This window comes from Schistocerca nitens, chromosome 9 (assembly GCF_023898315.1).
Source record: "Schistocerca nitens isolate TAMUIC-IGC-003100 chromosome 9, iqSchNite1.1, whole genome shotgun sequence".
NCBI lineage: Eukaryota > Metazoa > Arthropoda > Insecta > Orthoptera > Acrididae > Schistocerca > Schistocerca nitens.
In genome coordinates, this window is record NC_064622.1 from 537,934,267 (window position 1) to 538,006,355 (window position 72,089).

Genomic DNA, 72,089 nt, shown 5'->3' on the forward strand with positions numbered 1-72,089 from the left:
TGGACCTTCCCATTGACGATGAAACACAGAAATTGCATCGGAATTAAATATAAGGGACACAATGCCAACTTAAGTACAGGAACATTGAGTCTTCCTACCGTCTATGTTTTGAGCGTTTACAGTGTCACAAGTTTTACATTCCCATGCGACTCTGCAGGTTTACTGTATCTATTGGACCTTCCCATTGACGATGATACACAGAACTTACATCGGAATTAAGTATAAGAGACACAACGACGACTTAAATGCAAGAAAACTGAGTCTTCTTACGGTCTATGTTTTGAGCGTTTCCAGTGTCACCAGTTTTACATTCCGATACACCTCTGCAGGTTTACTGTATCCCTTGGACCTTCACAGTGACGATGAAACACAGAAACTGCATCGGAATTAAATATAAAAGACATAATGCCGACTTAAGTACAAGAAAACCTGAGTCTTGTAGGGTCTATGTTATGAGCGCTTCCTGTGTCACCAGTTTTACATTCCGATGCACCTCTGCAGGGTTACTGTAACCCTTGGACCTACCCATTGACGATGAAACACAGAAATTGCATCGGAATTAAATATAAGAAACACAATGCCGAGTTAAGTACAGGAAGACTGAGTCTTCCTACTGTCTATGCTTTGAGCGCCTCCTGTGTCACCAGTTTTACATTCCGATGCACCTCTGCAGGTATACTGTTTCCCTTCGACTTTCCCATTGACGATGAAACACAGAAATTGCATCGGAATTAAATAGAAGAGACACAACGACGACTTAAGTACAAGAAAACTGAGTCTTGTTACGGTCTATGTTTTGAGCGTTTCCAGTGTCACCAGTTTTACATTCCGATGCTCTTCTGCATGTTTACTGTATCCCTTGGACATTCACAGTGACGATGAAACTCAGAAATTGCATCGGAATTAAATATAAGAGACACAATGCCGACTTAAGTACAGGAAGACAGAGTCTTCCTACTGTCTATGTTTTGAGCGTTTCCTGTGTCACCAGATTTATATTCCGATGGACCTCTGCAGGTATACTGTTTCCCTTCGACTTTCCCATTGAAGATGAAACACAGAAATTGCATCGGAATTACACAATGTCGACTTAAGTACAGGAAGAGTGTGTCTTCCTATTGTCTATGTTTTGAACGTTTCCTGTGTCACCAGTTTTACATTCCGATGCACCTCTGCTGGTTTACTGTATCCGTTGGACCTTCCATTGACGATGAAACACAGACATTGCATCGGAATTAAATATAAGAGACACAACGCCGACTTAAGTACAAGAAAACTGTCTTCTTAAGGTTTATGTTTTGAGCGTTTTGCGTGACACCAGTTTTACATTCCGATCCACCTCTGCAGGTTTACTGTATCCATTGGACCTTCCCATTGATGATGAAACACAGAAATTGCATCGGAATTAAATATAAGAGACACCATGACGACATAAATATAGGAAGACTGAGTCTTCCTACTGTCTATGCTTTGAGCGTATCCTGTGTCAACAGTTTTACATTCCGATGAACCTCTGCACGTTTACTGTATCCGTTGGACCTTCCCATTGGCGATGAAACACAGAAATGGCATCGGAATTAAATATAAGAGACACAATGCCGACTGAAGTACAGGAAGACTGAGTCTTCCTACTGTCTATGTTTTGAGCGTTTCCTGTGTCACCAGTTTTACATTCCGATGCACCTCTGCTGGTTTACTGTATCCGTTGGACCTTCCATTGACGATGAAACCCAGACATTGCATCGGAATTAAATATAAGAGACACAACGTCGACTTAAGTACAAGAAAACTGAGTCTACTTACGGTCAATGATTTGAGCGTTTCCTGTGTCACCAGTTTTACATTCCAATGCACCTCTGCAGGTTTACTGTATCCCTTGGACCTTACCATTGACGAAAAAACACAAAAATTGAATCGGAATTAAATATAAGAGACACAACGCCGACTCAAGTACCAGAAAACTGAGTCTTCTTAAGGTCTATGTTTTGAGCGTTTCCCGTGTCACCAGTTTTACATTCCGATCCACCTCTGCAGGTTTACTGTATCCATTGGACCTTCACAGTGACGATGAAACACAGAAATTGCATCGGAAGTAAATATAAAAGACACAATGCCGACTTAAGTACACGAAAACTGAGTCATCTTAGGGTCTATGTTATGAGCGCTTCCTGTGTCACCAGTTTTACATTCCGATGCACCTCTGCAGGGTTACTGTAACCCTTAGACCTTTCCATTGGCGATGAAACATAGAAATTGCATCGGAGTTAAATATAAGAGACACAATGACGTCTTAAGTACAGGAAGACTGAGTCTTCCTACTGTCTATGTTTTGAGCGTTTCCTGTGTCACCAGTTTTACATTCCGATGCACCTCTGTATGTTTACTGTATCCCTTGGACCTTCCCATTGACGATGAAACACAGAAATTGCATCGGAATTAAATATAAGAGACACAATGCAGACTTAAGTACAGGAACATTGAGTCTTCCTACTGTCTATGTTTTGAGCGTTTACAGTGTCACAAGTTTTACATTCCCATGCGACTCTGCAGGTTTACTGTATCCATTGGACCTTCCCATTGACGATGATACACATAACTTACATCGGAATTAAGTATAAGAGACACAACGACGACTTAAGTGCAAGAAAACTGAGTCTTCTTACGGTCTATGTTTTGAGCGTTTCCAGTGTCACCAGTTTTACATTCCGATACACCTCTGCAGGTTTACTGTATCCCTTGGACCTTCACAGTGACGATGAAACACAGAAACTGCATCGGAATTAAATATAAAAGACACAATGCCGACTTAAGTACAAGAAAACCTGAGTCTTCGTAGGGTCTATATTATGAGCGCTTCCTGTGTCACCACTTTTACATTCCGATGCACCTCTGCAGGGTTACTGTAACCCTTGGACCTACCCATTGACGATGAATCACAGAAATTGCATCGGAATTAAATATAAGAAACACAATGCCGAGTTAAGTACAGGAAGACTGAGTCTTCCTACTGTCTATGCTTTGAGCGCCTCCTGTGTCACCAGTTTTACATTCCGATGCACCTCTGCAGGTATACTGTTTCCCTTCGACTTTCCCATTGACGATGAAACACAGAAATTGCATCGGAATTAAATAGAAGAGACACAACGACGACTTAAGTACAAGAAAACTGAGTCTTGTTACGGTCTATGTTTTTAGCGTTTCCCGTGACATCAGTTTTACATTCTGATCACCTCTGCAGGTTTACTGTATCCATTGGACCTTCCCATTGATGATGAAACACAGAAATTGCATCGGAATTAAATATAAGAGACACCATGCCGACATAAGTTTAGGAAGACTGAGTCTTCCTACTGTCTATGCTTTGAGCGTATCCTGTGTCAACAGTTTTACATTCCGATGAACCTCTGCAGGTTTACTGTATCCGTTGGACCTTCCCATTGGCGATGAAACACAGAAATGGCATCGGAATTAAATATAAGAGGCACAACGCCGACTTATGTACCAGAAAACTGAGTCTTCTTAAGGTCTATGTTTTGAGCGTTTTCTGTGTCACCAGTTTTACATTCCGATGCACCTCTGCAGGTTTACTGTATCCCTTGCACCTTCCCATTGACATTGAAACACAGAAATTACATCGTAAGTAAATATAATAGACACAATGCCGACATAAGTACAGGAAGACTGAGACTTCCTACTGTCTATGTTTTGAGCGTTTCCTGTGTCACCAGTTTTACATTCCGATGCATTTCTGCATGTTTACTGTATCCCTTGGACATTCACAGTGACGATGAAACACAGAAATAGCATCTGAATTAAAAATAAGAGACACAATGCCGACTTAAGTACAGGAAGACAGAGTCTTCCTACTGTCTATGTTTTGAGCGTCTCCTGTGTCACCAGATTTATATTCCGATGCACCTCTGCAGGTATACTGTTTCCCTTCGTCTTTCCCATTGACGATGAAACACAGAAATTGCATCGGAATTAAATATAAGAAACACCATGCCGACATAAGTATAGGAAGACTGAGTCTTACTACTGTCTATGTTTTGAGCGTATCCTGTGTCACCAGTTTTTCATTCCAATGCACCTGTGCAGGTTTACTGTATCCCTTGAACCTTAGCATTGGTGAAAAAACACAAAAATTGCATCGGAATTAAATATAAGAGACACAACGCCGACTTAAGTACCAGAAAACTGAGTCTTCTTAAGGTCTATGTTTTGAGCGTTTCCCGTGTCACCAGTTTTACATTCCGATGCACCTCTGCTGGTTTACTGTATCCGTTGGACCTTCCATTGACGATGAAACACAGACATTGCATCGGAATTAAATATAAGAGACACAACGCCGACTTAAGTACAAGAAAACTGTCTTCTTAAGGTTTATGTTTTGAGCGTTTTGCGTGACACCAGTTTTACATTCCGATCCACCTCTGCAGGTTTACTGTATCCATTGGACCTTCCCATTGATGATGAAACATAGAAATTGCATCGGAATTAAATATAAGAGACACCATGCCGACATAAATATAGGAAGACTGAGTCTTCCTACTGTCTATGCTTTGAGCGTATCCTGTGTCAACAGTTTTACATTCCGATGAACCTCTGCACGTTTACTGTATCCGTTGGACCTTCCCATTGGCGATGAAACACAGAAATGGCATCGGAATTAAATATAAGAGACACAATGCCGACTGAAGTACAGGAAGACTGAGTCTTCCTACTGTCTATGTTTTGAGCGTTTCCTGTGTCACCAGTTTTACATTCCGATGCACCTCTGCTGGTTTACTGTATCCGTTGGACCTTCCATTGACGATGAAACCCAGACATTGCATCGGAATTAAATATAAGAGACACAACGTCGACTTAAGTACAAGAAAACTGAGTCTACTTACGGTCAATGATTTGAGCGTTTCCTGTGTCACCAGTTTTACATTCCAATGCACCTCTGCAGGTTTACTGTATCCCTTGGACCTTACCATTGACGAAAAAACACAAAAATTGAATCGGAATTAAATATAAGAGACACAACGCCGACTCAAGTACCAGAAAACTGAGTCTTCTTAAGGTCTATGTTTTGAGCGTTTCCCGTGTCACCAGTTTTACATTCCGATCCACCTCTGCAGGTTTACTGTATCCATTGGACCTTCACAGTGACGATGAAACACAGAAATTGCATCGGAAGTAAATATAAAAGACACAATGCCGACTTAAGTACACGAAAACTGATTCATCTTAGGGTCTATGTTATGAGCGCTTCCTGTGTCACCAGTTTTACATTCCGATGCACCTCTGCAGGGTTACTGTGACCCTTAGACCTTTCCATTGGCGATGAAACATAGAAATTGCATCGGAGTTAAATATAAGAGACACAATGACGTCTTAAGTACAGGAAGACTGAGTCTTCCTACTGTCTATGTTTTGAGCGTTTCCTGTGTCACCAGTTTTACATTCCGATGCACCTCTGTATGTTTACTGTATCCCTTGGACCTTCCCATTGACGATGAAACACAGAAATTGCATCGGAATTAAATATAAGAGACACAATGCAGACTTAAGTACAGGAACATTGAGTCTTCCTACTGTCTATGTTTTGAGCGTTTACAGTGTCACAAGTTTTACATTCCCATGCGACTCTGCAGGTTTACTGTATCCATTGGACCTTCCCATTGACGATGATACACATATCTTACATCGGAATTAAGTATAAGAGACACAACGACGACTTAAGTGCAAGAAAACTGAGTCTTCTTACGGTCTATGTTTTGAGCGTTTCCAGTGTCACCAGTTTTACATTCCGATACACCTCTGCAGGTTTACTGTATCCCTTGGACCTTCACAGTGACGATGAAACACAGAAACTGCATCGGAATTAAATATAAAAGACACAATGCCGACTTAAGTACAAGAAAACCTGAGTCTTCGTAGGGTCTATATTATGAGCGCTTCCTGTGTCACCACTTTTACATTCCGATGCACCTCTGCAGGGTTACTGTAACCCTTGGACCTACCCATTGACGATGAATCACAGAAATTGCATCGGAATTAAATATAAGAAACACAATGCCGAGTTAAGTACAGGAAGACTGAGTCTTCCTACTGTCTATGCTTTGAGCGCCTCCTGTGTCACCAGTTTTACATTCCGATGCACCTCTGCAGGTATACTGTTTCCCTTCGACTTTCCCATTGACGATGAAACACAGAAATTGCATCGGAATTAAATAGAAGAGACACAACGACGACTTAAGTACAAGAAAACTGAGTCTTGTTACGGTCTATGTTTTTAGCGTTTCCCGTGACATCAGTTTTACATTCTGATCACCTCTGCAGGTTTACTGTATCCATTGGACCTTCCCATTGATGATGAAACACAGAAATTGCATCGGAATTAAATATAAGAGACACCATGCCGACATAAGTTTAGGAAGACTGAGTCTTCCTACTGTCTATGCTTTGAGCGTATCCTGTGTCAACAGTTTTACATTCCGATGAACCTCTGCAGGTTTACTGTATCCGTTGGACCTTCCCATTGGCGATGAAACACAGAAATGGCATCGGAATTAAATATAAGAGGCACAACGCCGACTTATGTACCAGAAAACTGAGTCTTCTTAAGGTCTATGTTTTGAGCGTTTTCTGTGTCACCAGTTTTACATTCCGATGCACCTCTGCAGGTTTACTGTATCCCTTGCACCTTCCCATTGACATTGAAACACAGAAATTACATCGTAAGTAAATATAATAGACACAATGCCGACATAAGTACAGGAAGACTGAGACTTCCTACTGTCTATGTTTTGAGCGTTTCCTGTGTCACCAGTTTTACATTCCGATACACCTCTGCATGTTTACTGTATCCCTTGGACATTCACAGTGACGATGAAACACAGAAATTGCATCGGAAGTAAATATAAAAGACACAATGCCGACTTAAGTACACGAAAACTGAGTCATCTTAGGGTCTATGTTATGAGCGCTTCCTGTGTCCCCAGTTTTACATTCCGATGCACCTCTGCAGGGTTACTGTAACCCTTAGACCTTCCCATTGGCGATGAAACACAGAAATTGCATCTGAATTAAATATAAGAGACACAATGACGTCTTAAGTACAGGAAGACTGAGTCTTCCTACTGTCTATGTTTTGAGCGTTTCCTGTGTCACCAGTTTTACATTCCGATGCACCTCTGCATGTTTACTGTATCCCTTGGACCTTCCCATTGACGATGAAACACAGAAATTGCATCGGAATTAAATATAAGGGACACAATGCCGACTTAAGTAAAGGAACATAGAGTCTTCCTACTGTCTATGTTTTGAGCGTTTACAGTGTCACAAGTTTTACATTCCCATGCGACTCTGCAGGTTTACTGTATCCCTTGGACCTTAGCATTGACGAAAAAACACAAAAATTGCATCGGAATTAAGTATAAGAGACACAACGACGACTTAAGTACAAGAAAACTGAGTCTTCTTACGGTCTATGTTTTGAGCGTTTCCAGTGTCACCAGTTTTACATTCCTATACACCTCTGCAGGTTTACTGTATCCCTTGGACCTTCACAGTGACGATGAAACACAGAAACTGCATCGGAATTAAATATAAGAGACACAATGCCGACTTAAGTACAGGAAGACTGAGTCTTCCTACTGTCTATGTTTTGGGCGTCTCCTGTGTCTACAGTTTTAAATTCCGATGCACCTCTGCAGGTATACTGTTTCCCTTCGACTTTCCCATTGACGATGAAACACAGAAATTTCATCGGAATTAAATATAAGAGACACAATGTCGACTTAAGTACAGAAAGAGTGTATCTTTCTATTGTCTATGTTTTGAGCGTTTCCTGTGTCACCAGTTTTACATTCCGATGCACCTCTGCTGGTTTACTGTATCCCTTGGACCTTCCCATTGGCGATGAAACACAGAAATGGCATCGGTATTAAATATAAGAGACACAATGCCGACTGAAGTACAGGAAGACTGAGTCTTCCTACTGTCTATGTTTTGAGCGTTTCCTGTGTCACCAGTTTTACATTCCGATGCACCTCTGCAGGTTTACTGTATCCCTTGGACCTTCACAGTGACGATGAAACACAGAAATTACATCGGAAGTAAATATAAAAGACACAATGCCGACTTAAGTACATGAAAACTGAGTCATCTTAGGGTCTATGTTATGAGCGCTTCCTGTGTCACCAGTTTTACATTCCGATGCACCTCTGCAGGGTTACTGTATCCCTTGGACCTTCCCATTGTCGATGAAACACAGAAATTGCGTCGGAATTAAATATAAGAGAAACAATGCCGACTCAAGTACTGAAAGATTGAGTCTTCCTTCTGTCTATGAATTGAGCGTTTCCTGTGTCACCAGTTTTACATTCCGATGCACCTCTGCAGGTTTACTGTATCCCTTGCACCTTCCCATTGACGACGAAACACAGAAATAGCATCGGAATTAAATAGAAGAGACACAATGTCGACTTAAGTACAGGAAGAGTGTGTCTTTCTATTGTATATGTTTTGAGCGTTTCCTGTGTCACCAGTTTGACATTCCGCTGCTCCTCTGCTGGTTTACTGTATCCATTGGACCTTCCATTGACGATGAAACACAGAAATTGCATCGGAATTAAATATAAGAGACACCATGCTGATTTAAGTAAAGGAAGCCTGAGTCTTCCTACTGTCTATGTTTTGAGCCTTTCCTGTGTCACCAGTATTACATTCCGATGCACCTCTGCAGGTTTACTGTATCCATTGGACCTTCCCATTTACGATGAAACACAGAAATTGCATCGGAAATAAATATAAGAGACACAACGCCGACTTAAGTACAAGAAAACTGAGTCTTCTTACGGTCTATGTTTTGAGCGTTTTCTGTGTCACCAGTTTTACATTCAGATGCACCTCTGCAGGTTTACTGTATCCCTTGCACCTTCCCATTGACATTGAAACACAGAAATTACATCGTAAGTAAATATAATAGACACAATGCCGACATAAGTACAGGAAGACTGAGTCTTCCTACTGTCTATGTTTTTAGCGTTACCTGTGTCACCAGTTTTACATTCCGATGCACCTCTGCAGGTGTACTGTATCGCGTGGACCTTCACAGTGACGATGAAACACAGAAATTGCATCGGAATTAAATATAAAAGACACAATGCCGACTTAAGTACAAGAAAACCTGAGTCTTCGTAGGGTCTATGTTATGAGCGCTTCCTGTGTCACCAGTTTTACATTCCGATGCACCTCTGCAGGGTTACTGTAACCCTTGGACCTACCCATTGACGATGAAACACAGAAATTGCATCGGAATTAAATATAAGAAACACAATGCCGAGTTAAGTACAGGAAGACTGAGTCTTCCTACTGTCTATGCTTTGAGCGCCTCCTGTGTCACCAGTTTTACATTCCGATGCACCTCTGCAGGTATACTGTTTCCCTTCGATTTTCCCATTGATGATGAAACACAGAAATTGCATCGGAATTAAATAGAAGAGACACAATGCCGACTTAAGTACAAGAAAACTGAGTCTTCTTAAGGTTTATGTTTTGAGCGTTTCCCGTGACACCAGTTTTACATTCCGATCCACCTCTGCAGGTTTACTGTATCCATTGGACCTTCCCATTGATGATGAAACACAGAAATTGCATCGGAATTAAATATAAGAGACACCATGAAGACTGAGTCTTCCAACTGGCTATGTTTTGAGCGTATCCTGTGTCAACAGTTTTACATTCCGATGAACCTCTGCAGGTTTTCTGTATCCATTGGACCTTCACAGTGACGATGAAACACAGAAATTGCATCGGAAGTAAATATAAAAGACACAATGCCGACTTAAGTACACGAAAACTGAGTGATCTTAGGGTCTATGTTATGAGCGCTTCCTGTGTCACCAGTTTTACATTCCGATGCACCTCTGCAGGGTTACTGTAACCCTTAGACCTTCCCATTGGCGATGAAACACAGAAATTGCATCGGAATTAAATATAAGAGACACAATGACGTCATAAGTACAGGAAGACTGAGTCTTCCTACTGTCTATGTTTTGAGCGTTTCCTGTGTCACCTGTTTTACATTCCGATGCACCTCTGCATGTTTACTGTATCCCTTGGACCTTCCCATTGACGATGAAACACAGCAATTGCATCGGAATTAAATATAAGGGACACAATGCCGACTTAAGTACAGGAACATTGAGTCTTCCTACTGTCTATGTTTTGAGCGTTTACAGTGTCACAAGTTTTACATTCCCATGCGACTCTGCTGGTTTACTGTATCCATTGGACCTTCCCATTGACGATGATACACAGAACTTACATCGGAATTAACTATAAGAGACACAACGACGACTTAAGTGCAAGAAAACTGAGTCTTCTTACGGTCTATGTTTTGAGCGTTTCCAGTGTCACCAGTTTTACATTCCGATACACCTCTGCAGGTTTACTGTATCCCTTGGACCTTCACAGTGGCGATGAAACACCGAAACTGCATCGAAATTATATATAAGAGACACAATGCCGACTTAAGTACAGGAAGACTGAGTCTTCCTACTGTCTATGTTTTGGGCGTCTCCTGTGTCACCAGTTTTAAATTCCGATGGACCTCTGCAGGTATACTGTTTCCCTTCGACTTTCCCATAGACGATGAAACACAGAAATTTCATCGGAATTAAATATAAGAGACACAATGTCGACTTAAGTACAGAAAGAGTGTGTTTTTCTATTGTCTATGTTTTTAGCGTTTCCTGTGTCACCAGTTTTACATTCCAATGCACCTCTGCAGGTTTACTGTATCCCCTGGACCTTCCCATTGACGCAAAAACACAGAAATTGCATGGGAATTAAATATAAGAGGCACAACGCCGACTTATGTACCAGAAAACTGAGTCTTCTTAAGGTCTATGAATTGAGCGTTTTCTGTGTCACCAGTTTTACATTCCGATGCACCTCTGCAGGTTTACTGTATCCCTTGCACCTTCCCATTGGCATTGAAACACAGAAATTACATCGTAAGTAAATATAATAGACACAATGCCGACATAAGTACAGGAAGACTGAGTCTTCCTACTGTCTATGTTTTGAGCGTTTCCTGTGTCACCAGTTTTACACTCCGATGCACTTCTGCATGTTTACTGTATCCCTTGGACATTCACAGTGACGATGAAACACAGAAATTGCATCGGAATTAAATATAAGAGACACAACGCCGACTTAAGTACAAGAAAACTGAGTCTTGTTGCGGTCTATGTTTTGAGCGTTTCCAGTGTCACCAGTTTTACATTCCGATGCTTTTCTGCATGTTTACTGTATCCCTTGGACATTCACAGTGACGATGAAACACAGAAATTGTATCGGAATTAAATATAAGAGACACAATGCCGACCCAAGTACAGGAAGACTGAGTCTCTCTACTGTCTACGTTTTGAGCGTCTCCTGTGTCACCAGATTTATATTCCGATGCACCTCTGCAGGTATACTGTTTCCCTTCGACTTACCCATTGACGATGAAACACAGAAATTGCATCGGAATTACACAATGTCGACTTAAGTACAGGAAGAGTGTGTCTTTCTATTGTCTATGTTTTGAACGTTTTCTGTGTCACCAGTTTTACATTCCGATGCACCTCTGCTGGTTTACTGTATCCGTTGGACCTTCCATTGACGATGAAACACAGACATTGCATCGGAATTAAATATAAGAGACACAACGCCGACTTAAGTACAAGAAAACTGAGTCTTCTTAAGGTCTATGTTTTGAGCGTTTCCCGTGACACCAGTTGTACTTTCCGATCCACCTCTGCAGGTTTACTGTATCCATTGGACCTTCCCATTGATGATGAAACACAGAAATTGCATCGGAAGTAAATATAAGAGACTCCATGCCGACATAAGTAGAGGAAGACTGAGTCTTCCTACTGTCTATGTTTTGAGCGTATCCTGTGTCAACAGTTTAATATTCCGATGCACCTCTGCATGTTTACTGTATCCCTTGGACCTTCCCATTGGCGATGAAACACAGAAATGGCATCGGAATTAAATATAAGAGACACAATGCCGACTGAAGTACAGGATGACTGAGTCTTCCTGCTGTCTATGTTTTGAGCGTTTCCAGTGTCACCAGTTTTACATTCCGATGCCCCTCAGCAGGTTTACTGTGTCCCTTGGACCTTCCCAATGGCGATGAAACACAGTAATAGCATCGGAATTAAATATAAGAGAGACAATGACGTCTTAAGTACAGGAAGACTGAGTCTTCCTACTGTCTATGTTTTGAGCGTTTCCCGTGTCACCAGTTTTTTATTCCGATGCACTTCTGCATGTTTACTGTATCCCTTGGACATTCACAGTGACGATGAAACACAGAAATTGCATCGGAATTAGATATAAGAGACACAATGCCGACTTAAGTACAGGAAGACAAAGTCTTCCTACTGTCTATGTTTTGAGCGTCTCCTGTGTCACCAGATTTATATTCCGATGCACCTCTGCAGGTATACTGTTTCCCTTCGACTTTCCCATTGACGATGAAACACAGAAATTGCATCGGAATTACACAATGTCGACTTAAGTACAGGAAGAGTGTGTCTTTCTATTGTCTATGTTTTGAGCGCTTCCTGTGTCACCAGTTTTACATTCTGATGCACCTCTGCTTGTTTACTGTATCCGTTGGACCTTCCATTGACGATGAAACACAGACATTGCATCGGAATTAAATATAAGAGACACAACGCCGACTTAAGTACAAGAAAACTGAGTCTTCTTACGGTCTATGATTTGAGCGTTTCCTGTGTCACCAGTTTTACATTCCAATGCACCTCTGCAGGTTCACTGTATCACTTGGACCTTCCCATTGACGAAAAAACACAAAAATTGCATCGCAATTAAATATAAGAGACACAACGCCAACTTAAGTATTAGTAAACTGAGTCTTCTTAAGGTCTATGTTTTGAGCGTTTCCCGTGACACCAGTTTTACATTCCGATCCACCTCTGCAGGTTTACTGTATCCATTGGACCTTCCCATTGATGATGAAATACAGAAATTGCATGGGAATAAGTATAAGAGACACAATGCCGACATAAGTATAGGAAGACTGAGTCTTCCTACTGTCTATGTTTTGAGCGTATCCTGTGTCAACAGTTTTACATTCCGATGCTCCTCTGCCGGTTTACTGTATCCCTTGGACCTTCCCAATGGCGATGAAACACAGAAATTGCATCGGAAGTAAATATAAAAGACACAATGCCGACTTAAGTACATGAAAACTGAGTCATCTTCGAGTCTATGTTATGAGCGCGTCCTGTGTCACCAGTTTTACATTCCGATGCACCTCTGCAGGGTTACTGTATCCCTTGGACCTTCCCAATGGCGATGAAACACAGAAATTGCATCGGAATTAAATATAAGAGACACAATGACGTCTTAAGTACAGGAAGACCGAGTCTTTCTACTGTCCATGTTTTGAGCGTTTCCTGTGTCACCAGTTTTACATTCCGATGCACCTCTGCAGGTTTACTGTGTCCCTTGGACCTTCCCAATGGCGATGAAACACAGAAATTGCATCGGAATTAAATATAAGAGACACAATGACTTTTTAAGTACAGAGAGACTGAGTCTTCCTACTGTCTATGTTTTGAGCGTTTCCTGTGTGACTAGTTTTACATTCCGATGCACCTCTGCCGTTTTACTGTATCCCTTGGACGTTCACAGTGACGATGAAACACAGAAACCGCATCGGAATTAAATATAAGAGACACAATGCCGACTTAAGTAAGGGAAGACTGAGTCTTCCTACTCTCTATGCTATGAGCGTCTCCTGTGTCACCAGTTTTACATTCCGATGCACCTCTGCAGGTATACTGTTTCCCTTCGACTTTCCCAATGACGATGAAACACAGAAATTGCATCGGAATTAAATAGAAGAGACACAACGACGACTTAAGTACAAGAAAACTGAGTCTTCTTACGGTCTATGTTTTGATCGTTTCCAGTGTCACCAGTTTTACATTCCGATGCCCCTCAGCAGGTTTACTGTGTCCCTTGGACCTTCCCAATGGCGATGAAACACAGAAATTGCATCGGAATTAAATATAAGAGACACAATGACGTCTTAAGTACAGGAAGACCGAGTCTTTCTACTGTCCATGTTTTGAGCGTTTCCTGTGTCACCAGTTTTACATTCCGATGCACCTCTGCAGGTTTACTGTATCCCTTGGACCTTCACAGTGACGATGAAACACAGAAATTGCATCGGAAGTAAATATAAAAGACACAATGCCGACTTAAGTACATGAAAACTGAGTCATCTTCGAGTCTATGTTATGAGCGCGTCCTGTGTCACCAGTTTTACATTCCGATGCACCTCTGCAGGGTTACTGTATCCCTTGGACCTTCCCATTGTCGATGAAACACAGAAATTGCGTCGGAATTAAATATAAGAGAAACAATGCCGACTTAAGTACAGGGAGACTGAGTATTCCTACTGTCTATGTTTTGATCGTTTCCTGTGTGACTAGTTTTACATTCCGATGCACCTCTGCCGTTTTACTGTATCCCTTGGACGTTCACAGTGACGATGAAACACAGAAACCGCATCGGAATTAAATATAAGAGACACAATGCCGAGTTAAGTACAGGAAGACTGAGTCTTCCTACTGTCTATGTTTTGGGCGTCTCCTGTGTCACCAGTTTTAAATTCCGATGCACCTCTGCAGGTATACTGTTTCCCTTCGACTTTCCCATTGACGATGAAACACAGAAATTTCATCGGAATTAAATATAAGAGACACAATGTCGACTTAAGTACAGAAAGAGTGTGTCTTTCTATTGTCTATGTTTTGAGCGTTTCCTGTGTCACCAGTTTTACATTGCGATGCACCTCTGCTGGTTTACTGTATCCATTGGAGCTTCCATTGACGATGAAACACAGAAATTGCATTGGAATTAAATATAAGAGACACAACGCCGACTTAAGTACAAGAAAACTGAGTCTTCTTACGGTCTATGATTTGAGCGTTTCCTGTGTCACCAGTTTTACATTCCAATGCACCTCTGCAGGTTTACTGTATCCCCTGGACCTTCCCATTGACGCAAAAACACAAAAAAAATGCATCGGAATTAAATATAAGAGGCACAACGCCGACTTATGTACCAGAAAACTGAGTCTTCTTAAGGTCTATGTTTTGAGCGTTTCCTGTGTCACCAGTTTTACATTCCGATGCACCTCTGCTGGTTTACTGTATCCGTTGGACCTTCCATTGACGATGAAGCACAGACATTGCATCGGAATTAAATATAAGAGACACAATGCCGACTTAAGTACAGGAAGACTGAGTCTTCCTACTGTCTATAATTTGAGCGTTTCCTGTGTCACCAGTTTTATTTTCCGATCCACCTCTGCAGGTTTACTGTATCCATTGGACCTTCCCATTGATGATGAAACACAGAAATTGCATCGGAATTAAATATAAGAGACACCATGCCGACATTAGTAGCGGAAGACTGAGTCTTCCTACTGTCCATGTTTTGAGCGTATCCGGTGTCAACAGTTTTATATTCCGATGCACCTCTGCAGGTTTACTGTATCTCTTGGACCTTCCCATTGGCGATGAAACACAGAAATGGCATCGGAATTAAATATAAGAGGCACAATGCCGACTGAAGTACAGGAAGACTGAGTCTTCCTGCTGTCTATGTTTTCAGCGTTTCCTGTGTCACCAGTTTTACATTCCGCTGCACCTCTGCTGGTTTACTGTGTCCGTTGGACCTTCCATTGACGATGAAACCCAGACATTGCATCGGAATGAAATATAAGAGACACAACGCCGACTTAAGTACAAGAAAACTGAGTCTTCTTACGGTCTATGATATGAGCGTTTCCTGTGTCACCAGTTTTACATTCCAATCCACCTTTGCAGGTTTACTGTATCCCTTGGACCTTCCCAATGACGAGAAAACACAAAAATTGCATCGGAATTAAATATAAGAGACACAACGCCCACTGAAGTACCAGAAAACTGAGTCTTCTTAAGGTCTATGTTTTGACCGTTTCCCGTGTCACCAGTTTTACATTCCGATCCACCTCTGCAGGTTTACTGTATCCATTGGACCTTCACAGTGACGATGAAACACAGAAATTGCATCGGAAATAATGTAAAAGACACAATGCCGACTTAAGTACACGAAAACTGAGTCATCTTAGGGTCTATGTTATGAGCGCTTCCTGTGTCACCAGTTTTACATTCCGATGCACCTCAGCAGGGTTACTGTAACCCTTGGACCTTCCCATTGACGTTGAAACACAGAAATTGCATCGGAATTAAACAGAAGAGACACAACGACGACTTAAGTACAAGAAAACTGAGTCTTCTTACGGTCTATGTTTTGAGCGTTTCCAGTGTCACCAGTTTTACATTCCGATGCCCCTCAGCAGGTTTACTGTGTCCTTTGGACCTTTCCAATGGCGATGAAACACAGAAATAGTATCGGAATTAAATATAAGAGACACAATACGTCTTAAGTACAGGAAGACTGAGTCTTCATACTGTCTATGTTTTGAGCGTTTCCCGTGTCACCAGTTTTACATTCCGATGCACTTCTGCATGTTTACTGTATCCCTTGGACATTCACAGTGACGATGAAACACAGAAATTGCATCGGAATTAAATGTAAGAGACACAATGCCGACTTAAGTACAGGAAGGCAGAGTCTTCCTACTGTCTATGTTTTGTGCGTCTCCTGTGTCACCAGATTTATATGCCGATGCACCTCTGCAGGTATACTGTTTCCCTTCGACTTTCCCATTGACGATGAAACACAGAAATTGCATCGGAATTACACAATGTCGACTTAAGTACAGGAAGAGTGTGTCTTTCTATTGTCTATGTTTTGAGCGTTTCCTGTGTCACCAGTTTTACATTCTGATGCACCTCTGCTGGTTTACTGTATCCGTTGGACCTTCCATTGACAATGAAACACAGACATTGCATCGGAATTAAATATAAGAGACACAACGCCGACTTAAGTACAAGAAAACTGAGTCTTCTTACGGTCTATGATTTGAGCGTTTCCTGTGTCACCAGTTTTACATTCCAATGCACCTCTGCAGGTTTACTGTATCCCTTGGACCTTCCCATTGACGAAAAAACACAAAAATTGCATCGCAATTATATATAAGAGACACAACGCCGACTTAAGTACCAGAAAACTGAGTCTTCTTAAGGTCTATGTTTTGAGCGTTTCCCGTGACACCAGTTTTACATTCCGATCCACCTCTGCAGGTTTACTGTATCCATTGGACCTTCCCATTGATGATGGAACACAGAAATTGCATGGGAATTAAGTATAAGAGACACCATGCCGACATAAGTATAGGAAGACTGAGTCTTCCTACTGTCTATGTTTTGAGCGTATCCTGTGTCAACAGTTTTACATTCCGATGCACCTCTGCCGGTTTACTGTATCCCTTGGACCTTCCCATTGGCGATGACGCACAGATATTGCATCGGAATTAAATATAAGAGACACTATGACGTCTTAAGTACAGGAAGACTGAATCTTCCTACTGTCTATGTTTTGAGCGTTTCCTGTGTCACCAGTTTTTCATTCCAATGCACATCTGCATGTTTACCGTATCTCTTGGACCTCCACACTGACGATGAAACACAGTAATTGCATCGGAATAGAATATAAGAGACACAATGCCGACTTAAGTAAGGGAAGACTGAGTCTTCCTACTCTCTATGCTATGAGCGTCTCCTGTGTCACCAGTTTTACATTCCGATGCACCTCTGCAGGTATACTGTTTCCCTTCGACTTTCCCATTGACGATGAAACACAGAAATTTCATCGGAATTAAATATAAGAGACACAATGTCGACTTAAGTACAGAAAGAGTTTGTCTTTCTATTGTCTATGTTTTGAGCGTTTCCTGTGTCACCAGTTTTACATTGCGATGCACCTCTGCTGGTTTACTGTATCCATTGGAGCTTCCATTGACGATGAAACACAGAAATTGCATTGGAATTAAATATAAGAGACACAACGCCGACTTAAGTACAAGAAAACTGAGTCTTCTTACGGTCTATGATTTGAGCGTTTCCTGTGTCACCAGTTTTACATTCCAATGCACCTCTGCAGGTTTACTGTATCCCCTGGACCTTCCCATTGACGCAAAAACACAGAAATTGCATCGGAATTAAATATAAGAGGCACAACGCCGACTTATGTACCAGAATACTGAGTCTTCTTAAGGTCTATGTTTTGAGCGTTTCCTGTGTCACCAGTTTTACATTCCGATGCACCTCTGCTGGTTTACTGTATCCGTTGGACCTTCCATTGGCGATGAAGCACAGACATTGCATCGGAATTAAATATAAGAGACACAACGCCGACTTAAGTACAGGAAGACTGAGTCTTCTTAAGGTCTATGTTTTGAGCTTTTCCCGTGACACCAGTTTTACATTCCGATCCACCTCTGCAGGTTTACTGTATCCATTGGACCTTCCCATTGATGATGAAACACAGAAATTGCATCGGAATTAAATATAAGAGACACCATGCCGACATTAGTAGAGGAAGACTGAGTCTTCCTACTGTCCATGTTTTGAGCGTATCCGGTGTCAACAGTTTTATATTCCGATGCACCTCTGCAGGTTTACTGTATCTCTTGGACCTTCCCATTGGCGATGAAACACAGAAATGGCATCGGAATTAAATATAAGAGACACAATGCCGACTGAAGTACAGGAAGACTGAGTCTTCCTGCTGTCTATGTTTTGAGCGTTTCCTGTGTCACCAGTTTTACATTCCGATGCACCTCTGCTGGTTTACTGTGTCCGTTGGACCTTCCATTGACGATGAAACCCAGACATTGCATCGGAATTAAATATAAGAGACACAACGCCGACTTAAGTACAAGAAAACTGAGTCTTCTTACGGTCTATGATATGAGCGTTTCCTGTGTCACCAGTTTTACATTCCAATCCACCTTTGCAGGTTTACTGTATCCCTTGGACCTTCCCATTGACGAGAAAACACGAAAATTGCATCAGAATTAAATATAAGAGACACAACGACCACTTAAGTACCAGAAAACTGAGTCTTCTTAAGGTCTATGATTTGAGCGTTTCCGGTGTCACCAGTTTTACATTCCGATCCACCTCTGCAGGTTTACTGTATTCATTGGACATTCACAGTGACGATGAAACACAGAAATTGCATCGGAAGTAAATGTAAAAGACACAATGCCGACTTAAGTACACGAAAACTGAGTCATCTTAGGGTCTATGTTATGTGCGCTTCCTGTGTCACCAGTTTTACATTCCGATGCACCTCAGCAGGGTTACTGTAACCCTTGGACCTTCCCATTGACGATGAAACACAGAAATTGCATCGGAATTAAACAGAAGAGACACAACGACGACTTAAGTACAAGAAAACTGAGTCTTCTTACGGTCTATGTTTTGAGCGTTTCCAGTGTCACCAGTTTTACATTCCGATGCCCCTCAGCAGGTTTACTGTGTCCTTTGGACCTTCCCAATGGCGATGAAACACAGAAATAGCATCGGAATTAAATATAAGAGACACAATACGTCTTAAGTACAGGAAGACTGAGTCTTCATACTGTCTATGATTTGAGCGCTTCCCGTGTCACCAGTTTTACATTCCGATGCACTTCTGCATGTTTACTGTATCCCTTGGACATTCACAGTGACGATGAAACACAGAGATTGCATCGGAATTAAATGTAAGAGACACAATGCCGACTTAAGTACAGGAAGGCAGAGTCATCCTACTGTCTATGTTTTGAGCGTCTCTTGTGTCACCAGATTTATATTCCGATGCACCTCTGCAGGTATACTGTTTCCCTTCGACTTTCCCATTGACGATGAAACACAGAAATTGCATCGGAATTACACAATGTCGACTTAAGTACAGGAAGAGTGTGTCTTTCTATTGTCTATGTTTTGAGCGTTTCCTGTGTCACCAGTTTTACATTCTGATGCACCTCTGCTGGTTTACTGTATCCGTTGGACCTTCCATTGACAATGAAACACAGACATTGCATCGGAATTAAATATAAGAGACACAACGCCGACTTAAGTACAAGAAAACTGAGTCTTCTTACGGTCTATGATTTGAGCGTTTCCTGTGTCACCAGTTTTACATTCCAATGCACCTCTGCAGGTTTACTGTATCCCTTGGACCTTCCCATTGACGAAAAAACACAAAAATTGCATCGCAATTATATATAAGAGACACAACGCCGACTTAAGTACCAGAAAACTGAGTCTTCTTAAGGTCTATGTTTTGAGCGTTTCCCGTGACACCAGTTTTACATTCCGATCCACCTCTGCAGGTTTACTGTATCCATTGGACCTTCCCATTGATGATGAAACACAGAAATTGCATGGGAATTAAGTATAAGAGACACCATGCCGACATAAGTATAGGAAGACTGAGTCTTCCTACTGTCTATGTTTTGAGCGTATCCTGTGTCAACAGTTTTACATTCCGATGCACCTCTGCCGGTTTACTGTATCCCTTGGACCTTCCCATTGGCGATGACGCACAGATATTGCATCGGAATTAAATATAAGAGACACTATGACGTCTTAAGTACAGGAAGACTGAATCTTCCTTCTGTCTATGTTTTGAGCGTTTCCTGTGTCACCAGTTTTTCATTCCAATGCACATCTGCATGTTTACCGTATCTCTTGGACCTTTACACTGACGATGAAACACAGTAATTGCATCGGAATAGAATATAAGAGACACAATGCCGACTTAAGTAAGGGAAGACTGAGTCTTCCTACTCTCTATGCTATGAGCGTCTCCTGTGTCACCAGTTTTACATTCCGATGCACCTCTGCAGGTATACTGTTTCCCTTCGACTTTCCCAATGACGATGAAACACAGAAATTGCATCGGAATTAAATATAAGAGACACAATGACGTCCTAAGTACAGGAAGACCGAGTCTTTCTACTGTCCATGTTTTGAGCGTTTCCTGTGTCACCAGTTTTACATTCCGATGCACCTCTGCAGGTTTACTGTATCCCTTGAACCCTCACAGTGACGATGAAACACAGAAATTGCATCGGAAGTAAATATAAAAGACACAATGCCGACTTAAGTACATGAAAAATGAGTCATCTTCGGGTCTATGTTATGAGCGCTTCCTTTTTCACCAGTTTTACATTCCGATGCACCTCTGCAGGGTTACTGTATCCCTTGGACCTTCCCATTGTCGATGAAACACAGAAATTGCGTCGGAATTAAATATAAGAGAAACAATGCCGACTCAAGTACTGAAAGATTGAGTCTTCCTGCTGTCTATGTATTGAGCGTTTCCTGTGTCACCAGTTTTACATTCCGATGCACCTCTGCAGGTTTACTGTATCCCTTGCACCTTCCCATTGACGACGAAACACAGAAATTGCATCGGATATAAATATAAGAGACACAATGCCGACTTAAGTACAGGGAGACTGAGTATTCCTACTGTCTATGTTTTGATAGTTTCCTGTGTGACTAGTTTTACATTCCGATGCACCTCTGCAGTTTTACTGTATCCCTTGGACGTTCACAGTGACGATGAAACACAGAAACCGCATCGGAATTAAATATAAGAGACACAATGCCGACTTAAGTACAGGAAGACTGAGTCTTCCTACTGTCTATGTCTGTGTCACCAGTTTTAAATTCCGATGCACCTCTGCAGGTATACTGTTTCCCTTCGACTTTCCCATTGACGATGAAACACAGAAATTTCATCGGAATTAAATATAAGAGACACAATGTCGACTTAAGTACAGAAAGAGTGTGTCTTTCTACTGTCCATGTTTTGAGCGTTTCCTGTGTCACCAGTTTTACATTGCGATGCACCTCTGCTGGTTTACTGTATCCATTGGAGCTTCCATTGACGATGAAACACAGAAATTGCATTGGAATTAAATATAAGAGACACAACGCCGACTTAAGTACACGAAAACTGAGTCATCTTAGGGTCTATGTTATGAGCGCTTCCTGTGTCACCAGTTTTACATTCCGATGCACCTCAGCAGGGTTACTGTAACCCTTGGACCTTCCCAGTGACGATGATACACAGAAATTGCATCGGAATTAAACAGAAGAGACACAACGACGACTTAAGTACAAGAAAACTGAGTCTTCTTACGGTCTATGTTTTGAGCGTTTCCAGTGTCACCAGTTTTACATTCCGATGCCCCTCAGCAGGTTTACTGTGTCCTTTGGACCTTCCCAATGGCGATGAAACACAGAAATAGCATCGGAATTAAATATAAGAGATACAATACGTCTTAAGTACAGGAAGACTGAGTCTTCATACTGTCTATGTTTTGAGCGTTTCCCGTGTCACCAGTTTTACATTCCGATGCACTTCTGCATGTTTACTGTATCCCTTGGACATTCACAGTGACGATGAAACACAGAAATTGCATCGGAATTAAATGTAAGAGACACAATGCCGACTTAAGTACAGGAAGGCAGAGTCTTCCTACTGTCTATGTTTTGAGAGTCTCCTGTGTCACCAGATTTATATTCCGATGCACCTCTGCAGGTATACTGTTTCCCTTCGACTTTCCCATTGACGATGAAACACAGAAATTGCATCGGAATTACACAATGTCGACTTAAGTACAAGAAGAGTGTGTTTTTCTATTGTCTATGTTTTGAGCGTTTCCTGTGTCACCAGTTTTACATTCTGATGCACCTCTGCTGGTTTACTGTATCCGTTGGACCTTCCATTGACAATGAAACACAGACATTGCATCGGAATTAAATATAAGAGACACAACGCCGACTTAAGTACAAGAAAACTGAGTCTTCTTACGGTCTATGATTTGAGCGTTTCCTGTGTCACCAGTTTTACATTCCGATGCACCTCTGCAGGTTTACTGTATCCCTTGCACCTTCCCATTGACGACGAAACACAGAAATTGCATCGGATATAAATATAAGAGACACAATGCCGACTTAAGTACAGGGAGACTGAGTATTCCTACTGTCTATGTTTTGATCGTTTCCTGTGTGACTAGTTTTACATTCCGATGCACCTCTGCAGTTTTACTGTATCCCTTGGACGTTCACAGTGACGATGAAACACAGAAACCGCATCGGAATTAAATATAAGAGACACAATGCCGACTTAAGTACAGGAAGACTGAGTCTTCCTATTGTCTATGTCTGTGTCACCAGTTTTAAATTCCGATGCACCTCTGCAGGTATACTGTTTCCCTTCGACTTTCCCATTGACGATGAAACACAGAAATTTCATCGGAATTAAATATAAGAGACACAATGTCGACTTAAGTACAGAAAGAGTGTGTCTTTCTATTGTCTATGTTTTGAGCGTTTCCTGTGTCACCAGTTTTACATTGCGATGCACCTCTGCTGGTTTACTGTATCCATTGGAGCTTCCATTGACGATGAAACACAGAAATTGCATTGGAATTAAATATAAGAGACACAACGCCGACTTAAGTACAAGAAAACTGAGTCTTCTTACGGTCTATGATTTGAGCGTTTCCTGTGTCACCAGTTTTACATTCCAATGCACCTCTGCAGGTTTACTGTATCCCTTGGACCTTCCCATTGACGAAAAAACACAAAAATTGCATCGCAATTATATATAAGAGACACAACGCCGACTTAAGTACCAGAAAACTGAGTCTTCTTAAGGTCTATGTTTTGAGCGTTTCCCGGGACACCAGTTTTACATTCCGATCCACCTCTGCAGGTTTACTGTATCCATTGGACCTTCCCATTGATGATTAAACACAGAAATTGCATGGGAATTAAGTATACGAGACACCATGCCGACATAAGTATAGGAAGACTGAGTCTTCCTACTGTCTATGTTTTGAGCGTATCCTGTGTCAACAGTTTTACATTCCGATGCACCTCTGCCGGCTTACTGTATCCCTTGGACCTTCCCATTGGCGATGAGGCACTGATATTGCATCGGAATTAAATATAAGAGACACTATGACGTCTTAAGTACAGGAAGACTGAATCTTCCTACTGTCTATGTTTTGAGCGTTTCCTGTGTCACCAGTTTTTCATTCCAATGCACATCTGCATGTTTACCGTATCTCTTGGACCTTCACACTGACGATGAAACATAGTAATTGCATCGGAATAGAATATAAGAGACACAATGCCGACTTAAGTAAGGGAAGACTGAGTCTTCCTACTCTCTATGCTATGAGCGTCTCCTGTGTCACCAGTTTTACATTCCGATGCACCTCTGCAGGTATACTGTTTCCCTTCGACTTTCCCAATGACGATGAAACACAGAAATTGCATCGGAATTAAATATAAGAGACACGATGACGTCTTAAGTACAGGAAGACCGAGTCTTTCTACTGTCCATGTTTTGAGCGTTTCCTGTGTCACCATTTTTACATTCCGATGCACCTCTGCAGGTTTACTGTATCCCTTGGACCCTCACAGTGACGATGAAACACAGAAATTGCATCGGAAGTAAATATAAAAGACACAATGCCGACTTAAGTACATGAAAACTGAGTCATCTTCGGGTCTATGTTATGAGCGCTTCCTTTGTCACCAGTTTTACATTCCGATGCACCTCTGCAGGGTTACTGTATTCCTTGGACCTTCCCATTGCCGATGAAACACAGAAATTGCGTCGGAATTAAATATAAGAGAAACAATGCCGACTCAAGTACTGAAAGATTGAGTCTTCCTACTGTCTATGTTTTGATCGTTTCCTGTGTGACTAGTTTTACATTCCGATGCACCTCTGCAGTTTTACTGTATCCCTTGGACGTTCACAGTGACGATGAAACACAGAATCCGCATCGGAATTAAATATAAGAGACACAATGCCGACTTAAGTACAGGAAGACTGAGTCTTCTTACGGTCTATGATATGAGCGTTTCCTGTGTCACCAGTTTTACATTCCAATGCACCTCTGCAGGTTTACTGTATCCCCTGGACCTTCCCATTGACGCAAAAACACAGAAAATGCATCGGAATTAAATATAAGAGGCACAACGCCGACTTATGTACCAGAAAACTGAGTCTTCTTAAGGTCTATGTTTTGAGCGTTTCCTGTGTCACCAGTTTTACATTCCGATCCACCTCTGCAGGTTTACTGTATCCATTGGACCTTCCCATTGATGATGAAACACAGAAATTGCATCGGAATTAAATATAAGAGACTCCATGCCGACATTAGTAGAGGAAGACTGACTCTTCCTGCTGTCTATGTTTTGAGCGTATCCTGTGTCAACAGTTTTGTATTCCGATGCACCTCTGCAGGTTTACTGTATCCCTTGGACCTTCCCATTGGCGATGAAACACAGAAATGGCATCGGAATTAAATATAAGAGACACAATGCCGACTGAAGTACAGGAAGACTGAGTCTTCCTGCTGTCTATGTTTTGAGCGTTTCCTGTGTCACCAGTTTTACATTCCGATGCACCTCTGCTGGTTTACTGTGTCCGTTGGACCTTCCATTGACGATGAAACCCAGACATTGCATCGGAATTAAATATAAGAGACACAACGCCGACTTAAGTACAAGAAAACTGAGTCTTCTTACGGTCTATGATATGAGCGTTTCCTGTGTCACCAGTTTTACATTCCAATCCACCTTTGCAGGTTTACTGTATCCCTTGGACCTTCCCATTGACGAGAAAACACAAAAATTGCATCGGAATTAAATATAAGAGACACAACGCCCACTTAAGTACCAGAAAACTGAGTCTTCTTATGGTCTATGTTTTGAGCGTTTCCCGTGTCACCAGTTTTACATTCCGATCCACCTCTGCAGGTTTACTGTATCCATTGGAACTTCACAGTGACGATGAAACACAGAAATTGCATCGGAAGTAAATATAAAAGACACAATGCCGACTTAAGTACACGAAAACTGAGTCATCTTAGGGTCTATGTTATGAGCGCTTCCTGTGTCACCAGTTTTACATTCCGATGCACCTCAGCAGGGTTACTGTAACCCTTGGACCTTCCCATTGACGATGAAACACAGAAATTGCATCGGAATTAAACAGAAGAGACATAACGACGACTTAAGTACAAGAAAACTGAGTCTTCTTACGGTCTATGATTTGAGCGTTTCCAGTGTCACCAGTTTTACATTCCGATGCCCCTTAGCAGGTTTACTGTGTCCCTTGGACCTTCCCAATGGCGATGAAACACAGAAATAGCATCGGAATTAAATATAAGAGACACAATGACGTCTTAAGTACAGGAAGACTGAGTCTTCATACTGTCTATGTTTTGAGCGTTTCCCGTGTCACCAGTTTTACATTCCGATGCACTTCTGCATGTTTACTGTATCCCTTGGACATTCACAGTGACGAAGAAACACAGAAATTGCATCGGAATAAAATGTAAGAGACACAATGCCGACTTAAGTACAGGAAGACAGAGTCTTCCTACTGTCTATGTTTTGAGCGTCTCCTGTGTCACCAGATTTATATTCCGATGCACCTCTGCAGGTATACTGTTTCCCTTCGACTTTCCCATTGACGATGAAACACAGAAATTGCATCGGAATTACACAATGTCGACTTAAGTACAGGAAGAGTGTGTCTTTCTATTGTCTATGTTTTGAGCGTTTCCTGTGTCACCAGTTTTACATTCTGATGCACCTCTGCTGGTTTACTGTATCCGTTGGACCTTCCATTGACGATGAAACACAGACATTGCATCGGAATTAAATATAAGAGACACAACGCCGACTTAAGTACAAGAAAACTGAGTCTTCTTACGGTCTATGATTTGAGCGTTTCCTGTGTCACCAGTTTTTCATTCCAATGCACATCTGCATGTTTACCGTATCTCTTGGACCTTCGCACTGACGATGAAACACAGTAATTGCATCGGAATTGAATATAAGAGACACAATGCCGACTTAAGTAAGGGAAGACTGAGTCTTCCTACTCTCTATGCTATGAGCGTCTCCTGTGTCACCAGTTTTACATTCCGATGCACCTCTGCAGGTATACTGTTTCCCTTCGACTTTCCCAATGACGATGAAACACAGAAATTGCATCGGAATTAAATAGAAGAGACACAACGACGACTTAAGTACAAGAAAACTGAGTCTTCTTACGGTCTATGTTTTGATCGTTTCCAGTGTCACCAGTTTTACATTCCGATGCCCCTCAGCATGTTTACTGTGTCCCTTGGACCTTCCCAAAGGCGATGAAACACAGAAATTGCATCGGAATTAAATATAAGAGACACAATGACGTCGTAAGTACAGGAAGACCGAGTCTTTCTACTGTCTATGTTTTGAGCGTTTCCTGTAACACCAGTTTTACATTCCGATGCACTTCTGCATGTTTACTGTATCCCTTGAACCTTCACAGTGACGATGAAACACAGAAATTCCATCGGTGTTAAATATAAGAGACACAATGCCGACTTAAGTACCGGAAGACTGAGTCTTCCTACTGTCTATGTTTTGAGCGTCTCCTGTGTCACCAGTTTTACATTCCGATCCACCTCTGCAGGTTTACTGTATCCATTGGACCTTCCCATTGATGATGAAACACAGAAATTGCATCGGAATTAAATATAAGAGACACCATGCCGACATTAGTATAGCGAGACTGAGTCTTCCTACTGTCTATGTTTTGAGCGTGTCCTGTGTCAACAGTTTTACATTCCGATGCACCTCTGCAGGTTTACTGTATCCCTAGGACCTTCCCATTGGCGATGAAACACAGAAATGGCATCGGAATTAAATATAAGAGACACAATGCCGAGTGAAGTACAGGAAGACTGTGTCTTCCTACTGTCTATGTTTTGAGCGTCTCCTGTGTCACCAGTTTTACATTCCGATGCACCTCTGCAGGTTTACTGTATCCCTTGGACCTTCACAGTGACGATGAAACACAGATATTGCACCGGAAGTAAATATAAAAGACACAATGCCGCCTTAAGTACATGAAAACTGAGTCATCTTAGGGTCTATGTTATGAGCGCTTCCTGTGTCACCAGTCTTACATTCCGATGCACCTCTGCAGGGTTACTGTATCCCTTGGACCTTCCCATTGTCGATGAAACACAGAAATTGCGTCGGAATTAAATATAAGAGAAACAATGCCGACTCAAGTACTGAAAGATTGAGTCTCCCTACTGTCTATGTATTGAGCGTTTCCTGTGTCACCAGTTTTACATTCCGATGCACCTCTGCAGGTTTACTGTATCCCTTGCACCTTCCCATTGACATTGAAACACAGAAATTACATCGTAAGTAAATATAATAGACACAATGCCGACATAAGTACAGGAAGACTGAGTCTTCCTACTGTCTATGTTTTGAGCGTTTCCTGTGTCACCAGTTTTACATTCCGATGCACCTCTGCAGGTTTACTGTATCCCTTGGACCTTCACAGTGACGATGAAACACTGAAATTGCATCGGAATTAAATATAAAAGACACAATGCCGACTTAAGTACAAGAAAACCTGATTCTTCGTAGTGTCTATGTTTTGAGCGCTTCCTGTGTTACAAGTTTTACATTCTGATGCACCTCTGCAGGGTTACTGTAACCCTTGGACCTACCCATTGACGATGAAACACAGAAATTGCATCGGAATAAAATATAAGAGACACAATGCCGAGTTAAGTACAGGAAGACTGAGTCTTCCTACTGTCTATGCTTTGAGCGCCTCCTGTGTCACCAGTTTTACATTCCGATGCCCCTCAGCAGGTTTACTGTGTCCCTTGGACCTTCCCAATGGCGATGAAACACAGAAATAGCATCGTAATTAAATATAAAAGACACAATGACGTCTTAAGTACAGGAAGACTGTGTCTTCCTACTGTCTATGTTTTGAGCGTTTCCCGTGTCACCAGTTTTACATTCCGATGCACTTCTGCATGTTTACTGTATCCCTTGGACATTCACAGTGACGATGAAACACAGAAATTGCATCGGAATTAAATATAAGAGACACAATGCCGACTTAAGTACAGGAAGACATTGTCTTCCTACTGTCTATGTTTTGAGCGTCTCCTGTGTCACCAGATTTATATTCCGATGCACCTCTGCAGGTATACTGTTTCCCTTCGACTTTCCCATTGACGATGAAACACAGAAATTGCATCGGAATTACACAATGTCGACTTAAGTACAGGAAGAGTGTGTGTTTCTATTGTCTATGTTTTGAGCGTTTCCTGTGTCACCAGTTTTACATTGTGATGCACCTCTGCTGGTTTACTGTATCCGTTGGACCTTCCATTGACGATGAAACACAGACATTGCATCGGAATTAAATATAAGAGACACAACGCCGACTTATGTACAAGAAAACTGAGTCTTCTTACGGTCTATGATTTGAGCGTTTCCTGTGTCACCAGTTTTACATTCCAATGCACCTCTGCAGGTTTACTGTATCCCTTGGACCTTCCCATTGACGAAAAAACACAAAAATTGCATCGCAATTAAGTATAAGAGACACATCGCCGACTTCAGTACCAGAAAACTGAGTCTTCTTAAGGTCTATGTTTTGAGCGTTTCCCGTGACACCAGTTTTACATTCCGATCCACCTCTGCAGGTTTACTGTATCCATTGGACCTTCCCATTGATGATGAAACACAGAAATTGCATGGGAATTAAGTATAAGTGGCACCATGCCGACATAAGTATAGGAAGACTGAGTCATCCTACTGTCTATGTTTTGAGCGTTTCCTGTGTCCACAGTTTTACATTCCGATGCACCTCTGCCGGTTTACTGTATCCCTTGGACCTTCCCATTGGCGATGAAGCACAGATATTGCATCGGAATTAAATATAAGAGACACTATGACGTCTTAAGTACAGGAAGACTGAATCTTCCTACTGTCTATGTTTTGAGCGTTTCCTGTGTCACCAGTTTTTCATTCCAATGCACCTCTGCATGTTTACCGTATCTCTTGGACCTTCACACTGACGATGAAACACAGTAATTGCATCGGAATTGAATATAAGAGACACAATGCCGACTTAAGTAAGGGAAGACTGAGTCTTCCTACTCTCTATGCTATGAGCGTCTCCTGTGTCACCAGTTTTACATTCCGATGCACCTCTGCAGGTATACTGTTTCCCTTCGACTTTCCCAATGACGATGAAACACAGAAATTGCATCGGAATTAAATAGAAGAGACACAACGACGACTTAAGTACAAGAAAACTGAGTCTTCTTACGGTCTATGTTTTGATCGTTTCCAGTATCACCAGTTTTACATTCCGATGCCCCTCAGCAGGTTTACTGTGTCCCTTGGACCTTCCCAATGGCGATGAAACACAGAAATTGCATCGGAATTAAATATAAGAGACACAATGACGTCTTAAGCACAGGAAGACCGTGTCTTTCTACAGTCTATGTTTTGAGCGTTTAATGTATCACCAGTTTTACATTCCGATGCACTTCTGCATGTTTACTGTGTCCCTTGGACCTTCACAGTGACGATGAAACACAGAAATTTAATCGGAATTAAATATAAGAGACACAATGCCGACCTAAGTACCGGAAGACTGAGTCTTCCTACTGTCTATGTTTTGAGCGTCTCCTGTGTCACCAGTTTTACATTCCGATCTACCTCTGCAGGTTTACTGTATCCATTGGACCTTCCCATTGATGATGAAACACAGAAATTGCATCGGAATTAAATATAAGAGACACCATGGCGACATAAGTATAGCGAGACTGATTCTTCCTACTGTCTATGTTTTGAGCGTGTCCTGTGTCAACAGTTTTACATTCCGATGCAGCTCTGCAGGTTTACTGTATCCCTTGGACCTTCCCATTGGCGATGAAACACAGAAATGGCATCGGAATTAAATATAAGAGACACAATGCCGACTGAAGTACAGGAAGACTGAGTCTTCCTACTGTCTATGTTTTGAGCGTTTCCTGTTTCACCAGTTTTACATTCCGATGCACCTCTGCAGGTTTACTGTATCCCTTGGACCTTCACAGTGACGATGAAACACAGAAACTGCATCGGAAGTAAATTTAAAAGACACAATGCCGACTTAAGTACATGAAAACTGAGTCATCTTAGGGTCTATGTTATGAGCGCTTCCTGTGTCACCAGTTTTACATTCCGATGCACCTCTGCTGGTTTACTGTATCCATTGGAGCTTCCATTGACGATGAAACACAGAAATTGCATTGGAATTCAATATACGAGACACAACGCCGACTTAACTACAAGAAAACTGAGTCTTCTTACGGTCTATGATTTGAGCGTTTCCTGTGTCACCAGTTTTACATTCCAATGCACCTCTGCAGGTGTACTGTATCCCTTGGACCTTCCCACTGACGCAAAAACACAGAAATTGCATCGGAATTAAATATAAGAGGCACAACGCCGACTTATGTACCAGAAAACTGAGTCCTCTTAAGGTCTATGTTTTGAGCGTTTTCTGTGTCACCAGTTTTACATTCCGATGCACCTCTGCAGGTTCACTGTATCCCTTGCACCTTCCCATTGACATTGAAACACAGAAATTACATCGTAAGTAAATATAATAGACACAATGCCGACATAAGTACAGGAAGACTGAGTCTTCCTACTGTCTATGTTTTGAGCGTTTCCTGTGTCACCAGTTTTACATTCCGATGCACCTCTGCAGGTTTACTGTATCCCTTGGACCTTCACAGTGACGATGAAACACAGGAATTTCATCGGAATTAAATATAAAAGACACAATGCCGACTTAAGTACAAGAAAACCTGAGTCTTCGTAGGGTCTATGTTATGAGCGCCTCCTGTGTCACCAGTTTTACATTCCGATGCACCTCTCCAGGGTTACTGTAACCCTTGGACCTACCCATTGACGATGAAACACAGAAATTGCATCGGAATTAAATATGAGACACAATGCCGAGTTAAGTACAGGAAGACTGAGTCTTCCTACTGTCTATGCTTTGAGCGCCTCTTGTGTCACCAGTTTTACATTCCGATGCACCTCTGCAGGTATACTGTTTCCCTTCGACTTTCCCATTGACGATGAAACACAGAAATTGCATCGGAATTAAATAGAAGAGGCACAACGACGACTTAAGTACAAGAAAACTGAGTCTTCTTACGGTCTATGTTTTGAGCGTTTCCAATGTCACCAGTTTTACATTCCGATGCTCTTCTGCATGTTTACTGTATCCCTTGGACATTCACAGTGACGATGAAACACAGAAATTGCATCGGAATTAAATATAAGAGACACAATGGCGACATAAGTACAGGAAGACAGAGTCTTCCTACTGTCTATGTTTTGAGCGTTTCCTGTGTCACCAGATTTATATTCCGATGCACCTCTGCAGGTATACTGTTTCCCTTCGACTTTCCCATTGACGATGAAACACAGAAATTGCATAGGAATTACACAATGTCGACTTAAGTACAGGAAGAGTGTGTCTTTCTATTGTCTATGTTTTGAGCGTTTCCTGTGTCACCAGTTTTACATTCCGATGCACCTCTGCTGGTTTACTGTATCCGTTGGACCTTTCATTGACGATGAAACACAGACATTGCATCGGAATTGTATATAAGAGACACAACGCCGACTTAAGTACAAGAAAACTGAGTCTTCTTAAGGTCTATGTTTTGTGGGTTTCCCGTGACACCAGTTTTACATTCCGATCCACCTCTGCAGGTTTACTGTATCCATTGGACCTTCCCATTGATGATGAAACACAGAAATTGCATCGGAATTAAATATAAGAGACACCATGCCGACATAAGTATAGGAAGACTGAGTCTTCCTACTGTCTATGTTTTGAGCGTATCCTGTGTCAACAGTTTTACATTCCGATGCACCTCTGCAGGTTTACTGTATCCCTTGGACCTTCCCATTGGCGATGAAACACAGAAATGGCATCGGAATTAAATATAAGAGACACAATGCCGACTGAAGTACAGGAAGACTGAGTCTTCCTACTGTCTATGTTTTTAGCATTTCCTGTGTCACCAGTTTTACATTCCGATGAACCTCTGCTGGTTTACTGTATCCGTTGGACCTTCCATTGACGATGAAACCCAGACATTGCATCGGAATTAAATATAAGAGACACAACGCCGACTTAAGTACAAGAAAACTGAGCCTTCTTTCGGTCTATGATTTGAGAGTTTCCTGTGTCACCAGTTTTACATTCCAATGCACCTCTGCAGGTTTACTGTATCCATTGGACCTTCCCATTGATGATGAAACACAGAAATTGCATGGGAATTAAGTATAAGAGACACCATGCCGACATAAGTATAGGGAGACTGAGTCTTCCTACTGTCTATGCTTTGAGCGTGTCCTGTGTCAACAGTTTTACATTCCGATGCAGCTCTGCAGGTTTACTGTATCCCTTGGACCTTCCCATTGGCGATGAAACACAGAAATGGCATCGGAATTAAATATAAGAGACACAATGCCGACTGAAGTACAGGAAGACTGAGTCTTCCCACTGTCTATGTTTTGAGCGTTTCGTGTGTCACCAGTTTTACATTCCGATGCACCTCTGCAGGTTTACTGTATCCCTTAGACCTTCACAGTGACGATGAAACACAGAAATTGCATCGGAAGTAAATATAAAAGACACAATGCCGACTTAAGTACATGAAAACTGAGTCATCTTAGGGTCTATGTTATGAGCGCTTCCTGTGTCACCAGTTTTACATTCCGATGCACCTCTGCTGGTTTACGGTATCCTTTGGAGCTTCCATTGACGATGAAACACAGTAATTGCATTGGAATTAAATATATAAGAGACACAACGCCGACTTAAGTACAAGAAAACTGAGTCTTCTTACGGTCTATGATTTGAGCGTTTCCTGTGTCACCAGTTTTACATTCCAATGCACCTCTGCACGTGTACTGTATCCCTTGGACCTTCCCATTGACATTGAAACACAGAAATTGCATCGGAATTAAATATAAGAGGCACAACGCCGACTTATGTACAAGAAAACCTGAGTCTTCGTAGGGTCTATGTTATGAGCGCTTCCTGTGTCACCAGTTTTACATTCCGATGCACCTCTGCAGGTATACTGTTTCCCTTCGACTTTCTCATTGACGATGAAACACAGAAATTGCATCGGAATTAAATAGAAGAGGCACAACGACGACTTAAGTACAAGAAAACTGAGTCTTCTTACAGTCTATGTTTTGAGCGTTTCCAGTGTCACCAGTTTTACATTCCGATGCTCTTCTGCATGTTTACTGTATCCCTTGGACATTCACAGTGTCGATGAAACACAGAAACTGCATCGGAAATAAATATAAGAGACACAATGCCGAGTTAAGTACAGGAAGACAGAGTCTTCCTACTGTCTATGCTTTGAGCGCCTCCTGTGTCACCAGTTTTACATTCCGATGCACCTCTGCAGGTATACTGTTTCCCTTCGACTTTCTCATTGACGATGAAACACAGAAATTGCATCGGAATTAAATAGAAGAGGCACAACGACGACTTAAGTACAAGAAAACTGAGTCTTCTTACAGTCTATGTTTTGAGCGTTTCCAGTGTCACCAGTTTTACATTCCGATGCTCTTCTGCATGTTTACTGTATCCCTTGGACATTCACAGTGTCGATGAAACACAGAAACTGCATCGGAATTAAATATAAGAGACACAATGGCGACATAAGTACAGGAAGACAGAGTGTTCCTACTGTCTATGTTTTGAGCGCCTCCTGTGTCACCAGATTTATATTCCAATGCACCTCTGCAGGTATACTGTTTCCCTTCGACTTTCCCATTGACGATGAAACAAAGAAATTGCATGGGAATTAAATAGAAGAGACACAACGACGACTTAAGTACAAGAAAACTGAGTCTTCTTACGGTCTATGTTTTGAGCGTTTCCAGTGTCACCAGTTTTACATTCCAATGCCCCTCAGCAGGTTTACTGTGTCCCTTGGACCTTCCCAATGGCGATGAAACACAGAAATTCCTTGGAATTAAATGTAAGAGACACAATGACGTCTTAAGTACAGGAAGACTGAGTCTTCCTACTGTCTATGTTTTGAGCGTTACCTGTGTCACCAGATTTATATTCCGATGCACCTCTGCAGGTATACTGTTTCCCTTCGTCTTTCCCATTGACGATGAAACACAGAAATTGCATCGGAATTACACAATGTCGACTTAAGTACAGGAAGAGTGTGTCTTTCTATTGTCTATGTTTTGAGCGTTTCCTGTGTCACCAGTTTTACATTCCGATGCACCTCTGCTGGTCTACTGTATCCGTTGGACCTTCCATTGACGATGAAACACAGACATTGCATCGGAATTAAATATAAGAGACACAACGCCGACTTAAGTACAAGAAAACTGAGTCTTCTTACGGTCTATGTTTTGAGCGTTTTCTGTGTCACCAGTTTTACATTCCGATGCACCTCTGCAGGTTTACTGTATCCCTTGCACCTTTCCATTGACATTGAAACACAGAAATTACATCGTAAGTAAATATAATAGACACAATGCCGACATAAGTACAGGAAGACTGAGTCTTCCTACTGTCTATGTTTTGAGCGTTTCCTGTGTCACCAGTTTTACATTCCGATGCACCTCTGCAGGTTTACTGTATCCCTTGGACCTTCACAGTGACGATGAAACACAGAAATTGAATCGGAATTAAATATAAAAGACACAATGCCGACTTAAGTACAAGAAAACCTGATTCTTCGTAGTGTCTATGTTTTGAGCGCTTCCTGTGTTACCAGTTTTACATTCCGATGCACCTCTGCAGGGTTACTGTAACCCTTGGACCTACCCATTGACGATGAAGCACAGAAATTGCATCGGAATTAAATATAAGGGACACAATGCCGAGTTAAGTACAGGAAGACTGAGTCTTCCTACTGTCTATGCTTTGAGCGCCTCCTGTGTCACCAGTTTTACATTCCGATGCCCCTCAGCAGGTTTACTGTGTCCCTTGGACCTTCCCAATGGCGATGAAACACAGAAATAGCATCGTAATTAAATATAAGAGACACAATGACGTCTTAAGTACAGGAAGACTGTGTCTTCCTACTGTCTATGTTTTGAGCGTTTCCCGTGTCACCAGTTTTACATTCCGATGCACTTCTGCATGTTTACTGTAGCCCTTGGACATTCACAGTGACGATGAAACACAGAAATTGCATCGGAATTAAATATAAGAGACACAATGCCGACTTAAGTACAGGAAGACATTGTCTTCCTACTGTCTATGTTTTGAGCGTCTCCTGTGTCACCAGATTTATATTCCGATGCACCTCTGCAGGTATACTGTTTCCCTTCGACTTTCCCATTGACGATGAAACACAGAAATTGCATCGGAATTACACAATGTCGACTTAAGTACAGGAAGAGTGTGTGTTTCTATTGTCTATGTTTTGAGCGTTTCCTGTGTCACCAGTTTTACATTGTGATGCACCTCTGCTGGTTTACTGTATCCGTTGGACCTTCCATTGACGATGAAACAAAGACATTGCATCGGAATTAAATATAAGAGACACAACGCCGACTTATGTACAAGAAAACTGAGTCTTCTTACGGTCTATGATTTGAGCGTTTCCTGCGTCACCAGTTTTACATTCCAATGCACCTCTGCATGTTTACTGTATCCCTTGGACCTTCCCATTGACGAAAAAACACAAAAATTGCATCGCAATTAAGTATAAGAGACACAACGCCGACTTAAGTACCAGAAAACTGAGTCTTCTTAAGGTCTATGTTTTGAGCGTTTACCGTGACACCAGTTTTACATTCCGATCCACCTCTGCAGGTTTACTGTATCCATTGGACCTTCCCATTGATGATGAAACACAGAAATTGCATGGGAATTAAGTATAAGAGACACCATGCCGACATAAGTATAGGAAGACTGAGTCTTCCTACTGTCTATGTTTTGAGCGTTTCCTGTGTCCACAGTTTTACATTCCGATGCACCTCTGCCGGTTTACTGTATCCCTTGGACCTTCCCATTGGCGATGAAGCACAGATATTGCATCGGAATTAAATATAAGAGACACAATGACGTCTTAAGCACAGGAAGACCGTGTCTTTCTACAGTCTATGTTTTGAGCGTTTAATGTATCACCAGTTTTACATTCCGATGCACTTCTGCATGTTTACTGTATCCCTTGGACCTTCACAGTGACGATGAAACACAGAAATTCCATCGGAATTAAATATAGGAGACACAATGCCGACCTAAGTACCGGAAGACTGAGTCTTCCTACTGTCTATGTTTTGAGCGTCTCCTGTGTCACCAGTTTTACATTCCGATCCACCTCTGCAGGTTTACTGTATCCATTGGACCTTCCCATTGATGATGAAACACAGAAATTGCATCGGAATTAAATATAAGAGACACCATGGCGACATAAGTATAGCGAGACTGATTCTTCCTACTGTCTATGTTTTGAGCGTGTCCTGTGTCAACAGTTTTACATTCCGATGCAGCTCTGCAGGTTTACTGTATCTCTTGGACCTTCCCATTGGCGATGAAACACAGAAATGGCATCGGAATTAAATATAAGAGACACAATGCCGACTGAAATACAGGAAGACTGAGTCTTCCTACTGTCTATGTTTTGAGCGTTTCCTGTTTCACCAGTTTTACATTCCGATGCACCTCTGCAAGTTTACTGTATCCCTTGGACCTTCACAGTGACGATGAAACACAGAAATTGCATCGGAAGTAAATATAAAAGACACAATGCCGACTTAAGTACATGAAAACTGAGTCATCTTAGGGTCTATGTTATGAGCGCTTCCTGTGTCACCAGTTTTACATTCCGATGCACCTCTGCTGGTTTACTGTATCCATTGGAGCTTCCATTGACGATGAAACACAGAAATTGCATTGGAATTCAATATACGAGACACAACGCCGACTTAAGTACAAGAAAACTGAGTCTTCTTACGGTCTATGATTTGAGCGTTTCCTGTGTCACCAGTTTTACATTCCAATGCACCTCTGCAGGTCTACTGTATCCCTTGGACCTTCCCACTGACGCAAAAACACAGAAATTGCATCGGAATTAAATATAAGAGGCACAACGCCGACTTATGTACCAGAAAACTGAGTCCTCTTAAGGTATATGTTTTGAGCGTTTTCTGTGTCACCAGTTTTACATTCCGATGCACCTCTGCAGGTTTACTGTATCCCTTGCACCTTCCCATTGACATTGAAACACAGAAATTACATCGTAAGTAAATATAATAGACACAATGCCGACATAAGTACAGGAAGACTGAGTCTTCCTACTGTCTATGTTTTGAGCGTTTCCTGTGTCACCAGTTTTACATTCCGGTGCACCTCTGCAGGTTTACTGTATCCCTTGGACCTTCACAGTGACGATGAAACACAGGAATTTCATCGGAATTAAATATAAAAGACACAATGCCGACTTAAGTACAAGAAAACCTGAGTCTTCGTAGGGTCTATGTTATGAGCGCTTCCTGTGTCACCAGTTTTACATTCCGATGCACCTCTGCAGGGTTACTGTAACCCTTGGACCTACCCATTGACGATGAAACACAGAAATTGCATCGGAATTAAATATAAGAGACACAATGCCGAGTTAAGTACAGGAAGACTGAGTCTTCCTACTGTCTATGCTTTGAGCGCCTCCTGTGTCACCAGTTTTACATTCCGATGCACCTCTGCAGGTATACTGTTTCCCTTCGACTTTCTCATTGACGATGAAACACAGAAATTGCATCGGAATTAAATAGAAGAGACACAACGACGACTTAAGTACAAGAAAACTGAGTCTTCTTACAGTCTATGTTTTGAGCGTTTCCAGTGTCACCAGTTTTACATTCCGATGCTCTTCTGCATGTTTACTGTATCCCTTGGACATTCACAGTGTCGATGAAACACAGAAACTGCATCGGAATTAAATATAAGAGACACAATGGCGACATAAGTACAGGAAGACAGAGTGTTCCTACTGTCTATGTTTTGAGCGCCTCCTGTGTCACCAGATTTATATTCCAATGCACCTCTGCAGGTATACTGTTTCCCTTCGACTTTCCCATTGACGATGGAACACAGAAATTGCATCGGAATTACACAATGTCGACTTAAGTACAGGAAGAGTGTGTCTTTCTATTGTCTATGTTTTGAGCGTTTCCTGTGTCACCAGTTTTACATTCCGATGCACCTCTGCTGGTTTACTGTATCCGTTGGACCTTCCATTGACGATGAAACACAGACATTGCATCGGAATTTAATATAAGAGACACAACGCCGACTTAAGTACAAGAAAACTGAGTCTTCTTAAGGTCTATGTTTTGTGCGTTTCCCGTGACACCAGTTTTACATTCCGATCCACCTCTGCAGGTTTACTGTATCCATTGGACCTTCCCATTGGCGATGAAACACAGAAATGGCATCGGAATTAAATATAAGAGACACAATGCCGACTGAAGTACAGGAAGACTGATTCTTCCTACTGCCTATGTTTTTAGCGTTTCCTATGTCACCAGTTTTACATTCCGATGCACCTCTGCTGGTTTACTGTATCCGTTGGACCTTCCATTGACGATGAAACCCAGACATTGCATCGGAATTAAATATAAGAGTCACAACGCCGATTTAAGTACAAGAAAACTGAGCCTTCTTTCGGTCTATGATTTGAGCGTTTCCTGTGTCACCAGTTTTACATTCCAATGCACCTCTGCAGGTTTACTGTATCCCTTGGACCTTCCCATTGACGAAAAAACACAAAAATTGCATCGGAATTAAATATAAGAGACACAACGCCGACTTAAGTACTAGAAAACTGAGTCTTCCTAAGGTCTATGTTTTGAGCGTTTCCCGTGTCACCAGTTTTACATTCCGATCCACCTCTGCAGGTTTACTGTATCCATTGGACCTACACAGTGACGATGAAACACAGAAATTGCATCGGAAGTAAATATAAAAGACACAATGCCGACTTAAGTACACGAAAACTGAGTCATCTTAGGGTCTATGTTATGAGCGCTTCCTGTGTCACCGGTTTTACATTCCGATGCACCTCTGCAGGGTTACTGTAACCCTTGGACCTTCCCATTGACGATAAAACACAGAAATTGCATCGGAATTAAATATAAGAGACACAATGCCGGCTTAAGTACAGGAAGACTGAGTCTTCCTACTGTCTATGTATTGAGCGTCTCCTGTGTCAACAGTTTTACATTCCGATGCACCTCTGCAGGTATACTGTTTCCCTTCGACTTTCCCATTGACGATGAAACAAAGAAATTGCATGGGAATTAAATAGAAGAGACACAACGACGACTTAAGTACAAGAAAACTGAGTCTTCTTACGGTCTATGTTTTGAGCGTTTCCAGTGTCACCAGTTTTACATTCCAATGCCCCTCAGCAGGTTTACTGTGTCCCTTGGACCTTCCCAATGGCGATGAAACACAGAAGTTGCATCGGAATGAAATGTAAGAGACACAATGACGTCTTAAGTACAGGAAGACTGAGTCTTCCTACTGTCTATGTTTTGAGCGTTACCTGTGTCACCAGATTTATATTCCGATGCACCTCTGCAGGTATACTGTTTCCCTTCGTCTTTCCCATTGACGATGAAACACAGAAATTGCATCGGAATTACACAATGTCGACTTAAGTACAGGAAGAGTGTGTCTTTCTATTGTCTATGTTTTGAGCGTTTCCTGTGTCTCCAGTTTTACATTCCGATGCACCTCTGCTGGTTTACTGTATCCGTTGGACCTTCCATTGACGATGAAACACAGACATTGCATCGGAATTACATATAAGAGACACAACGCCGACTTAAGTACAAGAAAACTGAGTCTTCTTACGGTCTATGATTTGAGCGTTTCCTGTGTCACCCGTTTTACATTCCAATGCACTTCTGCAGGTTTACTGTATCCCTTGGACCTTCCCATTTACGAAAAAACACAAAAATAGCATCGGAATTTAATATAAGAGACACAACGCCGACTTAAGTACCAGAAAACTGAGTCTTCTTAAGGTCTATGTTTTGAGCGTTTCCCGTGACACCAGTTTTACATTCCGATCCCCCTCTGCAGGTTTACTGTATCCATTGGGCCTTCCCATTAATGATGAAACACAGAAATTGCATCGGAATTAAATAGAAGAGACACAACGACGACTTAAGTACAAGAAAACTGAGTCTTGTTACGGTCTATGTTTCGAGCGTTTCCAGTGTCACCAGTTTTACCTTCCGATGCTTTTCTGCATGTTTACTGTATCCCTTGGACATTCACAGAGACGATGAAACACAGAAATTGCATCGGAATTAAATATAAGAGACAAATTGCCGACATAAGTACAGGAAGACAGAGTCTTCCTACTGTCTATGTTTTGAGCGTCGCCTGTGTCACCAGATTTATATTCCGATGCACCTCTGCAGGTATACTGTTTACCTTCGACTTTCGCAATGACGATGGAACACAGAAATTGCATCGGAATTAAATAGAAGAGACACAACGCCGACTTAAGTACAAGAAAACCTGAGTCTTCTTAAGGTCTATGTTTTGAGCGTTTCCCGTGACACCAGTTTTACATTCCGATCCACCTCTGCAGGTTTACTGTATCCATTGGACCTTCCCATCGATGATGAAACACAGAAATTGCATCGGAATTAAATATAAGAGACACCATGCCGACATAAGTAGAGGAAGACTGAGTCTCCCTACTGTCTATGTTTTGAGCGTATCCTGTGTCAACAGTTTTATATTCCGATGCACCTCTGCAGGTTTACTGTATCCCTTGGACCTTCCCATTGGCGATGAAACACAGAAATGGCATCGGAATTAAATATAAGAGACACACTGCCGACTGAAGTACAGGAAGACTGCGTCTTCCTGCTGTCTATGTTTTGAGCGTTTCCTGTGTCACCAGTTTTACATTCCGATGCACCTCTGCTGGTTTACTGTATCCGTTGGACCTTCCATTGACGATGAAACCCTGACATTGCATCGGAATTAAATATAAGAGACACAACGCAGACTTAAGTACAGGAAAACTGAGTCTTCTTACGGTCTATGATTTGAGCGTTTCCTGTGTCACCAGTTTTACATTCCAATGCGCCTCTGCAGGTTTACTGTATCCCTTGGACCTTCCCATTGACGAAAAAACACAAAAATTGCATCGCAATTAAATATAAGAGACACAACGCCGACTTAAGTACAAGAAAACTGAGTCTTCTTAAGGTCTATGTTTTGAGCGTTTCCCGTGACACCAGTTTTACATTCCGATCCACCTCTGCAGGTTTACTGTATCCATTGGACCTTCCCATTGATGATGAAACACAGAAATTGCATGGGAATTAAGTATAAGAGACACCATGCCGACATAACTATAGGAAGACTGAGTCTTCCTACTGTCTATGTTTTGAGCGATCCTGTGTCAACAGTTTTACATTCCGATGCACCTCTGCCGGTTTACTGTATCCCTTGGACCTTCCCATTGGCGATGAAGCACAGATATTGCATCGGAATTAAATATAAGAGACACTATGACGTCTTAAGTACAGGAAGACTGAATCTTCCTACTGTCTATGTTTTGAGCGTTTCCTGTGTCACCAGTTTTTCATTCCAATGCACCTCTGCATGTTTACCGTATCTCTTGGACCTTCACACTGACGATGAAACACAGTAATTGCATCCGATTTGAATATAAGAGACACAATGCCGACTTAAGTAAGGGAAGACTGAGTCTTCCTACTCTCTATGCTATGAGCGTCTCCTGTGTCACCAGTTTTACATTCCGATGCACCTCTGCAGGTATACTGTTTCCCTTCGACTTTCGCAATGACGATGAAACACAGAAATTGCATCGGAATTAAATAGAAGAGACACAACGACGACTTAAGTACAAGAAAACTGAGTCTTCTTACGGTCTATGTTTTGATCGTTTCCAGTGTCACCAGTTTTTTATTCCGATGCCCCGCAGCAGGTTTACTGTGTCCCTTGGACCTTCCCAATGGCGATGAAACACAGAAATTGCATCGGAATTAAATATAAGGGACACAATGACGTCTTAAGTACAGGAAGACCGAGTCTTTCTACTGTCTATGTTTTGAGCGTTTCCTGTAACACCAGTTTTACATTCCGATGCACTTCTGCATGTTTACTGTATCCCTTGGACCTTCACAGTGACGATGAAACACAGAAATTGCATCGGAAATAAATATAAGAGACACAATGCCGACTTAAGTATAGGAAGACTGAGTCTTCCTACTGTCTATGTTTTGAGCGTCTCCTGTGTCACCAGTTTTACATTCCGATGCACCTCTGCTGGTTTACTGTATCCGTTGGACCTTCCATTGACGATGAAACACAGACATTGCATCGGAATTAAATATAATAGACACAACGCCGACATAAGTCAAGAAAACTGAGTCTTCTTACGGTCTATGATTTGAGCGTTTCCTGTGTCACCAGTTTTACATTCCAATGCACCTCCGCAGGTTTAATGTATAACTTGGACCTTCCCATTGACGAAAAAACACAAAAATTGCATCGGAATTAAATATAAGAGACACAACGCCGACTTAAGTACCAGAAAACTGAGTCTTCTTAAGGTCTATGTTTTGAGCGTTTCCCGTGTCACCAGTTTTACATTCCGATCCACCTCTGCAGGTTTACTGTATCCATTGGACCTTCCCATTGATGATGAAACACAGAAATTGCGTCGGAATTAAACATAAGAGGCACCATGCCGACATAAGTATAGCGAGACTGAGTCTTCCTACTGTCTATGTTTTGAGCGTGTCCTGTGTCACCAGTTTTACATTCCGATGCACCTCTGCAGGTTTACTGTGTCCCTTAGACATTCACAGTAACGATGAAACACAGAAATTGCATTTGAATTAAATATAAGAGACACAATGCCGACTTAAGTACAGAAAGACTGAGTCTCCCTACTGTCTATGTTTTGAGCGTTTCCTGTGTCACCAGTTTTACATTCCGATGCACCTCTGCAGGTTTACTGTATCCATTGGACCTTCACAGTGACGATGAAACACAGAAATTGCATCGGAAGTAAATATAAAAGACACAATGCCGACTTAAGTACATGAAAACTGAGTCATCTTAGGGTCTATGTTATAAGCGCTTCCTGTATCACCAGTTTTACATTCCGATGCACCTCTGCAGGGTTACTGTATCCCTTGGACCTTCCCATTGTCGATGAAACACAGAAATTGCGTCGGAATTAAATATAAGAGAAACAATGCCGACTCAAGTACTGAAAGATTGAGTCTTCCTACTGTCTATGTATTGAGCGTTTCCTGTGTCACCAGTTTTACATTCCGATGCACCTCTGCAGGTTTACTGTATCCCTTGCACCTTCCCATTGACGATGAAACACAGAAATAGCATCGGAAGTAAATAGATGAGACACAATGTCGACTTACGTACAGGAAGAGTGTGTCTTTCTATTGTATATGTCTTGAGCGTTTCCTGTGTCACCAGTTTTACATTCCGCTGCTCCTCTGCTGGTATACTGTATCCATTGGACCTTCCATTGACGATGAAACACAGAAATTGCATCGGAATTAAATATAAGAGACACCATGCTGATTTAAGTAAAGGATGATTGAGTCTTCCTACTGTCTATGTTTTGAGCCTTTCCTGTGTCACCAGTATTACATTCCGATGCACCTCTGCAGGTTTACTGTATCCATTGGACCCTCCCATTTACGATGAAACACAGAAATTGCATCGGAAATAAATATAAGAGACACAACGCCGACTTAAGTACAAGAAAACTGAGTCTTCTTACGGTCTATGTTTTGAGCGTTTTCTGTGTCACCAGTTTTACATTCAGATGCACCTCTGCAGGTTTACTGTATCCATTGGCCCTTCCCATTGACGATTAAAATACAGAAATTGCATCGGAATTAAATATAAGAGACACAACGAAGACTTAAGTAAAGGAACACTGAGCCTTCCTAATATCTATGATTTAAGCGTGTCCTGTATCACCAGCTTTACATTCCGATGCTCCTCTGCAGGTTTACTGTATCCCTTGGACCTTCCCATTTGCGATGAAACACAGAAATGGAATCGGAATTAAATATAAGAGACACAATGCCGACTGAAGTACAGGAAAACTGAGTCTTCCTACTGTCTATGTTTTGAGCGTTTCCTGTGACACCAGTTTTACATTCAGATGCACCTCTGCACGTTTACTGTATCCCTTGGACCTTCACAGTGACGATGAAACACAGAAATTCCATCGGAATTAAATATAAGAGACATAATGATGAATTAAGTACACTAAGACTGAGTCCTCCTACTGTCTATGTTTTGAGCGTTTCCTGTGTCACCAGTTTTACATTGCGATGCACCTCTGCAGGTTTACTGTATCCATTGGACCTTCCCATTGACGTTGAAACACAGGAATTGCATCGGAATTAAATATAAGAGACACAATGCCGACTTCGGTACAGGAAGACTGAGTCTTCCTACTGTCTACGTTTTGAGCATTTCCTGTGTCATCAGTTTTACATTCCGATGCACCTCTGCAGGTTTACTGTGTCCCTTGGACATTCACAGTAACGATGAAACACAGAAATTGCATTTGAATTAAATATAAGAGACACAATGCCGACTTAAGTACAGAAAGACTGAGTCTTCCTACTGTCTATGTTTTGAGCGTTTCCTGTGTCACCAGTTTTACATTGCGATGCACCTCTGCAGGTTTACTGTATCCATTGGACCTTCCCATTGACGTTGAAACACAGAAATTGCATCGGAATTAAATATAAGAGACACAACGCCGACTTAAGTAAAAGAAAACTGAGTCATCTTAAGGTGTATGATTTGAGCGTTTCCTGTGTCACCAGTTTTACATTACGATGCACCTCTGCAGGTTTGCTGTGTCCCTTGGACAATCACAGTGACGGTGACACACAGAAATTGCATCGGAATTAAATATAAGAGACGAAATGCCGTCTTAAGTACAAGAAAACTGAGTCTTCTTACGGTCAATGATTTGAGCGCTTCCTGTGTCACCAGTTTTACATTCCGATGCACTTATGCAGGTTTACTGTATCCATTGGACCTTCCCATTGACGATGAAACACAGAAATAGCATCGGAATTAAATATAAGAGACACAATGCCGACTTAAGAACAGGAAGGCTGAGTCTTCCTACTGTCTATGTTTTGAGCGTTTCCTGTGTCATCAGTTATACATTGCGATGCACCTCTGCAGGTTTACTGTAACCATTGGACCTTCCCATTGACGTTGAAACACGGAAATTGCATCGGAATTAAATATAAGAGACACAACGCCGACTTAAGTAAAAGAAAACTGAGTCATCTTACGGTGTATGATTTGAGCGTTTACTGTGTCACTAGTTTTACATTCCGATGCACCTCTGCTGGTTTACTGTATCCATTGGAACTTCCATTGACGATGAAACACAGAAATTGCATCGGAATTAAATATAAGAGACAGAATGATGAATTAAGTACAGGAAGACTGAGTCTTCCTACTGTCTATGTTTTGAGCGTTTCCTGTGTCCCCAGTTTTACATTCCGATGCACCTCTGCAGGTATTCTGTGTCCCTTGGACATTCACAGTGACGATGAAACACAGAAATTGCATCGGAATTAATTATAAGAGACACAATGCCGACTTAAGTACAGAAAGACTGAGTCTTCCTACTGTCTATGTTTTGAGCGTTTCCCTTGTCACCAGTTTTACTTTCTGATGCACCTCTGCAGGTATACTGTTTCCCTTCGACGTTCCCATTGACGATGAAACACAGAAATTGCATCGGAATTAAATATAAGAGACACAATGTCGACTTAAGTACAGGATGAGTGTGTCTTTCTATTGTCTATGTTTTGTGCGTTTCCTGTGTCACCAGTTTTACATTGCGATGCACTTCTGCAGGTTTACTGTATCCATTGGACCTTCCCATTGACGATGAAACACAGAAATTCCATCGGAATTAAATATAAGAGACACAATGCCGACTTAAGTACAAGAAAACTGAGTCTTCTTACGGTCTATGATTTGAGCGCTTCCTGTGTCACCAATTTTACATTCCGATGCACCTATGCAGGTTTACTGTATCCATTGGACCTTCCCATTGACGATGAAACACAGAAATAGCATCGGAATTAAATATAAGAGACACAATGCCGACTTAAGAACAGGAAGGCTGAGTCTTCCTACTGTCTATGTTTTGCGCGTTTCCTGTGTCACTAGTTTTACATTCCGATGCACCTCTGCAGGTTTACTGTATGCCTTGGATCTTCCCATTGACGATGAAACACAGAAATTGCATCGGAATTAAATATAAGAGACACATTGCCGACTTAAGTACAGGAAAATTGAGTCTTCCTACTGTCTATGTTTTGAGCGTTTACAGTGTCATATGTTTTACATTCCCATGCGACTCTGCAGGTTTACTGTATCCATTGGACCTTCCCATTGACGATGAAACACAGAAATTACATCGGAATTAAGTATAAGAGTTACAACGCCGACTTAAGTACAAGAAAACTGAGTCTTCTTACGGTCTATGATTTGAGCGTTTCCTGTGTCACCAGTTTTACATTCCAATGCACCTCTGCAGGTTTACTGTATCCCCTGGACCTTCCCATTGAGGCAAACACACAGAAGTTGCATCAGAATTAAATATAAGAGGCACAACGCCGACTTAAGTAGCAGAAAACTGAGTCTTGTTAAGGTCTATGTTTGGAGCGTTTTCTGTGTCACCAGTTTTACATTCCGATGCACCTCTGCAGGTTTACTGTATCCCTTGCACCTTCCCATTGACATTGAAACACAGAAATTACATCGTAAGTAAATATAATAGACACAATGCCGACATAAGTACAGGAAGACTGAGTCTTCATACTGTCTATGTTTTGAGCGTTTCCTGTGTCGCCAGTTTTAGATTCCGATGCACCTCTGCAGGTTTACTGTATCCCTTGGACCGTCACAGTGACGATGAAACACAGAAATTGCATCGGAATTAAATATAAAAGACACAATGCCGACTTAACTACAAGAAAACCTGAGTCTTCGTAGGGTCTATGTTATGAGCGCTTCCTGTGTCACCAGTTTTACATTCCGATGCACCTCTGCAGGGTTACTGTATCCCTTGGACCTTCCCATTGACGATGAAAAACAGAAATTGCATCGGAATTAAATAATAGAGACACAATGCCGACTTAAGTACAGAAAGTCTGAGTCTTCCTACTGTCTAGGTTTTGCGCGTTTCCTGTGTCACCAGTTTTACATTCCGATGCACCTCTGCAGGTTTACTGTATCCCTTGCACCTTCCCATTGACATTGAAACACAGAAATTGCATCGGAATTAAATATAAGAGACACAATGCCGACTTAAGTACAGTAAGACTGAGTCTTCCTACTGTCTATATTTTGAGCGTTTCCTGTGTCACCAGTTTTACATTCCGATGCACCTCTGCAGGTTTACTGTATCCCTTGGACCTTCCCAATGACGATGAAACATTGAAATTGCATCGGAATTAAATATAAGAGACTCAATGCCGACTTAAGTACAGGAAGAGTGAGTCTTCCTACTGTCAATGTTTGAGCGTTTCTTGTGTCACCAGTTTTACATTCCGATGCACCTCTGCAGGTTTACTGTATCCATTGGACCTTCCCATTGACGATGAAACACAGAAAATGCATCGGGATTAAATATAAGAGACACAATGCCGACTTAAGTACAGGAAGACTGAGTCTTCCTACTGTCTATGTTTTGAGCGTTTCCTGTGTCACCAGTTTTACATTCCGATCCACCTCTGCAGGTTTACTGTATCCATTGGACCATCCCATTGACGATGAAAAACAGAAAATGCATCGGAATTAAATATAAGAGACACAATGCCGACTTAAGTACAGGAAGACTGAGTCTTCCTACTGTCTATGCTTTGAGCGTCTCCTGTGTCATCAGTTTTACATGCCGATGCACCTCTGCCGGTTTACTGTATCCCTTGGACCTTCCCATTGACGATGAAACACAGAAATTGCATCGGAATTAAATATAAGAGACACAATGCCGACTTAAGTACAGGAAGACTGAGTCTTCCTACTGTCAATGTTTTGAGCGTTTCCTGTGTCACCAGTTTTACTTTCTGTCGCACCTCTGCAGGTTTACTGTATCCTTTGGACCTTCCCATTGACGATGAAACACAGAAATTGCATCGGAATTAAATATAAGAGACACAATGCCGACTTAAGTACAGGAAGACTGAGTCTTCCTACTGTCTATAATTTGAGCGTTTCCTGTGTCACCAGTTTTACATTCCGATGCACCTGTACAGGTTTACTGTATCCGTTGGACCTCCACAGTGACGATGAAACACAGAAATTGCATTGGAATTAAATATAAGAGACACAATGCCGACTTAAGTGCAGGAAGACTTAGTCTTCCTACTGTCTATGTTTTGAGCGTTTCCTGTGTCATCAGTTTTACTTTCTGATGCACCTCTGCAGGTTTACTATATCCCTTGGACCTTCCCATTCACGATGAAACACAGAAATTTAATCGGAAATAAATATAAGAGACAAAATGCCGACTTAAGTACAGAAAGACAGAGTCTTCCTACTGTCAATGTTTTGAGCGTTTTCTGTGTCACCAGTTTTACATTCCGATTCACCTCTGCAGGTTTACTGCATCGATTGGACCTTCCCATTAACGATGAAACACAGAAATTGCATCGCAATTAAATATAAGAGACACAATGCCGACTTCAGTACAGGGAGACTGAGTCTTACTACTGTCCATGTTTTGAGCGTTTCCTGGTTCACTAGTTTTAAATTCCGATGCACCTCTGCAGGTTTACTGTATCCCTTGGACCTTCCCATTGACGATGAAACACAGAAATTGCATCGGAATTAAATGTAAGAGACATTATGATGAATTAAGTACAGGAAGACTGACTCTTCCTACTGTCTATGTTTTGAGCGTTTCCTGTGTCACCAGTTTTACATTCCGATGCACCTCTGCAGGTTTACTGTGTCCCTTAGACATTTACAGTGACGATGAAACACAGAAATTGCATTTGAATTAAATATAAGAGACACAATGCCGACTTAAGTACAGAAAGACTGAGTCTTCCTACTGTCTATAATTTGAGCGTTTCCTGTGTCATCAGTTTTACATTCCGATGCACCTGTACAGGTTTACTGTATCCGTTGGACCTTCACAGTGACGATGAAACACAGAAATTGCATTGGAATTAAATATAAGAGACACAATGCCGACTTAAGTGCAGGAAGACTTAGTCTTCCTACTGTTTATGTTTTGAGCGTTTCCTGTGTCATCAGTTTTACTTTCTGATGCACCTCTGCAGGTTTACTATATCCCTTGGACCTTCCCATTCACGATGAAACACAGAAATTTAATCGGAAATAAATATAAGAGACACAATGCCGACTTAAGTACAGAAAGACTGAGTCTTCCTACTGTCTATGTTTTGAGCGTTTCCTGTGTCACCAGTTTTACATTCCGATGCACCTCTGCAGGTTTTCTGTATCCCTTGGACCTTCCCATTGACGTTGAAACACAGAAATTGCATCGGAATTAAATATAAGAGACACAATGCCGACTTAAGTACAGAAAGACTGAGTCTTCCTACTGTCTATGTTTTGAGCGTTTCCTGTGTCACCAGTTTTACATTCCGATGCACTTCTGCAGGTTCACTGTATCCCTAGGACCTTCCCATTGACGATGAAACACAGAAATTCCATCGGAATTAAATATAAGAGACACAATGCCGACTTCGGTAGAGGAAGACTGAGTCTTCCTACTGTCTACGTTTTGAGCATTTCCTGTGTCATCAGTTTTACATTCCGATGCACCTCTGCAGGTTTACTGTGTCCCTTGGACATTCACAGTAACGATGAAACACAGAAATTGCATTTGAATTAAATATAAGAGACACAATGCCGACATAAGTACAGAAAGACTGAGTCTTCCTACTGTCTATGTTTTGAGCGTTTCCTGTGTCACCAGTTTTACATTGCGATGCACCTCTGCAGGTTTACTGTATCCATTGGACCTTCCCATTGACGTTGAAACACAGAAATTGCATCGGAATTAAATATAAGAGACACAACGCCGACTTAAGTAAAAGAAAACTGAGTCATCTTACGGTGTATGATTTGAGCGTTTCCTGTGTCACCAGTTTTACATTCCGATGCACCTCTGCAGGTTTACTGTGTCCCTTGGACAATCACAGTGACGGTGACACACAGAAATTGCATCGGAATTAAATATAAGAGACGCAATGCCGACTTAAGTACAAGAAAACTGAGTCTTCTTACGGTCAATGATTTGAGCGTTTCCTGTGTCACCAGTTTTACATTCCGCTGCTCCTCTGCTGGTTTACTGTATCCATTGGAACTTCCATTGACGATGAAACACAGAAATTGCAGCGGAATTAAATATAAGAGACACCATGCTGATTTAAGTAAAGGAAGACTGAGTCTTCCTACTGTCTAAGTTTTGAGCCTTTCCTGTGTCACCAGTATTACATTCCGATGCACCTCTGCATGTTTACTGTATCCATTCGACCGTCCCATTGACGATGAAACACAGAAATTGCATCGGAAATAAATATAAGAGACACAACGACGACGTAAGTACAAGAAAACTGAGTCTTCTTACGGTCTATGTTTTGAGGGTATTCTGTGTCACCAGTTTTACATTCCGATGCACCTCTGCAGGTTTACTGTATCCATTGGCCCTTCCCATTGACGATAAAACACAGAAATGGCATCGGAATTAAAAATAAGAGACACAACGAAGACTTAAGTAAAGGAAGACTGAGCCTTCCTAATATCTATGATTTAAGCGTGTACTGTATCACCAGCTTTACATTCCGATTCACCTCTGCAGGTTTACTGTATCCCTTGGACCTTCCCATTTGCGATGAAACACAGAAATGGCATCGGAACTAAATATAAGAGACACAATGCCGACTGAAGTACAGGAAGGCTGAGTCTTCCTAAAGTCTATGTTTTGAGCGTTTCCTGTGTCACCAGTTTTACATTCCGATGCACCTCTGCACGTTTACTGTATAGCTTGGACCTTCACAGTGACGATGAAACACAGAAATTACATCGGAATTAAATATAAGAGACAGAATGATGAATTAAGTACAGGAAGACTGAGTCTTTTTACTGTCTATGTTTTGAGCGTTTCCTGTGTCCCCAGTTTTACATTCCGATGCACCTCTGCAGGTTTACTGTGTCCCTTGGACATTCCCATTGTCGATGAAACACAGAAATTGCATCGGAAATAAATATAAGAGACACAATGCCGACTTAAGTACAGAAAGACTGAGTCTTCCTACTGTCTATGCTTTGAGCGTTTCCCTTGTCACCAGTTTTACTTTCTGATGCACCTCTGCAGGTATACTGTTTCCCTTCGACGTTCCCATTGACGATGAAACACAGAAATTGCATCGGAATTAAATATAAGAGACACAATGTCGACTTAAGTACAGGATGAGTGTGTCTTTCTATTGTTTTGTGCGTTTCCTGTGTCACCAGCTTTACATTGCGGTGCACCTCTGCAGGTTTACTGTATCCATTGGACCTTCCCATTGACGATGAAACACAGAAATTCCATCGGAATTAAATATAAGAGTCACAATGCCGACTTAAGTACAAGAAATCTGAGTCTTCTTACGGTCTATGATTTGAGCGCTTCCTGTGTCACCAATTTTCATTCCGATGCACCTATGGAGGTTTACTGTATCCATTGGACCTTCCCATTGACGATGAAACACAGAAATAGCATCGGAATTAAATATAAGAGGCACAATGCCGACTTAAGAACAGGAAGGCTGAGTCTTCCTACTGTCTATGTTTTGCGCGTTTCCTGTGTCACTAGTTTTACATTCCGATGCACCTCTGCAGGTTTACTGTATGCCTTGGATCTTCCCATTGACGATGAAACACAGAAATTGCATCGGAATTAAATATAAGAGACACAATGCCGACTTAAGTACAGGAACATTGAGTCTTCCTACTGTCTATGTTTTGAGCGTTTACAGTGTCATATGTTTTACATTCCCATGCGACTCTGTAGGTTTACTGTATCCATTGGACCTTCCCATTGACGATGAAACACAGAAATTACATCGGAATTAAGTATAAGAGTTACAACGCCGACTTAAGTACAAGAAAACTGAGTCTTCTTACGGTCTATGATTTGAGCGTTTCCTGTGTCACCAGTTTTACATTCCAATGCACCTCTCCAGGTTTACTGTATCCCCTGGACTTTCCCATTGAGGCAAACACACAGAAATTGCATCGGAATTAAATATAAGAGACACAATGCCGACTTAAGTACAGGAAGACTGAGTCTTCCTACTGTCAATGTTTTGAGAGTTTCCTGTGTCACCAGTTTTACATTCTGTCGCACCTCTGCAGGTTTACTGTATCCTTTGGACCTTCCCATTGACGATGAAACACAGAAATTGCATCGGAATTAAATATAAGAGACACAATGTCGACTTAAGTACAGGAAGACTGAGTCTTCCTACTGTCTATAATTTGAGCGTTTCGTGTGTCACCAGTTTTACATTCCGATGCACCTGTGCAGGTTTACTGTATCCGTTGGACCTTCACAGTGACGATGAAACACAGATATTGCATTGGAATTAAATATAAGAGACACAATGCCGACTTAAGTACAGGAAGGCTGAGTCTTCCTACTGTCTATTTTTGAGCGTTTCCTGTGTCACCAGTTTTACATTCCGATGCACCTCTGCACGTTTACTGTATAGCTTGGACCTTCACAGTGACGATGAAACACAGAAATTACATCGGAATTAAATATAAGAGACAGAATGATGAATTAAGTACAGGAAGACTGAGTCTTTTTACTGTCTATGTTTTGAGCGTTTCCTGTGTCCCCAGTTTTACATTCCGATGCACCTCTGCAGGTTTACTGTGTCCCTTGGACATTCCCATTGTCGATGAAACACAGAAATTGCATCGGAATTAAATATAAGAGACACAATGCCGACTTAAGTGCAGGAAGACTTAGTCTTCCTACTGTTTATGTTTTGAGCGTTTCCTGTGTCATCAGTTTTACTTTCTGATGCACCTCTGCAGGTTTACTATATCCCTTGGACCTTCCCATTCACGATGAAACACAGAAATTTAATCGGAAATAAATATAAGAGACACAATGCCGACTTAAGTACAGAAAGACTGAGTCTTCCTACTGTCTATGTTTTGAGCGTTTCCTGTGTCACCAGTTTTACATTCCGATGCACCTCTGCAGGTTTTCTGTATCCCTTGGACCTTCCCATTGACGTTGAAACACAGAAATTGCATCGGAATTAAATATAAGAGACACAATGCCGACTTAAGTACAGAAAGACTGAGTCTTCCTACTGTCTATGTTTTGAGCGTTTCCTGTGTCACCAGTTTTACATTCAGATGCACCTCTGCAGGTTTACTGTATCCATTGGACCCTCCCATTGACGATGAAACACAGAAATTGCATCGGAATTAAATATAAGAGACACAACGCCGACTTAAGTAAAAGAAAACTGAGTCATCTTACGGTGTTTGATTTGAGCGTTTCCTTTGTCACCAGTTTTACATTCCGATGCACTTCTGCAGGTTCACTGTATCCCTAGGACCTTCCCATTGACGATGAAACACAGAAATTCCATCGGAATTAAATATAAGAGACACAATGCCGACTTCGGTAGAGGAAGACTGAGTCTTCCTACTGTCTACGTTTTGAGCATTTCCTGTGTCATCAGTTTTACATTCCGATGCACCTCTGCAGGTTTACTGTGTCCCTTGGACATTCACAGTAACGATGAAACACAGAAATTGCATTTGAATTAAATATAAGAGACACAATGCCGACATAAGTACAGAAAGACTGAGTCTTCCTACTGTCTATGTTTTGAGCGTTTCCTGTGTCACCAGTTTTACATTGCGATGCACCTCTGCAGGTTTACTGTATCCATTGGACCTTCCCATTGACGTTGAAACACAGAAATTGCATCGGAATTAAATATAAGAGACACAACGCCGACTTAAGTAAAAGAAAACTGAGTCATCTTACGGTGTATGATTTGAGCGTTTCCTGTGTCACCAGTTTTACATTCCGATGCACCTCTGCAGGTTTACTGTGTCCCTTGGACAATCACAGTGACGGTGACACACAGAAATTGCATCGGAATTAAATATAAGAGACGCAATGCCGACTTAAGTACAAGAAAACTGAGTCTTCTTACGGTCAATGATTTGAGCGTTTCCTGTGTCACCAGTTTTACATTCCGCTGCTCCTCTGCTGGTTTACTGTATCCATTGGAACTTCCATTGACGATGAAACACAGAAATTGCAGCGGAATTAAATATAAGAGACACCATGCTGATTTAAGTAAAGGAAGACTGAGTCTTCCTACTGTCTAAGTTTTGAGCCTTTCCTGTGTCACCAGTATTACATTCCGATGCACCTCTGCATGTTTACTGTATCCATTCGACCGTCCCATTGACGATGAAACACAGAAATTGCATCGGAAATAAATATAAGAGACACAACGACGACGTAAGTACAAGAAAACTGAGTCTTCTTACGGTCTATGTTTTGAGGGTATTCTGTGTCACCAGTTTTACATTCCGATGCACCTCTGCAGGTTTACTGTATCCATTGGCCCTTCCCATTGACGATAAAACACAGAAATGGCATCGGAATTAAAAATAAGAGACACAACGAAGACTTAAGTAAAGGAAGACTGAGCCTTCCTAATATCTATGATTTAAGCGTGTACTGTATCACCAGCTTTACATTCCGATTCACCTCTGCAGGTTTACTGTATCCCTTGGACCTTCCCATTTGCGATGAAACACAGAAATGGCATCGGAACTAAATATAAGAGACACAATGCCGACTGAAGTACAGGAAGGCTGAGTCTTCCTAATGTCTATGTTTTGAGCGTTTCCTGTGTCACCAGTTTTACATTCCGATGCACCTCTGCACGTTTACTGTATAGCTTGGACCTTCACAGTGACGATGAAACACAGAAATTACATCGGAATTAAATATAAGAGACAGAATGATGAATTAAGTACAGGAAGACTGAGTCTTTTTACTGTCTATGTTTTGAGCGTTTCCTGTGTCCCCAGTTTTACATTCCGATGCACCTCTGCAGGTTTACTGTGTCCCTTGGACATTCCCATTGTCGATGAAACACAGAAATTGCATCGGAATTAAATATAAGAGACACAATGCCGACTTAAGTGCAGGAAGACTTAGTCTTCCTACTGTTTATGTTTTGAGCGTTTCCTGTGTCATCAGTTTTACTTTCTGATGCACCTCTGCAGGTTTACTATATCCCTTGGACCTTCCCATTCACGATGAAACACAGAAATTTAATCGGAAATAAATATAAGAGACACAATGCCGACTTAAGTACAGAAAGACTGAGTCTTCCTACTGTCTATGTTTTGAGCGTTTCCTGTGTCACCAGTTTTACATTCCGATGCACCTCTGCAGGTTTTCTGTATCCCTTGGACCTTCCCATTGACGTTGAAACACAGAAATTGCATCGGAATTAAATATAAGAGACACAATGCCGACTTAAGTACAGAAAGACTGAGTCTTCCTACTGTCTATGTTTTGAGCGTTTCCTGTGTCACCAGTTTTACATTCAGATGCACCTCTGCAGGTTTACTGTATCCATTGGACCCTCCGATTGACGATGAAACACAGAAATTGCATCGGAATTAAATATAAGAGACACAACGCCGACTTAAGTAAAAGAAAACTGAGTCATCTTACGGTGTTTGATTTGAGCGTTTCCTTTGTCACCAGTTTTACATTCCGATGCACTTCTGCAGGTTCACTGTATCCCTAGGACCTTCCCATTGACGATGAAACACAGAAATTCCATCGGAATTAAATATAAGAGACACAATGCCGACTTCGGTAGAGGAAGACTGAGTCTTCCTACTGTCTACGTTTTGAGCATTTCCTGTGTCATCAGTTTTACATTCCGATGCACCTCTGCAGGTTTACTGTGTCCCTTGGACATTCACAGTAACGATGAAACACAGAAATTGCATTTGAATTAAATATAAGAGACACAATGCCGACATAAGTACAGAAAGACTGAGTCTTCCTACTGTCTATGTTTTGAGCGTTTCCTGTGTCACCAGTTTTACATTGCGATGCACCTCTGCAGGTTTACTGTATCCATTGGACCTTCCCATTGACGTTGAAACACAGAAATTGCATCGGAATTAAATATAAGAGACACAACGCCGACTTAAGTAAAAGAAAACTGAGTCATCTTACGGTGTATGATTTGAGCGTTTCCTGTGTCACCAGTTTTACATTCCGATGCACCTCTGCAGGTTTACTGTGTCCCTTGGACAATCACAGTGACGGTGACACACAGAAATTGCATCGGAATTAAATATAAGAGACGCAATGCCGACTTAAGTACAAGAAAACTGAGTCTTCTTACGGTCAATGATTTGAGCGTTTCCTGTGTCACCAGTTTTACATTCCGCTGCTCCTCTGCTGGTTTACTGTATCCATTGGAACTTCCATTGACGATGAAACACAGAAATTGCAGCGGAATTAAATATAAGAGACACCATGCTGATTTAAGTAAAGGAAGACTGAGTCTTCCTACTGTCTAAGTTTTGAGCCTTTCCTGTGTCACCAGTATTACATTCCGATGCACCTCTGCATGTTTACTGTATCCATTCGACCGTCCCATTGACGATGAAACACAGAAATTGCATCGGAAATAAATATAAGAGACACAACGACGACGTAAGTACAAGAAAACTGAGTCTTCTTACGGTCTATGTTCTGAGGGTATTCTGTGTCACCAGTTTTACATTCCGATGCACCTCTGCAGGTTTACTGTATCCATTGGCCCTTCCCATTGACGATAAAACACAGAAATGGCATCGGAATTAAAAATAAGAGACACAACGAAGACTTAAGTAAAGGAAGACTGAGCCTTCCTAATATCTATGATTTAAGCGTGTACTGTATCACCAGCTTTACATTCCGATTCACCTCTGCAGGTTTACTGTATCCCTTGGACCTTCCCATTTGCGATGAAACACAGAAATGGCATCGGAACTAAATATAAGAGACACAATGCCGACTGAAGTACAGGAAGGCTGAGTCTTCCTAATGTCTATGTTTTGAGCGTTTCCTGTGTCACCAGTTTTACATTCCGATGCACCTCTGCACGTTTACTGTATAGCTTGGACCTTCACAGTGACGATGAAACACAGAAATTACATCGGAATTAAATATAAGAGACAGAATGATGAATTAAGTACAGGAAGACTGAGTCTTTTTACTGTCTATGTTTTGAGCGTTTCCTGTGTCCCCAGTTTTACATTCCGATGCACCTCTGCAGGTTTACTGTGTCCCTTGGACATTCCCATTGTCGATGAAACACATAAATTGCATCGGAATTAAATATAAGAGACACAATGCCGACTTAAGTACAGAAAGACTGAGTCTTCCTACTGTCTATGCTTTGAGCGTTTCCCTTGTCACCAGTTTTACTTTCTGATGCACCTCTGCAGGTATACTGTTTCCCTTCGACGTTCCCATTGACGATGAAACACAGAAATTGCATCGGAATTAAATATAAGAGACACAATGTCGACTTAAGTACAGGATGAGTGTGTCTTTCTATTGTCTATGTTTTGTGCGTTTCCTGTGTCACCAGCTTTACATTGCGGTGCACCTCTGCAGGTTTACTGTATCCATTGGACCTTCCCATTGACGATGAAACACAGAAATTCCATCGGAATTAAATATAAGAGTCACAATGCCGACTTAAGTACAAGAAATCTGAGTCTTCTTACGGTCTATGATTTGAGCGCTTCCTGTGTCACCAATTTTCATTCCGATGCACCTATGGAGGTTTACTGTATCCATTGGACCTTCCCATTGACGATGAAACACAGAAATAGCATCGGAATTAAATATAAGAGGCACAATGCCGACTTAAGAACAGGAAGGCTGAGTCTTCCTACTGTCTATGTTTTGCGCGTTTCCTGTGTCACTAGTTTTACATTCCGATGCACCTCTGCAGGTTTACTGTATGCCTTGGATCTTCCCATTGACGATGTGTTGTTGTTGTGGTCTTCAGTCCTGAGAATGGTTTGATGCAGCTCTCCATGCTACTCTATCCTGTGCAAGCTTCTTCATCTCCCAGTACCTACTGCAACCTACATCCTTCTGAATCTGCTTAGTGTATGCATCTCTTGGTCTCCCCCTACGATTTTTACCCTCCACGCTGCCCTCCAATACTAAATTGGTGATCCCTTGATGCCTCAGAACATGTCCTACCAACCGATCCCTTCTTCTGGTCAAGTTGTGCCACAAACTCCTCTTCTCCCCAATCCTATTCAGTACCTCCTCATTAGTTATGTGATCTACCCATCTAATCTTCAGCATTCTTCTGTAGCACCACATTTCGAAAGCTTCTATTCTCTTCTTGTCCAAACTATTTATCGTCCATGTTTCACTTCCATACATGGCTACACTCCATACAAATACTTTCAGAAAAGACTTCCTGACACTTAAATCTATACTCGATGTTAACAAATTTCTCTTCTTCAGAAACGCTTTCCTTGCCATTGCCAGTCTACATTTTATATCCTCTCTACTTCGACCATCATCAGTTATTTTGCTCCCCAAATAGCAAAACTCCTTTACTACTTTAAGTGTCTCATTTCCTAATCTAATACCTTCAACATCACCCGACTTAATTCGACTACATTCCATTATCCTCGTTTTGCTTTTGTTGATGTTCATCTTATACCCTCCTTTCAAGACACTGTCCATTCCGTTCAACTGCTCTTCCAAGTCCTTTGCTGTCTCTGACAGAATTACAATGTCATCGGCGAACCTCAAAGTTTTTATTTCTTCTCCATGGATTTTAATACCTACTCCGAATTTTTCTTTTGTTTCCTTTACTGCTTGCTCAATATACAGATTGAATAACATCGGGGAGAGGCTACAACCCTGTCTTACTCCCTTCCCAACCACTGCTTCCCTTTCATGCCCCTCGACTCTTATAACTGCCATCTGGTTTCTGTACAAATTGTAAATAGCCTTTCGCTCCCTGTATTTTACCCCTGCCACCTTTAGAATTTGAAAGAGAGTATTCCAGTCAACATTGTCAAAAGCTTTCTCTAAGTCTACAAATGCTAGAAACGTAGGTTTGCCTTTCCTTAATCTTTCTTCTAAGATAAGTCGTAAGGTCAGTATTGCCTCACGTGTTCCAATATTTCTACAGAATCCAAACTGATCTTCCCCGAGGTCGGCTTCTACTAGTTTTTCCATTCGTCTGTAAAGAATTCGTGTTAGTATTTTGCAGCTGTGGCTTATTAAACTGATTGTCCGGTAATTCTCACATCTGTCAACACCTGCTTTCTTTGGAATTGGAATTATTATATTCTTCTTGAAGTCTGAGGGTATTTCGCCTGTTTCATACATCTTGCTTACCAGATGGTAGAGTTTCGTCAGGGCTGGCTCTCCCAAAGCCGTCAGCAGTTCCAATGGAATGTTGTCTACTCCGGGGGCCTTGTTTCGACTCAGGTCTTTCAGTGCTCTGTCAAATTCTTCACGCAGTATCGTATCTCCCATTTCATCTTCATCTACATCCTCTTCCATTTCCATAATATTGTCCTCAAGTACATCGCCCTTGTATAGACCCTCTATATACTCCTTCCACCTTTCTGCTTTCCCTTCTTTGCTTAGAACTGGGTTGCCATCTGAGCTCTTGATGTTCATACAAGTGGTTCTCTTATCTCCAATGGTCTCTTTAATTTTCCTGTAGGCAGTATCTATCTTACCCCTAGTGAGATGAGCCTCTACATCCTTACATTTGTCCTCTAGCCATCCCTGCTTAGCCATTTTGCACTTTCTGTCGATCTCATTTTTGAGACGTTTGTATTCCTTTTTGCCTGCTTCATTTACTGCATTTTTATATTTTCTCCTTTCATCAATTAAATTCAATATTTCTTCTGTTACCCAAGGATTTCTACTAGCCCTCGTCTTTTTACCTACTTGATCCTCTGCTGCCTTCACTACTTCATCCCTCTAAGCTACCCATTCTTCTTCTACTGTATTTCTTTCCCCCATTCTCGTCAATTGTTCCCTTATGCTCTCCCTGAAACTCTGTACAACCTCTGGTTCTTTCAGTTTATCCAGGTCCCATCTCCTTAAATTCCCACCTTTTTGCAGTTTCTTCAGTTTTAATCTACAGGTCATAACCAATAGATTGTGGTCAGAGTCCACATCTGCCCCTGGAAATGTCTTACAATTTAAAACCTGGTTCCTAAATCTCTGTCTTACCATTATATAATCTATCTGATACCTTTTAGTATCTCCAGGGTTCTTCCATGTATACAACCTTCTATCATGATTCTTAAACCAAGTATTAGCTATGATTAAGTTGTGCTCTGTGCAAAATTCTACCAGGCGGCTTCCTCTTTCATTTCTTAGCCCCAATCCATATTCACCTACTACGTTTCCTTCTCTCCCTTTCCCTACACTCGAATTCCAGTCACCCATGACTATTAAATTTTCGTCTCCCTTCACTATCTGAATAATTTCTTTTATTTCATCATACATTTCTTCAATTTCTTCGTCATCTGCAGAGCTAGTTGGCATATAAACTTGTACTACTGTAGTAGGTGTGGGCTTCGTATCTATCTTTGCCACAATCATGCGTTCACTAAGCTGTTTGTAGTAGCTTACCCGCGTTCCTATTTTCCTATTCATTATTAAACCTACTCCTGCATTACCCCTATTTGACTTTGTGTTTATAACCCTGTAGTCACCTGACCAGAAGTCTTGTTCCTCCTGCCACCGAACTTCACTAATTCCCACTATATCTAACTGTAACCTATCCATTTCCCTTTTCAAATTTTCTAACCTACCTGCCCGATTAAGGGACCTGACATTCCACGCTCCGATCCGTAGAACGCCAGTTTTCTTTCTCCTGATAATGACATCCTCTTGAGTAGTCCCCGCCCGGAGATCCGAATGGGGGACTATTTTACCTCCGGAATATTTTACCCAAGAGGACGCCATCATCATTTAATCATACAGTAAAGCTGCATGCCCTCGGGAAAAATTACGGCCGTAGTTTCCCCTTGCTTTCAGCCGTTCGCAGTACCAGCACAGCAAGGCCGTTTTGGTTATTGTTACAAGGCCAGATCAGTCAATCATCCAGACTGTTGCCCTTGCAACTACTGAAAAGGCTGCTGCCCCTCTTCAGGAACCACACGTTTGTCTGGCCTCTCAACAGATACCCCTCCGTTGTGGTTGTACCTACGGTGCGGCTATCTGTATCGCTGAGGCACGCAAGCCTCCCCACCAACGGCAAGGTCCATGGTTCATGGGGGGCCATTGACGATGAAACACAGAAATTGCATCGGAATTAAATATAAGAGACACAATGCCGACTTAAGTACAGGAACATTGAGTCTTCCTACTGTCTATGTTTTGAGCGTTTACAGTGTCATATGTTTTACATTCCCATGCGACTCTGTAGGTTTACTGTATCCATTGGACCTTCCCATTGACGATGAAACACAGAAATTACATCGGAATTAAGTATAAGAGTTACAACGCCGACTTAAGTACAAGAAAACTGAGTCTTCTTACGGTCTATGATTTGAGCGTTTCCTGTGTCACCAGTTTTACATTCCAATGCACCTCTGCAGGTTTACTGTATCCCCTGGACTTTCCCATTGAGGCAAACACACAGAAATTGCATCGGAATTAAATATAAGAGACACAATGCCGACTTAAGTACAGGAAGACTGAGTCTTCCTACTGTCAATGTTTTGAGAGTTTCCTGTGTCACCAGTTTTACATTCTGTCGCACCTCTGCAGGTTTACTGTATCCTTTGGACCTTCCCATTGACGATGAAACACAGAAATTGCATCGGAATTAAATATAAGAGACACAATGTCGACTTAAGTACAGGAAGACTGAGTCTTCCTACTGTCTATAATTTGAGCGTTTCGTGTGTCACCAGTTTTACATTCCGATGCACCTGTGCAGGTTTACTGTATCCGTTGGACCTTCACAGTGACGATGAAACACAGATATTGCATTGGAATTAAATATAAGAGACACAATGCCGACTTAAGTACAGGAAGGCTGAGTCTTCCTACTGTCTATGTTTTGAGCGTTTCCTGTGTCACCAGTTTTACATTCCGATGCACCTCTGCACGTTTACTGTATAGCTTGGACCTTCACAGTGACGATGAAACACAGAAATTACATCGGAATTAAATATAAGAGACAGAATGATGAATTAAGTACAGGAAGACTGAGTCTTTTTACTGTCTATGTTTTGAGCGTTTCCTGTGTCCCCAGTTTTACATTCCGATGCACCTCTGCAGGTTTACTGTGTCCCTTGGACATTCCCATTGTCGATGAAACACAGAAATTGCATCGGAATTAAATATAAGAGACACAACGCCGACTTAAGTAAAAGAAAACTGAGTCATCTTACGGTGTTTGATTTGAGCGTTTCCTTTGTCACCAGTTTTACATTCCGATGCACTTCTGCAGGTTCACTGTATCCCTAGGACCTTCCCATTGACGATGAAACACAGAAATTCCATCGGAATTAAATATAAGAGACACAATGCCGACTTCGGTAGAGGAAGACTGAGTCTTCCTACTGTCTACGTTTTGAGCATTTCCTGTGTCATCAGTTTTACATTCCGATGCACCTCTGCAGGTTTACTGTGTCCCTTGGACATTCACAGTAACGATGAAACACAGAAATTGCATTTGAATTAAATATAAGAGACACAATGCCGACATAAGTACAGAAAGACTGATTCTTCCTACTGTCTATGTTTTGAGCGTTTCCTGTGTCACCAGTTTTACATTGCGATGCACCTCTGCAGGTTTACTGTATCCATTGGACCTTCCCATTGACGTTGAAACACAGAAATTGCATCGGAATTAAATATAAGAGACACAACGCCGACTTAAGTAAAAGAAAACTGAGTCATCTTACGGTGTATGATTTGAGCGTTTCCTGTGTCACCAGTTTTACATTCCGATGCACCTCTGCAGGTTTACTGTGTCCCTTGGACACTCACAGTGACGGTGACACACAGAAATTGCATCGGAATTAAATATAAGAGACGCAATGCCGACTTAAGTACAAGAAAACTGAGTCTTCTTACGGTCAATGATTTGAGCGTTTCCTGTGTCACCAGTTTTACATTCCGCTGCTCCTCTGCTGGTTTACTGTATCCATTGGAACTTCCATTGACGATGAAACACAGAAATTGCATCGGAATTAAATATAAGAGACACCATGCTGATTTAAGTAAAGGAAGACTGAGTCTTCCTACTGTCTAAGTTTTGACCCTTTCCTGTGTCACCAGTATTACATTCCGATGCACCTCTGCATGTTTACTGTATCCATTCGACCGTCCCATTGACGATGAAACACAGAAATTGCATCGGAAATAAATATAAGAGACACAATGACGACGTAAGTACAAGAAAACTGACTCTTCTTACGGTCTATGTTTTGAGGGTATTCTGTGTCACCAGTTTTACATTCCGATGCACCTCTGCAGGTTTACTGTATCCATTGGCCCTTCCCATTGACGATAAAACACAGAAATGGCATCGGAATTAAAAATAAGAGACACAACGAAGACTTAAGTAAAGGAAGACTGAGCCTTCCTAATATCTATGATTTAAGCGTGTACTGTATCACCAGCTTTACATTCCGATTCACCTCTGCAGGTTTACTGTATCCCTTGGACCTTCCCATTTGCGATGAAACACAGAAATGGCATCGGAACTAAATATAAGAGACACAATGCCGACTGAAGTACAGGAAGGCTGAGTCTTCCTAATGTCTATGTTTTGAGCGTTTCCTGTGTCACCAGTTTTACATTCCGATGCACCTCTGCACGTTTACTGTATAGCTTGGACCTTCACAGTGACGATGAAACACAGAAAATTCCATCGGAATTAAATATAAGAGACAGAATGATGAATTAAGTACAGGAAGACTGAGTCTTTTTACTGTCTATGTTTTGAGCGTTTCCTGTGTCCCCAGTTTTACATTCCGATGCACCTCTGCAGGTTTACTGTGTCGCTTGGACATTCCCATTGTCGATGAAACACAGAAATTGCATCGGAATTAAATATAAGAGACACAATGCCGACTTAAGTACAGAAAGACTGAGTCTTCCTACTGTCTATGCTTTGAGCGTTTCCCTTGTCACCAGTTTTACTTTCTGATGCACCTCTGCAGGTATACTGTTTCCCTTCGACGTTCCCATTGACGATGAAACACAGAAATTGCATCGGAATTAAATATAAGAGACACAATGTCGACTTAAGTACAGGATGAGTGTGTCTTTCTATTGTCTATGTTTTGTGCGTTTCCTGTGTCACCAGCTTTACATTGCGGTGCACCTCTGCAGGTTTACTGTATCCATTGGACCTTCCCATTGACGATGAAACACAGAAATTCCATCGGAATTAAATATAAGAGTCACAATGCCGACTTAAGTACAAGAAATCTGAGTCTTCTTACGGTCTATGATTTGAGCGCTTCCTGTGTCACCAATTTTCATTCCGATGCACCTATGGAGGTTTACTGTATCCATTGGACCTTCCCATTGACGATGAAACACAGAAATAGCATCGGAATTAAATATAAGAGACACAATGCCGACTTAAGAACAGGAAGGCTGAGTCTTCCTACTGTCTATGTTTTGCGCGTTTCCTGTGTCACTAGTTTTACATTCCGATGCACCTCTGCAGGTTTACTGTATGCCTTGGATCTTCCCATTGACGATGAAACACAGAAATTGCATCGGAATTAAATATAAGAGACACAATGCCGACTTAAGTACAGGAACATTGAGTCTTCCTACTGTCTATGTTTTGAGCGTTTACAGTGTCATATGTTTTACATTCCCATGCGACTCTGTAGGTTTACTGTATCCATTGGACCTTCCCATTGACGATGAAACACAGAAATTACATCGGAATTAAGTATAAGAGTTACAACGCCGACTTAAGTACAAGAAAACTGGGTCTTCTTACTGTCTATGATTTGAGCGTTTCCTGTGTCACCAGTTTTACATTCCAATGCACCTCTGCAGGTTTACTGTATCCCCTGGACTTTCCCATTGAGGCAAACACACAGAAATTGCATCGGAATTAAATATAAGAGACACAATGCCGACTTAAGTACAGGAAGACTGAGTCTTCCTACTGTCAATGTTTTGAGAGTTTCCTGTGTCACCAGTTTTACATTCTGTCGCACCTCTGCAGGTTTACTGTATCCTTTGGACCTTCCCATTGACGATGAAACACAGAAATTGCATCGGAATTAAATATAAGAGACACAATGTCGACTTAAGTACAGGAAGACTGAGTCTTCCTACTGTCTATAATTTGAGCGTTTCGTGTGTCACCAGTTTTACATTCCGATGCACCTGTGCAGGTTTACTGTATCCGTTGGACCTTCACAGTGACGATGAAACACAGATATTGCATTGGAATTAAATATAAGAGACACAATGCCGACTTAAGTACAGGAAGGCTGAGTCTTCCTACTGTCTATGTTTTGAGCGTTTCCTGTGTCACCAGTTTTACATTCCGATGCACCTCTGCACGTTTACTGTATAGCTTGGACCTTCACAGTGACGATGAAACTCAGAAATTACATCGGAATTAAATATAAGAGACAGAATGATGAATTAAGTACAGGAAGACTGAGTCTTTTTACTGTCTATGTTTTGAGCGTTTCCAGTGTCCCCAGTTTTACATTCCGATGCACCTCTGCAGGTTTACTGTGTCCCTTGGACATTCCCATTGTCGATGAAACACAGAAATTGCATCGGAATTAAATATAAGAGACACAATGCCGACTTAAGTACAGAAAGACTGAGTCTTCCTACTGTCTATGTTTTGAGCGTTTCCCTTGTCACAAGTTTTACTTTCTGATGCACCTCTGCAGGTATACTGTTTCCCTTCGACGTTCCCATTGACGATGAAACACAGAAATTGCATCGGAATTAAATATAAGAGACACAATGTCGACTTAAGTACAGGATGAGTGTGTCTTTCTATTTTCTATGTTTTGTGCGTTTCCTGTGTCACCAGCTTTACATTGCGATGCACCTCTGCAGGTTTACTGTATCCATTGGACCTTCCCATTGACGATGAAACACAGAAATTCCATCGGAATTAAATATAAGAGTCACAATGCCGACTTAAGTACAAGAAATCTGAGTCTTCTTACGGTCTATGATTTGAGCGCTTCCTGTGTCACCAATTTTCATTCCGATGCACCTATGGAGGTTTACTGTATCCATTGGACCTTCCCATTGACGATGAAACACAGAAATAGCATCGGAATTAAATATAAGAGACATAATGCCGACTTAAGAACAGGAAGGCTGAGTCTTCCTACTGTCTATGTTTTGCGCGTTTCCTGTGTCACTAGTTTTACATTCCGATGCACCTCTGCAGGTTTACTGTATGCCTTGGATCTTCCCATTGACGATGAAACACAGAAATTGCATCGGAATTAAATATAAGAGACACAATGCCGACTTAAGTACAGGAACATTGAGTCTTCCTACTGTCTATGTTTTGAGCGTTTACAGTGTCATATGTTTTACATTCCCATGCGACTCTGTAGGTTTACTGTATCCATTGGACCTTCCCATTGACGATGAAACACAGAAATTACATCGGAATTAAGTATAAGAGTTACAACGCCGACTTAAGTACAAGAAAACTGAGTCTTCTTACGGTCTATGATTTGAGCGTTTCCTGTGTCACCAGTTTTACATTCCAATGCACCTCTGCAGGTTTACTGTATCCCCTGGACTTTCCCATTGAGGCAAACACACAGAAATTGCATCGGAATTAAATATAAGAGACACAATGCCGACTTAAGTACAGGAAGACTGAGTCTTCCTACTGTCAATGTTTTGAGAGTTTCCTGTGTCACCAGTTTTACATTCTGTCGCACCTCTGCAGGTTTACTGTATCCTTTGGACATTCCCATTGACGATGAAACACAGAAATTGCATCGGAATTAAATATAAGAGACACAATGTCGACTTAAGTACAGGAAGACTGAGTCTTCCTACTGTCTATAATTTGAGCGTTTCGTGTGTCACCAGTTTTACATTCCGATGCACCTGTGCAGGTTTACTGTATCCGTTGGACCTTCACAGTGACGATGAAACACAGATATTGCATTGGAATTAAATATAAGAGACACAATGCCGACTTAAGTGCAGGAAGACTTAGTCTTCCTACTGTCTATGTTTTGAGCGTTTCCTGTGTCATCAGTTTTACTTTCTGATGCACCTCTGCAGGTTTACTATATCCCTTGGACCTTCCCATTCACGATGAAACACAGAAATTTCATCGGAAATAAATATAAGAGACACAATGCCGACTTAAGTACAGAAAGACTGAGTCTTCCTACTGTCTATGTTTTGAGCGTTTCCTGTGTCACCAGTTTTACATTCCGATGCACCTCTGCAGGTTTACTGTATCCCTTGGACCTTCCCATTGACGTTGAAACACAGAAATTGCATCGGAATTAAATATAAGAGACACAATGCCGACTTAAGTACAGGAAGACTGAGTCTTCCTACTGTCAATGTTTTGAGCGTTTCCTGTGTCACCAGTTTTACATTCCGATTCACCTCTGCAGGTTTACTGCATCGATTGGACCTTCCCATTAACGATGAAACACAGAAATTGCATCGCAATTAAATATAAGAGACACAATGCCGACTTCAGTACAGGAAGACTGAGTCTTCCTACTGTCCATGTTTTGAGCGTTTCCTGGTTCACTAGTTTTAAATTCCGATGCACCTCTGCAGGTTTACTGTATCCCTTGGACCTTCCCATTGGCGATGAAACACAGAAATTGCATCGGAATTAAATATAAGAGACACGATGCCGACTTAAGTACAGGAAGACTGAGTCTTCCTACTGTCAATGTGTTGAGCGTTTCCTGTGTCACCAGTTTTACATTCTGACGGACCTCTGCAGGTTTACTATATCCCTTGGACCTTCCCATTCACGATGAAACACAGAAATTTCATCGGAAATAAATATAAGAGACACAATGCCGACTTAAGTACAGCAAGACTGAGTCTTCCTACTGTCTATGTTTTGAGCGTTTCCTGTGTCACCAGTTTTACATTCCGGTGCACCTCTGCAGGTTTACTGTATCCCTTGGACCTTCCCATTGACGATGAAACACAGAAATTGCATCGGAATTAAATATAAGAGACACAATGCCGTCTTAAGTACAGGAAGACTGAGTCTTCCTACTGTCTATGTTTTGAGCGTTTCCTGTGTCACTAGTTTTACATTCCGATGCACCTCTGCAGGTTTACTGTATCCCTTGGACTTTCCCATTGACGATGAAACACAGAAATTGCATCGGAATAAAATATAAGAGACACAATGCTGACTTAAGTACAGGAAGACTGAGTCTTCATACTGTCTATGTTTTGAGCGTTTCCTGTGTCACCAGTTTTACATTCTGATGCACCTCTGCAGGTTTACTGTATCCCTTGGCCCTTCCCATTGACGATGAAACAAAGAAATTGCATCGGAGTTAAATTTAAGTGACACAATGCCTACTTAAGCAGAGGAAGACTGAGTCTTCCTATTGTCTATAATTTGAGCGTTTCCTGTGTCACCAGTTTTGCATTCCGATGCATCTCTACAGTTTTACTGTATCCCTTGGACCTTCCCATTCACGATGAAACACAGAAATTTCATCGGAAATAAACAAAAGAGACACAATGCCGACTTAAGTACAGGAAGACTGAGTCTTCCTACTGTCTATGTTTTGAGCGTTTCCTATGTCACTAGTTTTACATTCCGATGCACCTCTGCAGGTTTACTGTATCTCCTGGACCTTCCCATTGACGATGAAACACAGAAATTGCATCGGAATTAAATATAAGAGACACGATGCCTACTTAAGTACAGGAAGAATGAGTCTTCCTACTGTCTATATTTTGAGCGTTTCCTGAGTCACCAGTTTTACATTCCGATGCACCTCTGCAGGTTTCCTGTATCCCTTGGACCTTCCCCTTGACGATGAAACACAGAAATTGCTTCGAAATTAAATATAAGAGACACAATGCCGACTTAAGTACAAGAAAACAGTCTTCGTACGGTCACTGTTTTGAGTGTTTCCTGTGTCACCTGTTTTACAATCCGATGCACCTCTGCCGGTTTACTATTTCCCTTGGACCTTCCCATTGTCGATGAAACACAGAAATCGCATCGGAATTAAATATAAGAGACACAATGCCGACATAAGAACAGGAAGACTGAGTCTTCCTACTGTCTATGTTTTGAGCGTTTCCTGTGTCACCAGTTTTACATTCAGATGCACCTCTGCAGGTTTACTGTATCCCTTGGACCTTCCCATTGACGATGAAAAACAGAAATTGCATCGGAATTAAATATAAGAGACCCAATGCCGACTTAAGTACAAGAAGATTGAGTCTTCCTACTGTCTATGTTTTGAGCGTTTCCTGTGTCATCAGTTTTACTTTCCGATGCACCTCTGCAGGTTTACTATATCCCTTGGACCTTCCCATTCACGATGAAACACAGAAATTTCATCGGAAATAAATATAAGAGACACAATGCCGACTTAAGTACAGCAAGACTGAGTCTTCCTACTGTCTATGTTTTGAGCGTTTCCTGTGTCACCAGTTTTACATTCCGATGCACCTCTGCAGGTCTACTGTATCCCTTGGACCTTCCCATTGACGATGAAACACAGAAATTGCATCGGAATTAAATATAAGAGACACAATGCCGACTTAAGTACAGGAAGACTGAGTCTTCCTACTGTCTATGCTTTGAGCGCTTCCTGTGTCACCAGTTTTACTTTCTGATGCATCTCTGCAGGTTTACTGTATCCCTTGGACCTTCCCATTGACGATGAAACACAGAAATTGCATCGGAATTTAAATATAAGAGACACATCGCCGACTTAAGTACAAGAAAACTGAGTCTTCTTACGGTCTATGTTTTGAGCGTTTCCTGTGTCGCCAGTTTTACATTCCGATGCACCTATGCCGGTTTACTGTATTCTTGCCCCTTCCCATTGTCGATGAAACACAGAAATCGTCTCGGAATTAAATATAAGAGCCACAATGCCGACTTAAGTACAGGAAGACTGAGTCTTCCTACTGTCTATGTTTTGAGCATTCCTGTGTCATCAGTTTTACATTCCGATGCACGTCTGCAGATTTACTGTATCCCTTGGACCTTCCCATTGACGATGAAAAACAGAAATTGCATCGGATTTAAATATAAGAGACATAATGCCGACTTAAGTACAGGAAGACTAAGTCTTCCTAATGTCTATGTTTTGAGCTTTTCCTGTGTCGTCAGTTTTACTTTCCGATGCACCTCTGCAGGTTTACTATATCCCTTGGACCTGCCCATTCACGATGAAACACAGAAATTTCATCGGAAAAAAATATAAGAGACACAATGCCGACTTTAGTACAGGAAGACTGAGTCTTCCTACTGTCTATGTTTTGAGCGTTTCCAGAGTCACCAGTTTTACATTCCTATGCACCTCTGCAGGTTTCCTGTATATCTTGGACCTTCCCACTGACGATGAAACACAGAAATTGCATCGAAATGAAATATAAGAGACACAATGCCGACTTAAGTACAAGAAAACAGTCTTCGTACGGTCAATGTTTTGAGCGTTTCCTGTGTCGCCAGTTTTACATTCCGATGCACCTATGCCGGTTTACTGTATCCCTTGCCCCTTCCCATTGTCGATGAAACACAGATATCGTCTCGGAATTAAATATAAGAGCCACAATGCCGACTTAAGTACAGGAAGACTGAGTCTTCCTACTGTCTATGTTTTGAGCATTCCTGTGTCATCAGTTTTACATTCCGATGCACGTCTGCAGGTTTACTGTATCCCTTGGACCTTCCCATTGACGATGAAAAACAGAAATTGCATCGGATTTAAATATAAGA